The 72,089-nt window shown below is 42.2% G+C and overlaps 2 protein-coding genes across 2 annotated transcripts; both read left to right on the top strand.

Annotated features, from left to right (window-relative positions):
* The first annotated feature begins 46,735 nt into the window (after positions 1-46,735).
* gsx2 (GS homeobox 2) lies at positions 46,736-48,118 on the top strand. The gene is made up of 2 exons (XM_069698951.1): positions 46,736-47,145; positions 47,374-48,118. The coding sequence occupies exons 1-2, from the start codon at positions 46,770-46,772 to the stop codon at positions 47,712-47,714; spliced, it is 717 nt and encodes a 238-aa protein (XP_069555052.1). The 5' UTR covers positions 46,736-46,769; the 3' UTR covers positions 47,715-48,118.
* Positions 48,119-52,664: 4,546 nt separating this feature from the next.
* pdgfra (platelet-derived growth factor receptor, alpha polypeptide) lies at positions 52,665-70,674 on the top strand. The gene is made up of 29 exons (XM_069699253.1): positions 52,665-52,853; positions 55,059-55,130; positions 55,211-55,501; positions 56,023-56,283; positions 56,746-56,885; positions 57,754-57,916; positions 58,287-58,479; positions 59,113-59,228; positions 59,312-59,608; positions 59,690-59,956; positions 60,083-60,213; positions 60,310-60,478; positions 60,574-60,763; positions 60,900-61,015; positions 61,248-61,374; positions 61,459-61,655; positions 62,165-62,259; positions 62,749-62,881; positions 63,197-63,301; positions 64,444-64,554; positions 64,944-65,097; positions 65,855-66,015; positions 66,305-66,420; positions 66,906-67,028; positions 67,115-67,226; positions 67,309-67,408; positions 67,613-67,718; positions 68,460-68,695; positions 68,781-70,674. Exons 2-29 carry the CDS (start codon positions 55,073-55,075, stop codon positions 68,926-68,928), a joined length of 4,416 nt encoding a protein of 1,471 aa, XP_069555354.1. The 5' UTR covers positions 52,665-52,853; positions 55,059-55,072; the 3' UTR covers positions 68,929-70,674.
* The last annotated feature ends 1,415 nt before the right edge of the window (positions 70,675-72,089 follow it).

The following is a 72,089-nucleotide window of genomic DNA, read 5'->3' as shown; positions in this document are numbered from 1 at the left end:
AAAAAAATATTGTCAAGAAACAAGTATTCAGAGTAGTCTGACATTTTTTTTTTTACTTTTACATGCGTTTACATCACCATTTGACACATACGAGACATCCAACATTGTAACATGATATGCATGACAGAAAATATGTGAACGCATAACACGTCTTTGAAATAATTCTAATCTTTCTTAGTTTCCAATAAAACAAAGGATGAGCCCTGCATGTAGCATGTGACAGCAGCAGTAACTGGAGGTGCAGTGTTGAGAGTGTACATTTTTATAGACCTGGGAGGTGTGAATCACGTTCTGTTTACCTGGCCTGAACACTGCTGGTGTGTGCCTGTTGAAAGGGCCCATTGATAGGCCTGAAGCCTGGGCATTTCCTGCTGAGCGGCTGCTGACAGCACTAACGGCGCTCTTGGGAGCTCTCTGTCAACAGCTTCCACTCTCCATAAACCAGCAGCTTCGATAGCCCCACGATCAACAGCTTCAGGAGGTGGCCAAGGGGTCAGTGTGAAGGTGAGGTGGGAGGAAAGTCCTTCCACCGGACCGCTCGGTTTTCTCAAGTAGTTTTCCACTCTTCAGTTTAAGTCATGACTAAGTCAGTTGTCTAATCACAGCTGCCGCGATACACTCTTCAAAATCTGTAATTTTGTAATATCAGGATAGGTGAAGTTTCTTATGACCGTACTACTTGTCATACTACTTGTCATTTAAGCCATGCTACATCCATTTTATTGACAGGTTCATCTGTGCAAAGCAGAGGGGCTGTTGCCGTGGTTACCTGCAGTTTAACATATATTGTGCCCTGATTAGGACTATTTATTAAAGAAATAATTACAAAAATTTGGTAAATGCACTTATCTATGTTCTCGCCAAGAGTTAGAAGAGAAGATCGAAACTATTCTCATGTCTGTTTGGTAAATGTGAAGCTACAGGCAGCAGCATGTTAACTTAGCTCAGCACAAAGAATGGAAACAGAGAGAAACAGCTTGTCTGGCTCTGACCAAAGGTGAAACAAATCCACCTACTGGCACCTCTAAAGCTCAATAATTAACATGTTATATCTTGTTTGTTTAATCTCTTTACAAAACCTGAATAGTAAAAATGACAGGTTATTGTTTTACAAGGGGTGATGTGTCCGATTATTTATTGGCCTGGAACAGTCACTTTCTATTGGTATCCATGTTACGAATAAGTATGTGTCCCAAAATGTCAAACTATATCTTGAAACTGTTGACCAGATGTTCCAGATGTATTCTGTTTTGTGGTTTTAACAGACACCTGCAGCAAATCAAAAATGAGAAATGTATATGGGTCTGGTATAAATACCTGCGACCTGCTGCCAGTTTTTTGGATCTCACAATGTCATTTAACATTTGCCAACTTCACAAGTTGGAAATCTAACATCTCTAACAGCTCTCCGAAGGCACAAAATGTTGAATTTATTTTCCTTTCAACTGGGACAGCTACATTACGATGTTTTCCACTGAAGAACGTCGGAGGATTTGGCCCCTAACTGTGACACAGACACTTTATATTTCATTTTTAAGACTCAATCATGCCACTGCTGCCAGTGGGCATTCTCAGAAGTTCCTGCCTGTGTTCAGTCACCTGACTGCTCCTGTGATCAGCCACCTGCCTGCACAGCTGCTGTTCGCCTGCTCATTAGCTCCTCAGGATATATAGAGGGCAGTTAGTTCGCCAGCTTGTTTATGTAGCCTTCCTGCTGCAGGGCTACAGTTATTCTCCCTTTGCATTACCTGTTGCCTCTTCCTGGTAACTGCCTGTTGCTGATGTCAGGCCTGATTTCTAAGTTGTTTGCCTGATCACTTCTTGCTAACTGTAACATTTCACCTGACACGTCATAAAGTAAACGGCATCATGACCAAACCTGCATTTTCCCCAGTGAGTCTGCTGTTTGGTTTAAGCTTAACCATATCACACACACACACACACTCTCACACACACACACACACACACACACACACACACACACACACACACACACACACACACACACACACACACACACACACACACACACACACACACACACACACACACACACACACACACACACACACACACACACACACACACACACACACACACACGTTTGTTCAGCTATCTTTGTGGGACATTCATTGACATAATTCATTCCCTTACCCAAACCTTAACCATAACAGCTATGTGCCTAACCCCAATCCTTACCCTAATCCTAATCTAAACCTAGTTCGAACCTTAACCCTTAAACCAAGTCTGAACTTTCCTTTGAAGGGATGTGAGAAAGTGAAAGTAAAAGACCAGCCAAAATGTCCTCACTTTGTCAAAATGTCCTCACTTTGATAGTGCAAAACAAAAACTGGTCCTCTCAAAGATCGTTCTACAATTACACACACACACACACACACACACGCACACACACACACACACACACACACACACACACACACACACACACACACACACACACACACACACACACACACACACACACACACACACACACACACACACACACACACACACACACACACACACACACACACACACACACACACACACACAAAGGGACCAGTACTTATTGAAATTCCCTTCTTCAGCCTAATAAAACCACACCGTTGGAAGAAAACCTTGTAAACAGCCTCCAGCCTGAACATTTTCCTCAGATGATCAGGCAAAAAATTTGCTGAATTTTAATGCCATACACTCCTGTCATCAAACATAAAAATTACAGTGAGACATACATGTATTGGACACCGTGTACCTTAACAGAACATAAAATAGGTAAAATATGTAAAACAAAGGATCAATAAGTCCAGGTTTTGCAGGCTGTAATGATAATAGATGACTGAGTGTTCTAAGATTTTTCTTTCAAAGGTGACTGTGTCTTCACATCAAAAGCTATTCATAGTTTCATCTAAATAAATAAAAGATATTGCAATGGAACACAGTATGTTATGAGATGTGGAGCATATTTTGATTGTGTTATTGAATTGAAATGAAGGTTTTCAATCTAATCTGAAGGAGGGGTTGGGGGAGTCGTGGTGAAGGAGGAGTGTGCATGATAATAACCTGTATGACTGCATGCTGTTCTGATATCTATTTGTTGAGTTGATTAAATCCAATGTAAAGTGCTGAGTTTTTACACACTGGGCCAAATATAGGACAAACAGTTCAAAAGCAAGCCATCTGTGAGCGCACGATAAACAGAGACAGCTATTTTTGACTTAATTTATTATTATTGTCAGTCAGAAGTGATGTAATGTTTCAATGTCATTTAATGCATGGTAGAGTTCCCCTTCACATATTTGGATAATACCCACAAACTAAATCTTTTTAGTTTTTTCTATATCTTATTTCTGTTTGGTGTTTAAATGTCTGTATTTTCCAGCAGGACTATTAAAGATTTATCTTATCATATTCAACCCTAACAGTTTTAGTTTTTTTATCACCACTTCTACGAATCAGACTTAATTATCCAGAGCATCTGATAATTTGAATTTCATCATAAGCCGTTCAATTGAAATGCTGCAAACTTCACTGACCTCTTCAATTAAAATGACTAAAATTAACTTTCTACAAATATTCTCTGCAGGTACAGCACAGCACCGGGTCTTTATCGAGCAAACTGATGATAAGAACATGAGTTTTTCTTTTTTTTTTTACCTTCACGCCAGCCCACAGGTACCCATCCTTAAACCATCCCAATTTTTGAATTTAAGAAATGAATCAATTTGATGTAACACAGAAGTAATACTTTTGTAAGGAGTAATAGGGACTCAAAATATTACACCCACCAGTAGGTAGTTATTGAGGTATTGTTACTGCTTAGGAAAAAAAGTCAATGAAAAGACAAATTTTTGAACATTAAAAGAATATTTTTTGGTACATTTTTGGAGCTTATTCCCTGTCTTGCTGAGAGTTCATGAGAAATTTGACTTCTCTTTCCAGAGTTAGTTTCACACTGGAGGTGTTTTTTTTCTTCTTCTAATTTGATGGAAATATATGTTTCAAACTGTTGATTTTGTCATGAGTACTGTGAATAATAATAATAATAATAATAAATTAAAAAAAACTTCTTTTTTTTTTTAAAGGATTTTCAATAGTTTTATGCTCTGGCAGTAAAGGCATCAACTGATTATATTGTATAGGAATTGAACGGACGTCACATCACAACTGGAAATGACAATGTTGATTGTTTGAGTCTCCTGCCACCCGATGACAAAAGGCACAACAAATACAAAGACAACTATTTCAAAGACATCATGTAGAGCAGAATTGCTGAACAACTAGGCTATCAGGATAGTGAGTAGTTTATGTAGTTTACTTTTGGAAATAGTAGAGTTGGCGGTAAGCAGTAAACAGTCACAGCAGGTTTGGCTAATGAACCAAAATCACCACTTTAAATAGCAGGATAGGATCTTCATCATTGGATGATTTTAACTCTTTGTTTTTCTGAAGAATGAGCTGACTTGGATCTATTCAAACCTTCTTTTTTATATAACAATGCATTGTTGCTGATGGAGTACTTTTAATGCAGAATATTGACAGGCGAGTCTTTTTTACTGTTGTGTTGTATATTCATCACCCGCCGTGTGTGAAGTGATGCTGCCCCCGCTGCTGGTTAGCTTAGCTTAGCATAAAGTAGGGAAATGGAGAAACAGCTGGCCTGTCACTCGGTCTATCCTAGTGCTCACTAGTTAACACTTTATAATTTTGCTTAATTCAAACAAAAATGGAAAAAAAAAAATGTTTTGTGGGACATTATACAATGTATAAGTTCTTGGTTGAAAGCAGTAACTTCCTGCAGTCTCTGTTCCCTGGCAAATTTTCCCTGCGAAGAGAGTCACGAAACTCAGTTTTTATGCTGAGCTAAATTGACCAGATGCTGGTGGTAGCTACAAATTAACATACAGAGAAATGAAAATTCATCTTCTCATTCGATTCTCAGCGTAAAGACCAAAAACTTCTCTCAAAGGCAGAGGCAGTTTGCGACCAGGCATTGCTCTCTCAGTAGCAGCTGTGTCCTGAGTGCAAACTAAAATCCCTGTCAGATAACCCAGATTTCAACCTGCCTGAGCATTGACACACTCCCGCCGGCTGTCCATCCTGTCACTCTCCATGACCCTTATCACTTATCACCAGTCTGTTCCAGGCATACACACATCCAAATGCATAAACACTTCGAACACATACAGATGGCTTCTCAGAGGACCACATGCACACTTGCATAAACTCAGAAACATACACACACACACTCTCTCACTCATGTCCTTTCTCCTGGTTATAATTCATGCTGAATAGCGTTCTTTGATCTCTTTGATCACACTACTGTTTACTGAACCATCCAGCATCTCCGCTCATTTCCACGGTATTAAATGGATGATGGCTATGAAAGCATCCAGGTTTAATCATTCAGAATGTGCAGGTGAATACATTAAAGTGATTAGACTTAATATGGGATTGTGCTCTGCATCACTCCGCTGAGAATAATGGGAAACCTGCATTCAGAGCATCTTATCCTTAAAAAGATCAACATTGTCTCTGATCTGTTGCCAAACCTCAGAGGGTCTCTGCCTGCCTGCTCAAAAGCTTATAACACTATGCAGGGTGATGGGGGGGGGGGGGGGGGTTATGTGGGTGTAGGTGCGTGAGTCTGTTGTGTTTTCCTATAAGACCTAGAAGACACCTAATTACTACTAATTACAGACCTGGGACGCCTATTATACAAAATATAGAAGGGACAGTTAGAGGAGCACTCAATATACTTGAATAAATTATTACACATTTTGGTACTATTATTATGGTACGAGTGAAGGCTACATTCTCTGCCGGGAAATGTTGGATTGTTCCCTTCAGTTTGGGATTGAGTTCCTGCCCCAGGTGAAGGAGTTGAAGTATCCCTTTTCACGAGTGAGGGTGTGATGAAGAGATGGAGATTGACAGGCGGATCGTTGCTGTGTCAGCAGTAAAGCAGCCATGTACTGGACCGTGTTGGTGAAGAGGGAGCTGAGCCAGAAGGAGAAGCTTTCGATCTACCAGTCAAACTACCCTCCAACCCTCACCTTTGGTCATGAGCTTTGGGTAGTGTCAGAAACAATGAGATCGGTCAACCAGCTGAAATGAGTTTCCTCTGCTGGGTAGCTGGGCTCAGCCTTGAAGATCAGGGAAGGAGCTTCGACATCTGCAGGGTAGAACTGTTGCTTCTTCCTTCAAGAAGAGCTAGTTGAGGTGGTTCGGGCGTCTGATTAGGATGCCTCTGGGGCCCCTTGCATTGGAGGTTTTCTGGGCAAGTCCAACTGGTAGGAGACACAGTGGAGGAATCGTATATCTCATCTGGTCTGGGAATGCCTCGGGATCCCTCAGGAGGAGCTGGAGAACGCTGCTGGGGAGAGAGACATCTGGGCTAACTTGCTCAACCTGCTGCCAACCACTACTCGACCATGGATAAGCAACAAAATATAGTTAGTTGGTTGGATGGATGGATGGATGGATAGTAGTAAAGGGTATGAAGTAGTTTTTCACATCAAAAGGCAGCAGTGAAGGAAGCTGTTTGGAAAGGCCGCACTTGATGTCAGAGTAAAAAACAATATCATTAAAGAAGAACTAAAGTTACAAACACTGTCAGACGCAGCCACATTAATCCAAGCTTCCAAACCCCTGATATGTCCGAGGGTTCATATAAAATAACACAGTGTCAATAAAGTATATAAAGGCCAAATTAGTTCAAATGAATATTGTTCATACATCATTGTTTTTGCCTCAAATAACAATCCTGAATTTTCTGGTGATGTGAATTTTCCATCCCAAATGATGGGAACGTGGCTTTATTCAATAAAATTTGGGAAATCAAATTTTGTTATACAAACACATTGAGAATGAAATGTAACACTGCACAGATCATGTTTTCTATCAACACAATAGTTGAATTGGTTAAAAATATAATTAAATCAGAATGAATCAGAAACATGTTAAATGGCTGCGAATTTCTTTTGATTTTGTTCTCTAAAACATCTTATTTTCTAATAAAACATCAGCATAAAGCATAATATAACTTTAGTATGTTTTGGCACTCAAAGGACTTTGTTAAGGAAAATATTGTGATCTTGGTTTAATATTGAAAAAGTCCAAAGTGACTTAAAGAATGAGGAAAAACATCTTCACTTTATTAACGTTTAACCAACAGGTCCTCCAAAGTCCCTTTTCCTGCCCTCTAATGGTGTACACAATGCACCCAAAGAAAGAGCAAACATTAATGCATGTTTTAAATGTCCACTGCACACGTTGCAGCTACGTGTTAGTCAAGTAATTGTTTTCCGCAGCAGTTTTACTCTCACTGCCCCAATTATTAGGTTAAAAGTTTTCAGAAAAAATTTGAAAATGTGTCTGTCCATTGACACAAACACACACATGCACAGACTCACACATGATAACAGTGTGTGCAACACACTCCTCTGTTTTGGGGGAAGCGGACTAGTCCATGGCCCATAGTGGTGTTGGGCTTTAGATAAGAATGTCTGTAATCTCAGCTCTTCTTATCATGCTGGTACAATAACATGACCCTAATCCTACACTGCAGTAAATACATTCTTTAAAACCTATATTTGTACTGCGGCAAATCTTTGAACTATCTCTTATCTTGTCACGTCTGCCCCATGAGAACCTCACTGTCTTGTCTTTTCTGGGACGAGAACTTGTAGAAAATGTAGTCACTGTGTCATTGTGTGCCTTTGGGCAATGCTCTAAGCATGGCAGTATTCTCTGATATTTCATCATCTTGTCAGCTTGTTCCCTCTACCTTTACCTGTTTCATTCATCCAGGTTAAAAGAAAATAAGTTAAGTTCAGAGCATTTTTGACATCAGAGAACAGTTTGAAGCTTTGCTCTGCAGGTCAACCCCTCAGCTTTTCCGATTCAAAGTTTGTGTGTGTGTGTGTGTGTGTGTGTGTGTATTTTCTGGAGTCCTCAGAGTCGAGCTACTCTGCATTTGAAAGATGGCTTGCTGTCTGGTCAGTTATGGATTCTGCTCTGTAAGGACTTTAAAATGGCCTCCTCCTGCTCCGACTCCATCCCTCCACTTACAAATTTCCCCTCTTGCTTCCTCCCTCTTTCCTCTCAGATGTGTGCTTCAAAGTGCGTCACAGATCCGGTTGTTTATTCCCAGCCTTCCTCCAGGCATCTCTCCTCCTGAGCATCACTTTCATTTGCCACAGCAGCTCTGATGGCCTGTCAGCTCCACCACACATGTCCTCACGCATACTGTATGCTCATACATGCACATGAATGCAGGCAATACCTAAAGAGGAAGCAGTGTGCAAGTAGATGAACTCACCTTTTGTACTTAGCAGCTCACACACTTGCAGAATGGGGAGGCGGTGTGTGACAGGGAGAAAGTGCACACACAATGAAATGTGCTCACATCTGCAGCTGGACTTTAAAGCCGCCTTTGCATTCAGCTTGTTCTGTGCGGCAGAGCACCCAGGGCCCAGCTGAATGCATTAATTACATATGCGCTGCTATAGATTCACTGTCTAACGCTGCTGATTGCCCTCACCCACCACATGTCAAACCTAATTGCAATTGTTAACCTTAAAGTTGTTCTCATAAATGAAATTGACAATCTGTCAGCTTCGATTAACTCCGGTAATAGAATGGATTGTGTAATTTCCTTTATACCTAAGCACACCTTCCACGTTTCACATGGCCCGTGTGCTCCAAGGCTGTGTCGGCAATCCATTTAATGATTAATAATTTGGACTTTTTTTCAAGTTTGGATGAGCAGTGACGCTGAGACAGCATAGTGGTAAAGGTCCTCATCCTGAATGCATGTCAAATATTCATCACTCTTTTTACTCTTTTTTTTCCTAGAGTGGTGTCTTGTGGCCAGCAGTCTGAATATAGCACCAGTAATCTTGGGATGCTGCGTTGCGTAATAAGGTCCAGAGTGTAATCACTTCCACTATTTAATAATTGATGAAGGAATGTTACACAACATGCAAAATGTCTCGTCATAAATTCATATTTATTTCATTGTACAGCTGCAGATGTGTTGACGCACAATAGTTTGAGTGGTGCATTCTAGCTGTCGCACATATTTCTTCACTTATTAAGGAAAAAAAACATTATAGTATAACATGGAGCTGGTAGAGGGAAGATGGTACTGTTGCTCCCACAAGTAAGAGTCAGTATGAGGGGGAAGCTGGATTGATGGAGCTATACGTTCGGCAATGTTTCACACATCCTCGCTACGGGCATTATATGAATAATGTAAAAAATTATGCAACAACACAGTTTAATATGCAGATCAATTACAGCATAACTTGGAGGGTGTCAGGAGTTCAGTTTTGTCCTCCATTTTGCCCCCGATCACCTCTCCTCCTGTGTCTCCTGTTTTTGTCTGTGGCCACGCCACTCACCTCCCGTGGCCACGCCCCTCACCAGTCCCAGCAGATGCAGCCACTCACCTCTGATCACCACCTGCAGGTGTGCTGCATCTCCATGATCACCTCCCCGGACTATATGTAACCTGCCCCTGCACAACTCTGGTCGTCGGTGCATTTTTGTTTAGCCACCCGTCCGTCTTCCGTCTGCTCCCCGTCAGCTCTCTGTCAGTCCTGTTCCCGTTCCTCCGGCCTCTGTGTCTCCTGCGGATATCCCCGTCAAAATCACCAGTCGGTGGAGTTGCCCTCCCGGCTTGGAGGATTGTTGACGCCGTCCCTTCCGCTGGTCTGCCGGCTGCCCTGTTACCCGTGTCCCCCTGGAGCTGTCGGTTGAGTTGCCCTCCCGACTGGACGTAAAGTGGACACGCTCGGTGCCACCTTTTGGTTTGTAGTTTTTTTGTTTGTTTTTTGGACAATAAAGACAGTATTTTTGGAACTTGAAAACCTTGAGTCTGAGCTTGCATTTGGGTCCTGGAAAAAAAACATCCACCACATAACAGAGGGAAATCATTTCAATCAATGGAGGGGAAAAAAGGGAACATAACGCTAATAGTTTGTCACTAAAATGGTCTCTCTCTCGGTCACTCACTCACTCGATATCTGACCCTCTATTTCACTCTGTCTGGGCTCAGACGGGCGATGAAGACATTGAGGCTTGTGGGGATGAAAAAGGGCTCCGAGTTTAAAAATGTAAAAACAGGAAGGGACCCCTCGGGGTGCTGCAGATGGATCCAGACAGCCATCTTACTCATAGTCCCGGCCGGAGCTGGCAGAATAGTAGGACACTGTGATTTGATGAACAGCACATGACAAAGAGACAAAACGACTGACTGGTGACATTAAATATGAGAGTCTGAATAACAAGCTAAAAGTTATTACTGCTCCATATGGACAAATGACTGCTGGTATGTGTTTGATGAAGTTCCTTATGAACAAAAGCTCATGTTTTATAGACACAGTAAAGATATTAATAATGGATTTCATCATCACTCAGGACAGCACCAGTAAATATCAGCACCATTTGAAGTTACAGTCCTTTTAAAGCATCTCAGCTTAACATTTCTCCTCATCATTATAATGTGTTCCAAAAGTAATTAGATTTGTGGACATCAACTTATTTGTTGTCATTTTTAAGGCGCAGAATTTATGGTGGTAAACCAAGCTTGAAATGAACTGCTGTTCTGCTCGCAAAAACCCTCTAAATAAAAAGACATGATAGTGATAATAAAGTGTGTAAGGAGACATAATTTGTGGAGGGATTACATCCTGGCAGACTTTTCATTTCTTCCTGAGGGTGTCAGACAAGAGACAGTAACCAGAAAGTGATATAATGAAAAGACTGAGGTGAAAACACTCAACACAGAGGATGAAATAATGATAGAAGAGACCAAGTCTGAAACGACCAAATTTACAACTTCACAGTCACTGTGAAGGATTTTCTTGCTCGGGCAATTTTCAAAGCAGTGGAATTAAATTTTCATAATGCATAAAAAACAATGACAGAAAATATTACTTCTACTTGTTGGAAAATGAGTCTTAATATCTCTAGTTATGTTGCCTGCTTACAGACACCATCAGGAATAATGGAGTAGCCTGGCGCCAGAGTCGTTTGTAGCAAGTGCAAGCCAAGTCTTGTGTTTTATGAGGGAAAATCCTCAGTTAGCTCTCAGGATCTTGAAGGCAAATTTAAGTCATGAGCTTTAAGAAAAGCCTAAAAATACTAAAAAAAAAAAATACTAAGCATTAAGATAAAATGGCATTTGAACATCTCCTTTCAAACCAGTAACAATAATTATGTTTGTTGTTTAGTTTTTGGCAAGTTCCTGTAACCAAGTGCTCATTATATATTTGTTACTGACATTACAAGTTAAAGTCCTCCACACAGTCTCACAGTTTCTAGAAAGAAAACTATCAGCAGCTAACTGACCCCTAACTGGCCTTGACACACTCCATCTCTAAACAAAACCAGGTGCTTTATAGATGTAGGCATACCAGAAGCTAATGGTAGCCACCTAACGAAGAACACACAACACATGCATGTGACAACTGCACTATTGTTTAGCTGTATATATGTGCTTTAGCTGTATATATGTACTTTAACTTGATATGTTTTAGGTGTACATATGTGCTTTAGCTGCAAATATGTCTTTTAGCTTTATACATGTTTTATCTGTATATTTCTATTTATGTCTGTTTCTGAGTATGTACATTGAGAGCAAGTTACAATCGGACTCCTTGTCTGTGTAAATATACCTGACCAATAAAGCCGATTCTGATTCTTTAAAGTTACCGAAAGTCATCTCTCGGCTGTCTCCCCACATCTCCAGCCCCCGTGCCACAATACAATATTCAGGTTTGTCAGCTGAACACAGAGACCAAACCTTCAATCAGACTACTGCTAAAACCTAAAAGCCAAGCTGTCAGAGTAATGTATAATTGCTAAGATTAATAACTATAATGCACTTGTAATGATTACAGATAGAAGTAGTCACATTAGTGTGAAGTCTTATCGTGTTCCGTGAAGTTCTGATCGATTTGGTGGATGAAGCCTGCAGCTTCTCTCTCATCTGGCCGGTGCTGCTTTTGGAGACGGAGAGGAGCGCGCTCATTCGGCCGTGGCCTGAAAGGAGTCTCTGAGGTTGTGATTATGCAGAGTGTTATATTGTAACAATGAGGGACCGACCCCCGAGGTTTCCCTCCAGTTGTCCTTACATCTGTGTATGTTATGTGGTGGGTGTTTTACCAGGACCTAAATGCAGGCTCAGAATTGGGTATCGGTTCCAAAATACAGTCTTTATTGCCATAAATAAAAACAAACAAACGAACAAACAAACCAAAAGGTGGCACCTATAGTGTCCACTTACTTCCAAGTCGGGAGGGCAACTCAACCAACTGATCCAGGGAGACACGGCTGGCAGGGCAGCCGGCAGACCAGCAGACAGGACCGCTGGAAAAAACAGTCAATAATGCTCCGAGTCGGGAGGGCAACTCCACCGACTGGTGACTCTGACAGGTAGCTCTGCAGGTGGAACTGGAGCCGGGGGAATGGGAACAGGAAGGAAGGAAGGAAGGACGGACGGACGGACGGACGGACGGACGGGTGACTAACTAATGAACCGACCACCAGAGGAGTGCAGGGGCAGGGTACATATAGTCCGGGGAGGTGATCATGGAGATGCAGCACACTTGCAGGTGGTGATCAGGGGTGAGTGGCTGCAGCTGCTGGGACCGGTGAGGGGCGTGGCCACGGGAGGTGAGAAGACGAGGACACAGAACAAGCAGACAGGAGACTAAGAGGACACAGGAGGAGGGGATTGGGGGCAAAACAGAGGAAAACCAGACTCCTGACAGTGTAAGCAGGAGCAAATAAAAACTGCACAGATTTAACACAAAAAAAAAGGTATCACATTTAAATCTAATTCTCATTCAGGCTTACTGTATTAGTCAGATGGGTGCACAGATCCACTGATGATGAATAGCCTTAATGATAACCGGTGGATTAATGATTAGTCAGTCTTTCTGGTATTGGTAACACATCTGAGAGCACTAATATTAATGAGCAGCCATCCTAGTTAGCTGCTAATGCACATCACATGGACCATACTGCAGCACACTTCCAGCACTAATGGCTCACAGGGCTCTTTTATCTCAGCTGTGGCCGTGATCCAGATGATGTAACAGCACAATTGAAATATCATCACGGGAGAAACCCAGGCATAAAAAAAACAAAAAAACAAGAACCACCATCCCCAAAACAAACCTTAAATATTAATTCAGTGATGCCACTTATGTAAGCCTCGGCACCATTGGGAAATAGGCAGACACGTGTGCATGAGAGTGGGAGACACTGGATTTCATAAGTGCTGTTAGACAGTATATTCTCTTCTGGTTTGAACTGTCTGACTCATAACGATCTCTCCAATGCATCCGTCTGTCTCACTTTCAAACTCTCGTTGACATGGTTGTTAAGTGCCTTTTAAAGATGGAGGCAGTATTGACAATGTCCCCCAACACTTTCAAGACTTCAGTGTTGTTGTTGTTTTTTATCATTATTATAGGTCAAGCAAATACACAGCACAAAGAAACTGATAGAAAACGAGGCACTATTTTCTGTGAAGGTGAGGTAGACTACATATCACAGGAAGCATTTCATCTCTCAAGACAGAAAAGGTTGCCCAGAAACTGCAGATGTCTTAAATATTTACATAAGGTGTGCGTAGACATTCGATCTCTTCTTGCCGATTGCTTCCTCTCTTTCTCGAGCTGTGAAATGGTTTACGTCCTTCCTCTGAGGTCAAAGACTGGGGAAACATTATAAACAGTTTTATTACATGTATCAGGGGAACCTAAATATTTGGGTAAGGGGATGGGCGAGAGGCTGATGTATCCTTCGAGGAGGAAGCCTGCAGAGGGCACAAAAATTAAACTGACTATACCAATATTTTTGCTGTTGCTCTTTCCTTACTGATATCTTATGCTACATTTGAAACACTTGTAATAACAGTAATTTTATCCATGCTAGCGGCATGGCACCAGAGATGGCAATGTCAAATTGTTCTTCTGTCAGTTCGCTAATTTGGTTCGGACTGAAATATCTCTATAACTACTGCATGGATTGCCATTAAACTTTATACAGACATTTGTGATCCCCAGAGGATGAATCCAATAACTTTGCTGATATTTGTGGTTTGAGGGGAATTACTCTAAAACTATTGGATATATAAATGTATCCCTGCCAAGAAAATTTTATAAATTTAGTTATCCTGTGATTTTTCATCTTCTGCCACCATCAAGTCAAAACTTCAACTTGCCTTACAGTTAGTCTTTTGACCAAATACATTTCAAACCAATGACATTCCCTTCAGCCTCATCTGTTGTGTTTTGTGCTAGTTAGCAAATGTCAGCATGCTAATGTGCTAAATTAAGATGGTGAACATTATATGTAGCATTGTCATGGTGTAGCTCGGTGTCACGTCCAACCGTGTATTACACCCATCAGTCTACTAGAGGATACCATCCGTGTCACGTTTTGCCTCACCTAGGCATGAAAAGTACACACATGTATGATCAGGGTTGAGGAAGGAGTTCAAATGAAGGTCGCGTGATGAAGTGTAAAGAGTGATATAGTAAAGGACGGGAGGTACGTCAGACATGGACAGATGGATCAAACCTAGGACTTACATCCAGGAGTCCATTATTTTAAATAATCTAATTAAGGTACCTACATCATGAAATGTATTAAACTTATGTAACATACGATAAGTAACTTACTTACTGTGTAAAGTTACTTTCTTAAAATTACTTATTGTAACCCAAACCATAATCTTGTCTTGATCCTAATCAAGTATTTTTGCCTCAATCTAACACCATGGTTTTTGGCTACACCTAATGCACCTTGCTTTAGACGCCTAGATGAGGCAAAACGTGACACTGACACGATATCCTGTAGTGGACTGATGGGTGTAATACACACTTTGTCATGGGACTGGGTAGCACCATGAGTATTAACTTGAAGTGCAGCCTTGAAATGGGAGACTGCGCCTCAGACGGGCGAGTAGGTTGCCCACTAATTGTAAGGTTGGCAGTGCAATCCCCGGTCCCCCCTGCCAAAGTGCCCTTGGGTAAATTGCCCCCAATGGCAGGTGAACACCTTGCATTATAGCTCTGCTGCCATTGGTGTGAATATGTGTGTGAATAGGTGAATGGGAGTCAAACCTTGTAAAGCACTTTGTTTACCACTAAGGTAAAAGGACCATTTAGCATTGATGATAGCCCTGCTGCAGGCTGTTTTGTCTTGTTTCATTGTCCTGTCCCCAACTGACCTCATGGAGACTGCAAAATGTCTCCGGTTTCTGTTCACACCAAACAATGCGAAGGTTTTCCGGCATGCCTTCCTTCAGTGTCTTCTTAAGCACCACTGTAGTAATCTTGTTTAATCAGCCAGTGATTATTTTATCATCACTACTTATCATCACTATTTAACATGCTCCCTCCTACACAAAGCAAAGAGGAGGAAATTGGGAGAGTAAAGATAACAAGAGCCTGCGTTTACCAGTTCAGCTGTAGTAATGGATACACTGCCATCTGCACCTCGGGGATAATTTGATTTGCCTTGACATGGTAAATTACCCTGCTACAGCCTGTCCATTTTATTTGGTAATTCAATTCGGTGTCACTTAACACCCAGAGCCCTGCCTTCGACAGGGCCCCAGAGGCACGGAGAGGCTGCTCTACGGTAGGTGCTTCCTGGGTCGGCATGCTGGTCGAGTGGAGCCGAACCGGGGTGGGATGAAGTGGACGAAAACCGAACCTCACAAACACTCCTGACGTGACCTTGACATGGAGGAAACAATCTGCTAGGACAGCAGAAATTCATTCTGACTTTATGGTGTCGAGGGCAGTTGACCTAGGCTGACCACACTTTAACCTCACAAATGACCACATGACAATTCTCATGATGTTGTTTATGATGGCCGCTGGGTTAAAGCAATAACTTCACTGCCACACCCTCCCATCTGATGACTTCATACACTGGAATGACAGAGGCCTATATATACACCTTTCGACCTCCCTATAATTTATCCTTCTGACATGGATATCCTCGGGGAAGTGATCTAAGATAACTCTCCATTTAAATTTTCCGTGTGGCTGATTAAAATAAAGATGTTCTCTCGCAGTCTGCTGACCTTGTTTTTCCCACCACAAATTATACTTTATGAACAGGCTCTGCCATTTTTAGTTCTGCTGCATGAATACATAAAGACAGAGCTTTGCTAAGAAACACATTTTTCTCTCAACAGTTTATATATTTGTACAAAGAATCTCCACCAGCTGACTTAGATTCTCCAGCCAAATGTCTCTTCCTAAGCCAGGACAAGTGTCCTGTTCCCTTTTTCTCCTCTTTCTATGTTCTGCCTTTTATTGTTGATGTTTTTCAAACCCGAAGCCCACTCCTCTGAGCTTTCCAGTAGACTAATATTTGTCTTTCCACCTCCTCCCTTTCTGTGAACATCTGGACTGGAGCTTTGCAGCAACATAAACTTCCTTGGTGAGCTTTTGTATTGTTTGATGATAGCATACACGATAGTATGCTATAGTATCGATAGTTTACCGTGACCATAAACATTCCCTTCTGGCCACCAACACAATACAACCCTCAGCTGGCAGACGATTTTTGTCAGAAAGAATATTAATAAGTGGGAGATATGTCTGTCTTTAAGTTATCTTGTTGTTGTGGTGCATGTATTTATAGTGGAAATTTTCCAGACTGAAAAAAAAAAAATGAAACAATCTGTTACAATCTGGGAGTAATTTTAACAACAGCAATGAAAGGTTTGATTGTACACGAATGCTGAATATCAGGTAAATCAGTTTGATAGGATGGTCTGCAGGGGGTTGATGTGTCTGTGGCCCTCGGGGATAATTGGAGTGGTCTGAGCAATGGAGGAAATGAAAAACATACCCAAGCCTTTATTTTGAAGGATCTTTTTCTTGCTCGCATGCTTCTGTGTCTGAGGTATGAGAAATAAATCAGGAAAACAGAAATGAGAATGAGCTATATTAATTTGTATGTGTGTGTGTGTGTGTGTGTGTGTGTGTGTGTGTGTGTGTGTGTGTGTGTGTGTGTGTGTGTGTGTGTGTGTGTGTGTGTGTGTGTGTGTGTGTGTAAAACCATGCATACCTGTCTGAATTTGTGTTTCTACATGTCACAAAGTAAAAAATACTGAAGTTTGGTCCAATTTCCTACATGAGATGGAAGTCATTATAGCTCTGACTCACAGCTCTGATTGAAGTCTCTTAGTCACAATGGACCAGAGTGACATGGTCTGTGGCAGGGTCAGCGGAAGCCGGCTCAGTAATCAGGTGGGATTGACGAATGAAGATGTGTTCAATCAGGCACCTTCCAGCTTGTCGCTGCAGGTCATGAGACTGTGAGTTCCATGAGCAGCTCCATGTATGAATGCTGGTGTCAATCAAACACACACATACAGTAGGCCTATGTTGCCGTATGCACGTACACGTGAGTGCATGCACATATACTGTAAAAGATCCTACAAGAATTTAGAGCAATACTTCATTGGTAATGTAATGTAAATATTTCATTTCATTACATTTTAAAAGAAGTATTTTGACTTGAAGTGATGAGTCAAATGGATATACTGCTGAGAGTTCACTTAACTCCTTAAGCTTGGGGCTATTTTTTTTAAATTTTCCACCTGAAAAAACATCCCCAAATCCAGTCAGTAACAGCTGCAAAACTGTTTGGCCAAAATGAACAACCTTGGGCTATGTGGATAAAAGAACCTGGGAGTTTTGAAATCCAATAAATCTACTTCGTCTTATCACCAGGCCAGAGTGAGATGTGAAGCGCTCCAAAAAAGAAATGGACATTTTCACTTCCACTTCATTGTAACTAAATTAGAGAATAAATAACAGCCTAATAACAGTCAGTGACACTGATGTTATTGAACCTGTTCTAAATGTCTGATGCAACAAATAGAAACACAACAAATGCATTTTGCTCACAGTAGTAAAAGGCGGCCTCCTCAGTAAATACGCCACGCTTGGCAACAAAAAACCTCCAAGGTTTAAGTCATCAAATTAAGTTCAAGACACATGATCTTCAAATTAGCACATTATTATTATCAGTATATTAGCGGACCTCCCAGCATGCATTGTTTTAATGTGTTGCCAGATTGTGTCTTTTTCTGATCTTACTTCATATGCACCTGGGCGCCGAGAAATTGTGTTGCCCCCTAAACCCAGAGTGTCAAATACTGACAAAGCCTACTGCCGTCTCAGACATAAACAAAAGGTGCCTTCATTTTATGCACCAAGAACAGGTGGTTGGGTTTAGAAAAAAATAATGATTTAGATTAAAATAAATTACTTACTTATGTACATTAAGTTACTTCACGGATGTTACATAAGTGTACTTACTTTCGTTACTTAAAAAAAAAAAAAAATCCAAGTTGACTTTTGCTTTTGCTGTTTCACAGACCCAAATAATGTTTGCCTGTTGCACAAATTCAGTTCTTATAGAGTCTTAAAACCACAGTCTAGTTTTACAAAATTAAAGGGAGCAGTGAGATTTATTGTCTTTTCACCACATATTTGTGTGTACAAATGGCTTCCACAGCATCATCAGCTTTAAGCTTTTTGTGTCAAATTCAAAACTGATGAAATGGAAAGCATGAATTACAGTGTGGTTGGTAATTCAACTTCAAATCATCATTGAACTGGCTTCCTCAAGTTTGGGGACCTTAACTCTGTTGATTTTATATTTTCGAATCACTCAGACATGAAATTAGCTGGTTATTAAATCTAAGTCACATTTTTAATGCAGGACAGAAATTTATGTTTATGGTTCAACCAGTTTAAAAATATTTTACAGTGTAGATGGACATAAAAAAAAATATATAAAGAAGCAGAGTGAGAGAAATGGATGCAGTGTATGTGATGCTGCAGGAAATACTGTAGCTGTGTCTCTGTAGATGGCAGTGTAGCACAGATTTCTGGCGTGTGTGTGTGTGTGTCGGTATGTGTGCCCCAAATCCAAACCCCTGATAACCGACATAAATCTCTCTGATGGAATAATTCCATGTATTCCTGATATAGCAGTACTCTTCACCAAATTTAGCTGACTTTTACATAAATGTGCACATGTGAAAGGATTATGTAAATAAATCACTTAACCTGATTTGAATTCTGTCGCTGCAAACATTATTGTTCTCTTAAGTTAAGAACCTCAATCTGAATGTCGCAGAAATCCATGCAGGAACATGTGAACATGTGTGCATGTGTATGTTTTAGAGGACAACTGATGGAAACTTCAGATTCTTCCTCATCCACTACATGGAGCTGTCAGGAAAACAAGCCAGCTCTTTGAGCGAGAATAAACCTCGTCCTGCATTCATTTGCATTCATGTTTCCAATAAATATATTCCTCTGTATTCCACAGACAGAGGCATCACTGTGAAGAAGCAGAGTGTGCTCAAGACCGGTCACAAGCAGAGAGAAGGCTGCAGGAAAGGGATAAAACACAGAATAAAGGAGCAGATTAGAACAGATTTGGCAACGGAAACAGTAAATTTAGCAGATATGGTATTGATAAAGAGGAACTTGGATGGGAGGAATGCTGCCAGGAAGGGCTTTGACACATATCGGAGTGTTGCGATGGGAGAGGAGGAAAGAGAGGAATGACTTTATGTTGAAAGAAGGAGACGGATGTGACCCGGCGGTTAGTCGCGTCCCCTGTGGGGTGCTGGGGGGCCCGCAGAGCCTCTTGCTTGCACTCTCTCTCGCCGTCAGGCCTTTTGCGCTGTTCTCCTCTGCTCTCCTTCAACATCTGGAGTCTGTTTAGGATCATGAGCACTGGAGCCCCTGCCATGACACCTCTGCGAAAAATGCCTGGCATCAGGACTTTTTCGGAGTAAATAGCCCAGTTTTTTTTAATTCTCTGCGGTTTCATACTATGTACAGTCATTTGTCCCTATTATTAAATTATTCATTACTAATCATATCAAGAGACCTCCAGTTTTACCTCAAACTGTTAAATCACATCTGACTAAATGCTTTCACATTTTCATGGCAAAAAAACTGTTGTTTTGATGGAAAACACTTCCAGTAATGTATGCATCACTGTCGGATGCTATAATGTTCTCCAGTCGATTTGCTATAAGATCCCAAGTGTTTACAGATGCAGTGATAGCGAAACTTCAGTCCTGTTCCTGGTTGTTGCTGCCGCTTGACAACATAAATGACTCATGTTTAATTGGGAGGTTTTACATAAGCTTGTAAGCCACAGCTTATTTGTAGGTGTGCACGTGTGTGTGTGTGTTTACACAGCACTGTCACAGTTCCCCCATCCCTCCTGTGGCCGAGGGATTAGAGGTTAGCAAACAGCTCTGTGAAAGTGTTTCACATCAGGGCCACGATGACGGATTTTCACGCTGCTCAGTCAGCAAATGAGCACACCATTCATTTTCTGCAGTCAGCCAGATGACCTCTGAGTCCGTGACTGGGCCATTCCCCGTACGGCCGCTCATGGGAAACAGTCCTGGGGTAGGAGTCCAGGGGTCTGTTCTGATCAGAAGCAGAGATGCTATAAAAACAGGGGCGTGGAGCTATGGGGTGGAGATACAGCTTGGATCATACCTTCTAGGTTTTGGGGCGCTGACAACTGTAAAATGTATTATTGAGTTCATATGAGCCATACGTGTGCCGTGTGTGTGTGCCGACATGCCTCATCTGTTATGCTTCGAGTTGAGATGTGTTTTGTGTCAGCTTATGCAATGAAAAGAATAGGTATGCAGCCCCACTAAGCACCTCCTGGGTGTTCATTTGTTTTGCTTGCAGCTGCACTCCACGGTGTATATTCATGTGTATGTGTGTGTACAAACTGAGGTTTGGATGTGGGGGTCCGAATGGGAGAGGGTGGGAGTTCCTGGGCACTGGGCCTTTCACAGTAAAACATTTCAGAGGCTGTCCATCAACAAGGTAATGACTTCACCAGACTGAGCCTGGATCTTGGCTTTTCCCCACCGCCGACACCGCCAGCCATAAAACACTGGGTGTTTGGAATGCAGAACACAGATCACACACAAACCAGAAAACATCGTGGTTTACACAACAAGGCATGTTCAGCTATTTTAATATATGACGTGCTGTGATTTTGAGCAGTGGACTGTGATATTTGTTCAGAATATGAACTTATTTGTGCATGAAATCAATTCTCATATTTTTTTTTCAGGATGCAGAGTGATGTGCGTTTAGCTCCAGAAGGTCAGGATACTGAATGATTCACAGGGTGGTGTAGGTGACAGTGTTTACAGGAGGTCATACCAACAGACCAGTCCTTCTGACCTTTAACCCTGGATCCACAGACGCTAAGGGAAGGGCTGGTTTACAGAATGAAGAGCGAGCGAGAGAAAAATTCAAGAACTCAGCATCAGTAACACCTCATTGGAAGGTAAGGGGACAAGACAAGGTTTAGGTGTCAAGAAATACTTTAAATAGACAAAATACAGATATGAAGGAAGTCTATAAAGGATGTGGTTATTAAACTCTGAGAAAGTCAAAATAGGAAGTTACAAGAGATTAGGTTTCTATGAAACAAGTCAGGCTCAACAGAGGCAGAAAATGCAAAGTCCGGAAATCGTGTTAGCCCTCCAACAAACCATGTCAAATTCCCCAGCATGTTTCCTCATAGTCCCTTATCTTGCCCCACCTCCTTCACACAGGGTGGAGGTGGAGTTCGGTTACTAAGCTGACCTCCCACATGGAGCCAGCAGACAGCAGAAACTCTCCTCTGACTGGTTTTACTTTGACACATGCAAGGTGTTATCTTCAGCTCCTGATTGATGCACAAATGTTTTAAGTTGATTTTGTAATTTGATTACAGTTCCTGAAAGGAAACATCCTCCAAATGCTGTCAGTCCTATACACCCGAAGGTACAGAGAAGTCATTAGCCACTGAAGATTAGTTTTTCTGTGAGACTGATGACTTTAATCTCCCAGCAGGCCGAGCAGCAGGTCAGGCTGATCGAAGAAATGACAGAGATCCTCCTGAGTGCCACTGAGGTCATTGTCATTTGTATCAGGTCCCCATCCACTGTAATAGGTCACCTCCCCAGGACCCTCCACAGGGCCATAGCCGCACGCCGTCGCCATGGAAACCAGACAGCTGCAGGGGGGATTAGACATGATGAGCTGTCACATTTGAAATGAATACAATGGTGATAAGAAAGTGGACTGTCACAGGTTGAAGGGGAAGTGTTGTCTGGGGATCAGGTGAGAAGACAGGCTCATTAGGAGTGACAGTGTTTCAGAGTTTGGTCTGAAATTTATGATGGGTTTCAAACAGAAAACTGTAATATTAGAGCTGTATGTTAAACACTCAGCATGAAGAAAATCTAAAACTTATCTATCTAAAATATCTCCGTCTTATATCTTATGATTAAATTTAAGAAAAAGGGTGAGCAGGTTTGCAAAAGCAAATCTATGTGCATGTAGTTAGAGTCATTAAAGATCAGTGGTGGTGGCACTGATCTTTGCTCTTAAATAATTTACAACATTAGATTGTTCTGACATATCGATGGAACTACTTTATGTGGTAAAGTCCACTAGTTTAGTCCAGTGCTTAAGGCCCATCAAGGGTTCACAAGTTAACCTGAGGGATCATGAGATGATTAATGAGGTTTCAAAGAAAAATTAAGAAAGCCCTGCTAAACAATTCAAAACTGTTTTTTTAAGTAAAAAAAAAAACTGGGCAGCAATTGCCTTAATCTGTAACATATCTAATAATCACAGGTGACATGAATATTGGTGAGTAAAAAAAACCTCCATTGCTATATCAACTAAATATACTGAAATATTTGCTTTAATATACCTTATATTTGCAATAATTCATCACAATAACACACTGATAGGTAACCAGATGATCAGTGACATGGTGGTACCTCTAAGGCATACCTCTGTAACTCTCATGAATGCAGGTTTTGACCGATGTCTTCCTCTATTTGGAGGATTAATATATGGAAGTGATGTAAACAACGATCTAAGGCTTGACAACTTTTGAGTTTTTCTGTCATTTTATTATATCATTGTGTTGTTTGTGCTGATTTGAAATAATTTTCTTAGGATTTTTTGTATTTGGAGTTTTGCAAACTAGAACAGCCTATAATCAATGTAGACGCAGAAATAAATAATAGATCAATCAAATGCTTAGCATGCTAAATTCGAACAGTTATGGAATTATTTCCCTTTTTTGAAGTCTTCTTAAGACAGTTGTCAGTTGCTCATATGAGCACTGTAACAGGTTTTTGTTGCTGTAATCAGCCCTCATGTAAATAGATTTAGATTTAGATTTGACTTCATTAATCCCACAGTGGGGAAATTTACTCGTCACAGCAGCATAGAGAAGAAGAAAAAGAAAAAAGAAGTGCACACAATATGAACAAATTAAGAAAATGTGTTCATATTGTGTGTCATTAAAAGATCCAGGGCATTTTCAGTAGAGCCTATAAGGAGTAGGGAACAAAATCCAAAGTCCTTGTTCAAAAGTTCATTTAAAGTTAAAGTGAGGCCGCATACTTATTTTTCTTTTCAATGTGAAAGATGTTCCTAAAAAAGGAAGATATTGTGATACATAATCTGATATGGAATTAATTTCTGTTCATTGAAGGTTATCTGTAAACTACTGGAGCAAAGATCGTGTAATATGCATAAGCCATACCTCCATTCATCCTGAACACTGCTTCTAAGACGTCTGTCACAAAAACAGCATCAACAGTGAGAAGCCCTTTACTTCCTTCACTTTGTGGATTTTTTTTTTCTTACTTAAAGCAACACAATAAAATCCTCAGTTGTATCCTGGATCTAATACCCGTCCTCTGGTTTGCTTTGTGGACATTTCAAATGTTTTGTTTCCAGAGGAACTCACTGAAAAAGTTTGTTTTGCTTACAAAAACCTCAGTAATAAAACAGAGCATTGGAGAAAGCAATATAACGCTGACATGCAGATCAGGCTGACAGCTTCACAATGGCTGTTTTCTTAGTGGGACCTGCTGAATTAAGGGCCCCCGAGGTACACTCCACTGACCCCCCCCCCCTCCACCATCCTCCACCCCACACCCCACAGGTTAAAAAAAAGACACCACATTGTCATTGGGCTGGCTAATGAAACTCTTTGTTCCCTCTGAGAAACAATTTAACGACTCACCGAGTACACTCTTCCCCGAGTCAGCTGCAGCTGAAGTCTCACATTTACAAACAAAAGAGAGAAATACAACCCAAAGCTTTTACAACAAAAATTAAACATCATCTAGGGCCAAATACATCACTGCTAGGCACTGCAGGCCACAGGTACATCTTTGTTTTTCTTCTAGATACATGAAATGAAGGGATTGTTGTGTTTCCACATGGCAGAGGTAGAGGGCAGTGTTTGTCTGTTCCTGTAGAGCTGGTCTCATAGGAAGCACAGAGCTGAGAGAACTACTCTATCAGTAACATATGAGAAAATGGAACAAAAATGGCTTTAATATCCAAACGGCCCCAGAAAAGTGCCTCAGAGAACTCCATTACGCCCTAAAACAATCAAACTGTAACTTCACCCAGGCGTCTCTTCTGTCTCCTGCACACTACAAGATGGAGTTTCTAACTCTCATTGTCGTGTTCATCTCCACAATACTTTGTTGTTGATCCCAAGAAGGATTACTTACCGTAATTGGTGCTCTTCTACTTTTTGTCTCCTTTGAAGAGACACACTGAGAGTGTCTTGAGAATCGTCTCGAGTGCATCTGTCTCTCTGGAGGAGTTAAGAGTGGTGTGGTTTTTGTAAGCTGCCTCATTTACCCCAAGAGTCTGGCTCTCTGCTCCGTTCACACCGAGAACAGTGACGGCAGACTGTGGACTTTGATGTAGAACTAACAGGAAAATAACGGCGGTTTGACCAACAGAAACACATTGTTCTAGTTTAAATGTTGGTAAGACTGTCACTTATGACATGCTCTGCTCTGGAGCTGCATCAGATGTGGGCTTTTTTTTTCTCCACTATTTACAGTTCGTTGGAACTTTCTTCAAAAACATCATCACTGATCAATGACAGTGTTTCACTGAAGTAAGAGAAATTTAAGAAACTGAAATTGTCATTTAATTTGGGAGCACAGATGTGAAGTAGCAGCTGTTTTTTTGTTTTGTTTTTTAAACCCAACTTCCACTTTCCACAAAGTGCAGGTAACTCAGTTCAAATCATACTAGTGGACATGTTAGCAATCACATCCTCCTCTGTGTGCCACCGTGTCTCTTTTTCTGACAAAACAAACATGTGACTTGACATAAAAGGTTTTTTCACCTCTCTTTAGCTCAACTGTATGAAGTCACTGAGAGCATGTGCCTGCTTTTTCTGCTATAGGTGATACCGACTAATGTCTTGATTGGGTAGCAAGTCTTTTGATGTGTCAGCAAGACCTTCAGAAGAGCTCCAATGAGTGATTTATGAGGGTGCTACAAAACACACACACACACACACACACACACACACACACACACACACACACACACACACACACACACACACACACACACACACACACACACACACACACACACACACACACACAAAGACACACAAAGACACACACACACACAGAGACACAGACGCTCAGGCACACACACACACACACACACGCGCACGCATGCACACACACACACACACACACACACACACACACACACACGCACACACACACACACACACACACACACACACACACACACACACACACACACACACACACACACACACACACACACACACACACACACACAGCCTCCCTGCAGAGAGACCCAGTAGCAGACAGGACATGAGCCAGGCCTGTGTTGTCGGGTGGTGCAGACTAAACAGTAAACAGACACCTCACAGGGCAGAGTCAACGTTTACATAATTGTCGTGCAGCTTTGCCCAAGACTTAAAGGAAATATACAAAATCGCATATTTTCTGCATACAAGATCATAATCTTTCATATTCAAAGAAAAAAGTGGAAAGAAATGCTTTTTAAAATGTGTTCCCATTGTTATTTATAAACATGAGTATTTGGTCTGCGTCTTTAATTACACAGAAATGTGTCATACGAGAGTAAAGTAACAAGATGAATGGCACCCTGGCAGAATCTATAAGATCTAATTGTGTTGGGTATATCTGTGTAATTCTTGTGTGTGAGATCTGTCAGTAGAGTCTTTGTGGTGCAGGCTGTATAATAGGAGGATCTGGCTTCATAATGGGACCCTCTCTATGGGCTCTGGCCCTCTGCCAGCAACCCCAAATGCCTCTTACTGCCTGTTGGTTTAGCCGTTGATCCCTGGAAGTGGCAGTGGAGGATCGTGGTCGTATTGGAGCTCATATAAATCATAGGATAGGGCTGTTTTTACTGTGGTTGTTTTTTTGGTTTTATATATCTCTACCATCTCTAACAAAGCTGAGATGCTTCTCAGCCATGCTCGAAATAGTCTTCTGTCTTCAGAAAGGCCTGTAAGCCAGCAGGCCACAACACAGATCAGCATTTTAATGTTTGTCAGTCTCGGTCTCCCAGCGCTGCACATACAAACAAAGTCTGCTCCAGTATCCCTCTTATCCATTCATGTGCTCACCTCCCACACAGTGACAGACAGGCGGCCACAGACACAGAGGAGCTGCGATTAGCTGTTGCGGCTCATGCTCTCTTATCAGAGGCAGCAGTGAAGATGTTAGCTGCAACTGAGGAAAGGTCGGTGCAGACAAACATGGCTCATGATTTTTGTTCAGAGAAGGCTTCTTCCTTGTTGAAGTTCAAGCTGCTCACTGCCACACTGGTTTACTGAAGGGACAACAATAATCTCAAGTCATTTTGAAATGGTGTCATCACTGCACAGTGTGCAACAGAAGACTAATGTTTAAAACTATTTAAAGCATGGGCATTTGAAGAGTACCAGATCAGAACTGATGAGACAACACCAGTGTCAGGTTTGACCTCTGACCTTTGCCTCTTTTATACAGTTCACATCTGGCCTGCAGCTTTGTTCAAGCAAAGACTACTAATGTGAGGCCTCCCCGTATATTTTTATACTGTATTTATATATTAGCTTTTTAGAATGAGACTCAGGTTGTGTCTTAAATCGTCTACCTCTGTTAGTAGACGACTCTCGCATGTTAGTACACTTACTTCTGTAGTGTGTGAATTTTATAAGGGTAGTGTTGTCTCAAATCGCACACTGCAGTTGTGCACTTATTGGAAATAACCGTAACATTTGAACCGTTGACAAGTGTCCAACATTACATCCTCAATCTTTTTGAGTGTACACCATCTGGGCAATCAATGTTCAGTACATGTTACCATGCTAGTCAGTGTGAACGATCTTAAACACTGAAAAAAGTGTACCATAGTATGCAAATTGAGACACAGCAGAAGTTAAGAGCTACAATAGCAGCTCTATGAGGCTGCAGTGTACAGTGGTGCTTTGAGCTAAAAAATAATCTCTGCATGTTAACATGCTAAAAATGACAGTGCTAATGTTTTGCAGGTCATGTTTACCATGTTCATCGTCTTGAATCAATGTGTTAGCATGCTAATATTCACAATTTAGAACTAAACAGAAAGATGATTTCTTTTGCATATTTACTTATAAATCAGCATATTGAGAGATACAAAGTCAGGGGAGCACCAAAGTAATTACAGTCTATCCCCACAGGAAAATAAACCAAATTTCCTGGTAACTCATCCTCCAATTGCTTTGGGTTTGTTTGTTTGGTTCTTGTTATTCCTTTTATATTATTTCCTTTTATATTTATATTAAGTCAGTAGGATTCATAATCTGGGAGCCATGAAAGTCTGAGAAAAAAAAATATTTAAAAAATGGTGCCAATCCAGGGGCGGCACAGTGGTGCGATGATTAGCATTGTCGCCTCACAGCGAAAAGGTTTTGGGGGTTCTAATCCGGGCCTGGCCCTTTCTGTGCGGAGCTTGCATGTTCTCCTTGTGCCTGTGTGGGTTCTCTCCAGGTACTCTGGCTTCCTCCCACCATCCAAAAACATGTGTTTCTACAAATTGTCCTTGAGAGTGTGAATGGTCTTTGTTTCCGTCTGTCTCTATGTGGCCCTGTGATGGACTGGCGATCTGTCCAGGGTACCCTGCCTTCGCCCAATGTGAGCTGGGATAGGCTCCAGCCCCCCCCCCCTCCTCCTCCCCCCGTGACCCTGTCCATAGATAATGGAGGGATGGTGCCAATCCATTTTGAATATGTTGAGATACTTCTCAACACCTTCATAAGTACAATAACAAGGATTCTGTGGATTACAAAGGACATTAAGATTCAACCTCTGGACATCCTCAAGAGTCAATTCACTAAAAACGAAAAGTGTCAACCACACGGTGCTGCTCGAGGAAAAGTCAGAAGATCACTATTATCAAGAAGATTCATCCTCCGGGGGCCGAGAATGTCTGCACACAATTTTGTGACAATCCGCCAATATGTCTGTCAAAATTAAGACTCATATCCAATGTGAAGCATCAAGGTTAAATAATGAGCACATTTGTATTATTATATTTTACAGAATTCTTCCAAATCTGCTGTGTGCAGTCCACAACACAAGCCCAAAGAAAATGTCTATTTCCATACTTGGGAAGTTGGAAGAAAAACTTTCTCAAACTCCATCTCATACACGGCAAAATGGTGAAAGATAAAAAGGAAGATATCATCCCATCTCTTCTCATCAGGCCCACAGGCTTATCCCTGCAGCAGAGTTGTTTTTGCTGTGTGAGGGCGGCAGATACACCACCCACAGACCCCCCCCCCCCTGCCCTCCCCCCATAATGAAAAGTGTTATGAATGTATGTGTCTTAATTCTTTTCTACCAATGTCTGTGGGTGGCAAAATTAGGGTGGGCTGTGCTGGGGCCACTTAAATAAAAACCGTGTCCAGTTTAACCGAGCTGCTCTAAGCCGATTTTTTAAGGTCACGTTGGCACCAATGGGGGATTAGTTTGGTTCAGATCAATGTCTGATTGGGATCTTTCTCTCTGCCATTGCCTCCCTCTGTCCAGGAAGAATGCAGCCAAAGTCTTGCGATTTGTACTTGGGGAGAAGAAAGGCTCTCCCCTCCCATGGAGGACAAAGGCACACATTAGCTCAGTTTTGCTGTTTTTTTCTCCTGCAGAAGTAAAGCTCCCAGTCAAAAGGATCAAACGCATGAAGACATGACCAGTGATGGCACCCCACTGCAGCTGCCGTCGCTACTGTTGCATTGCATGTGTGTGTATGCGTCCAACATGCATGTGTGTCCAACATGGATGTGTACATTTTGTGTAAAGTGGTAAAACAGGTGGCTTGCCCAGCAAGTGCATACATATGTTGTGAATGTAAATTATACCTGTAAACAGCCTGTGAATTTAAACTGTGTGAGGATTTGCCTCTGAACAAGTGACGTCCACATCAATGGGATGTTTGTTGTGTTTCCCACAGGACTTAAATATAATTTGATTTAACCTCCACCACAATCTTTAAAAGAAAACCTGTAGTTTTATTATAATAATCTTAAACCAATCAATTTACTAAAATTTTAGGAGCAACTTTTAACCGCTGCCAGACTTTTGACAAGCAGATCCTGCAGGTTTCTGCTTCCTGTAAGTAAAACATGTTTTGTTGAATTTCCCATTTCTAAAAGAGTATCCAAGCCTCTACTTTATTTGAATTAAATAATTACAGTTGGCTCAATCACAGTCACTTTTGAAATTTGTGGAAGGTGTTGAACTATTCACTTGACCAAAGTCAAATAAAAGGATTTTAGCCGGTGGTTCGACCACAGTGACAGGCGGGAGGAGAAGCTAAAAAGTATTCACTGCTGAGGTCACCTTTCATCAGAGTGTTTCTCTAAAATTTCTTTAAACCCATATTCATTCAGAAAAAGGGTTACAGTTCATCAGCGAGCACAAAGCATGGAGAGATAATAGCTGGTGAGTGAAATGTTTCTTTGTTCCTCGATATCTCTCGTTACAGCTCAGCGTATCATTATCCAATCAGAGAAGACCAACTAAAGCAAACAAGGCTGACCACAGTTGAGGCAAAGCTGCACAGTAATCTGTAATTCCATCTGTCTCCCGACAAAACCGGCATCATCATTTAGATAAAAGAACACATCAGAAATGTGTTTGGTGATTTGTCTTTTTCTCCTCTGCACACACATTATATGATTTATGTCAGAAGGACAGGCCGGTAATAAATAAACTGGTTTACATGGAGAATTCCCTGCAAAGTCTGAAAATAAATATAAAAGTGCATAAGTGAATATTTGATAGTATTTGACAATTATTTAGAAATGACTGAAATGAACTACACTCCTCTTTAAATCTAGATTATTTGCTAAATCAACCACCGTGCACACATTTTTCATCACCATTTGAAGAACATGGTGGAGGTGCATTGTCCGTGCACATTTAAATGATTGCATCTGCTGACACAACAGTCTCAAGTGACTTCCTTACAAGTGTAGTACAAGAGTCTTGAGCCTACTTTGGTTGCAGCAGCAGAATGGCCTCTCCTCCCCTTTAGTTAAAGGCTATTGAGATCCTCAGCAGCTGGGAGTGTTTGTCTCCTCGTAGTACATTGGTGATGGTTAGTTAAATTAGGGTCATAGGTCAGGGGTCAAACCCGGGCTCTGGTGTAGAATAGGTTTAATTGACTTAGAGCCAGCGACCTCAGGCATTCACCTGAAACATTAGTCCATCTAACGACAAGAGAACATGTCTGGAGACAGACAGACACTTTAAATGTTCAAATGTTGTTTGCTGCCAAATCCAGAGCCAAGGGAGCTCAAACACTTTTATTCAGATCTCAATTGTTGATTGTTTAGGAGACTTTAAAAGCAGAGGAGGGAAGACTGTAAACACTTATTATTATTTATATGCCAGCTGGTGATCTGTCCACCTGTACACCGTCTTTCTCGCAGTGAACTCTCTCTTCAGGATAAAACAGGTATAGATAATTAATGGATGGATTGATTAATATATTATGTCAACTTAAAAAAAAAATTGTTGCCAGTGAGATGTGGTGCAGGAATCACAAAAGTAATGAGTGGAAAATGTTCATTATCTGAAGAATCATATCTAGTTTGGAGTTCAGTCAGCTATTATTTTTTTTATATATATGGTGCAAAGCTCTGAAAAGTGATGGATTTTGTGTTTACTGCTGTTTAATGAATTGTGTGATTGTCTGTCAGGCTCTATGATCAATACTTTGATGATCAGTGTGTTCAGAGTTTCAATGTGTGACTGGTTGACAGCTGCTACAGATGCTGAATAATAGCTTTGGATGGGAAATGCGTCATGTAGTTGTGCTTTTGTCATTTGTGCAGAGCCTCTATTCAGGCTGACAAATGATCGGTGTAAATCCTGTATTTACACAGTTTGACACAACATAAGTGAACTGCTGCCTGTTTACACATTTTTGCACTAATGCAATATAGTCTAAGACACGCTAAGACAGTAGTGTGGAAGAAAAGTCATGAAAATGAAAGTACAAGTGCCGCATATCTTTGAAGAATATTTTTAACTACATATTAGCAAGTTGCTTAATTTCTAATTACTTAACATGTCCATAATTAAGCTTTCATGATATTGTGGCTGTGTTTACACCCCTGCTGTGTGTGCTGTGTGTGATAGATAGATAGATAGATAGATAGCATAGATAGATAGATAGATAGATAGATAGATAGATAGATAGATAGATAGATAGATAGATAGATAGATAGATAGATAGATAGATAGATAGATAGATAGATAGATAGATAGATAGATAGATAGATAGATAGATAGATAGATAGATAGATAGATAGATAGATAGATAGATAGATAGATAGATAGATAGATAGATAGATAGATAGATAGATAGATAGATAGATAGATAGATAGATAGATAGATAGATAGATAGATAGATAGATAGATAGATAGATAGATAGATAGATAGATAGATAGATAGATAGATAGATAGATAGATAGATAGATAGATAGATAGATAGATAGATAGATAGATAGATAGATAGATAGATAGATAGATAGATAGATAGATAGATAGATAGATAGATAGATAGATAGATAGATAGATAGATAGATAGATAGATAGATAGATAGATAGATAGATAGATAGATAGATAGATAGATAGATAGATAGATAGATAGATAGATAGATAGATAGATAGATAGATAGATAGATAGATAGATAGATAGATAGATAGATAGATAGATAGATAGATAGATACTTTATTAATCCCCAAGGGGAAATTTAAAAAAAAGAAGGTATTTTTCCTGTCTTTTTCCACATCCAACAGATACAGAAAGGTGTTTGTCCACCTGAGTGTAAGTCCAACATTTTCTCTCCTTTGAGCTATATGATTTTGTCCTCCAATGATTCCTGAGGAAAAAAATAATAATAATTACCAGCTTTTGTCTGCTGTTCTGTGCCAGACAGATAACACTGCTGATAACAGGTGTTAGGCTGAAAAGAAAATTGAAACTCGATAAGATTCAAGAGTACAAACCAAACTGTGAAGTCGCAAGTCTTCACAGTTTCAAAAATGAAAAACAAGAAGTCAACAGTGTTGTGAAGCTATGCCCAGAGGGAAGTGATACTTATCTGCAGGTTCATCACTGAGTAACAGTTTTCACTCACAAATAGTTATGTGATCCTTTGTTAATATAAAGATATTGATTAAAGTTGATTGATATTAAGCATGAGCCTGATATAAAAATAACTGAATCGCTCAAACTTGTTTTGCCATTTAAAATTTGAACAAACAATGTTTTTATTGCTTCAGATGTGACTGCACAAAGACGACATCCTTCACACAAAGAGTCCTGTGAACAAGACAAATCATTTTTCTTTTCCTGACTGTTTTTTGATCTGAAACTACAGTTAGATTTCCTTAGGTTTAGGTTGAATAACTCATTTAGTATAAGGCTGATGCAGAAAACACAAAGCAAACAGTCAAACAGACATCTCAGTCACCCACCCATGCCATTCATATGAGGTGCCAACCAGAGTGTGTATAAAAATGGATGTGGTCTCCTGATTTGAAAAGTGAAGCCAATGCAGGAATGTCTTTAATTGTAATACCATTGAGGGCCACTAGGGGCTGGCCACTTGTGGCCCCAACTGACTCCCATTTAAAAAGTGTTTACTTCTCTCATCAAATACAAAGTCATTATGATGTCACTTGTTAAGTTCCCTCCTTCTGGTCAGTGTTGTGGTGGTCCTTCAAAAAATAATTCCATAATTACTCAAAAGGCCTCAAAAGAAGTGTGTTTCCATGTGTCTGGTTTGATTGACATACCTGTGGTGCAGTCAGGCTGCCAGTGTAAGTGGGCTGACATGATGTCTTCGGGTTCTCCGTCAGATCGCCCCTCGTTCCTCCCCAACTCGTCCAAATATGGTCACTTCTGGCTCCAAAAACCCAAGATGGTGTCTGCCAAAATGCCAAGCTCAAAGTTTCAAAGCAGCCATTCTCAAACCAAGATACAGTACATAGATTACCACTTGGTGCCAACCTATCACCTCACTATGATGTCAGTATTGGATGATTCTGCAAAACTACGCCGGAAGGAGTCTGGTTATTGGTAATAAAGAGGCAAAAGGTCTACAACAGGAGGAAAGGTCCAATTGATTGCATTGAAGTTTGATTGGCTACCTGCTCATCCACCTCCACATCCTTACTGTCTGCTTCATAAAGGACATGCTCATTGGCACTGTATGATGAGCTGTGTAACCATCCAATAGGCACATAATTCCATGTGATACTTGCTAGAATATAGCCCATAAATATGAGCGTTTACACTGTCGATAATAGATGAAAAGAAATGTACTCTTGAGCTTTCTCACTGTAACAGAAAACTCCTGAAACTTTAATCCCAAACCATGACTTGTATCATGAGCTAAACTGCATACCTACTTTGCTGTGAAAGACGCTGGCACATTTGCTCTCATTTTCTCACTGAGGGAAATAATTTATTTGTTTTACTCATGGGTTCATTTTTGGATATGAAAAGGAGAGATTGACAGTGCACCTGTGGGCTGCCAATGAAGGAGTGACCCTGAGAAAGAGAGGGGGAAGAGGAGGGGGAGTGGCTGAGGTTCCTCAGCACTGCAAACCACTTCAGCTCTCACTTGAGTGCCTCTCTTTGGGCCTTAACCCACACGGACCCCCACCTAACCGCTTCAGATTGAAATTCCTCCACTCTGCAAGACCCTGTGCTCCTCCTCCTCCCCCAGTGCTCGGCACACACCAAGGGGCATTCAAAACGCATTAACACCAAATCAATGGGAAACAGTGAAAAAAGCACACAAAAAAAAAAGAAAGCGAGAAATCTCCTTAGCAACATAATCTAGATGGCCTGACGAGAGGAGGAGTGAAAGGAAAAAGAAAAAGAGAGGGGTGGTGGTGCCGTTTAGGGAGGGAAGAAGAATTGGACACAAAGGCCGGGCGCACAGACAGCAAGAAAATTGAAAATTAACACAGAAGAAACTGTTCCTTTTTTCATGGGAACACAATCAGCTACATTAAACCTGAGCCAGGCCCCTCCTCCTCGCCTGGCCTTCCCTTGTCTGTGGACTCCAACGGGACTTTTCCTGGAAAGCTCTAGAGGGAAGCAACCAAAGTTTTCTCTCAAGTTTTAGATGCCGTTAAACACGTATGAAGTAGTTGTAGAGAGAGAGACTGTCAGCAGAAACACTGGATGGTGAATTCATTGTACCTCAACAACAACAAGAAAGAAAAACAAACAACAACAAAACAATTTGGTTTGGCATAAAAAAATTAAAAAAAACTCTGTACCACCGACTCCACCAGGAAGCAGATAAACTGTCAATGTTTACCTGCCAGAATGATCATGCTGTGTTAATTTGTGTACATTGGAGGGCAATTAGCATGGAGCAGGAACTCTGGCCACCAGCAGCCCTGTAAATGACCTCTGACCTTTGCTACATGATCAGCCCATTGAGAGGAGGGCCTGCTTTAATTAGGAGGTCATTAAGAGCCAACCTCAACACACCACGAGACCACATAAAGCCAGCGCGCACTCCCACCTGCGATCACAAAACCTGCAAATCCAACTTTCCTTTAAACATGGTTCCACAAAACTGAACATGTCTGTGTTTTATTTGGTTAATTTAAGGTCATTTTATCCACTGAACTATGTGAAAGTGTTTCGTTTGTCATGCATTGAAAATAATAGTCTTTTTCTGAAGTCTTCAGAATTAAAAAAAACACATTTTCCTGTTTTTTTCTACATTTCTTCACTGCAGGAGAGGTAGGAAGAAAGTTACACTCTGACCGTGATTCATAGGATGAAATAAATGAGACTGAAAGGCGAGTGAGCACCACGGAGCAGAGGAGAGTCTAAAGAGGTGACACAACAAAGTCAGATAGAGCATAAAGGTGGAGAAAATAGATGACAAGGGAGAGAGTGATTTCAGAGCCCTTTTATTCACGCTTCTGATTTCACACTCGCACAAAGAGCTTTGGGGACGTTTCATCCTTTTCACATTTCTTCTGCATTTACTCAGTGTTATTCTGCAGTGCGGTGTCTCCTATATGGGAGAGGGAGCGCTGCCCGGAGAGGAGTCAGCTCCATTCACAGCTTTATAAATCACCTCAGCATGCGCAGACCGTAGCCAATCGGCCAATTACGCCCCCCTGACACACCGGGGCTGATAAAGAAGGCCCAGGACAATGGGATCACAGGCCAGATAAACGACCCTTTAATGAAGTCATCCACAAAACAGGCCAAAACCGCGCGCCCCACTTACGTATTCCATCATGCCGTTGCCCTCACATTTCCTCTTGCTCAGCCGCCACGGCAGGCACAGCTGGGGAGAGGGAGCTGCAGAGAAAGAGAGGCAGAGTGGGAGAAAAAGGAGAGAAAAATGACTCTGTGCTCTGACACTGCTAAGCCCCCCAACCCAAGGCCCCTTTCAGACTTTTGGCCGAACAAAAGCATCTGTTGCCATACTGTGCCGCTCAGACCCCCCTTCACACACACATACTCCAGTCGGGTAAGGAGCCTCGCACGAGCTAAAAAAGGCAGCACTGGGCTGTATGCAGCTGAGGCTGCTCACCTTGTGGCACAACCTATTGTGCGCCCCATTCCAGGAGCTTCTCCATCCATCTTTGTGTCTCAAGGACAAATAGAAAAAGAGAGAGAGAGGGAGAAACTTTGTATGACAGAGTGAGAGAGAGGGGCACAAGACTGCAGCTGCAGGATGAATAGGAGAGGGAACGAAGGGATGAGGTGGGAGCTACAGAGAGAGAAGGGGGCAGCTGCAGGGTGGTCCCACCCCTCTGTCCCTCCGTCCCTCCACCTCGACAGAGTTGTTTGGCTTCTCTTAGGATTCAGAACACAAACAACTTTGTCGCGCCCGTGCTAAAAGCTCAGACTGCTCCTGTAGCTCCACTGAGAGGGGTGGAGGAGAGAGGGAGGGAGAGGAATGCACGCTGACATGGCTAGAGGTGTATACAGTATGTAGATAGTTCAGGCTCCCTCACCTTTTCTCCCATCTTTAAGCAGCCCAGTCTGTCTCTACACTGTCTCCGTGAATCATAATCTGTTCCTTCTCTTCACTGAAGCTCTATGCTATATTGAATATTGACTGACATATTCAAACCATACACTCATCATGGCTGCATCCTTGTCAGGGGAATATTTTACATCTTTTTAAAAACTCTTTTTCACCCTGACACATTTCTTACCTTTGGAAACTTCCTTAAAAAAGTTCTGTGCACAGCATTGAATTTTAATGACGGACTCATGTGCAGGCCTCTGCTTAAGATGAATAAATGTGAGCTGAGAGGATTGAAAAATCCACACCCTTTCATTTTAAAGACCACGGCAGAACACAGCATTAGAGACAATTATACAACAGAGATATATATGTGAGGAATTCATACTCTACATATTAATTGCAGAATGTTTACAATAGTTCACAATATAGTTCTTTCTGGCTTCTGATTCGTTAAAACATATCAAGCAAAATATACTTGAGTTCATTTTGCTGAAGCTATGGAGCCTGGAGAGAACACACTAGTGATGCAGTCTTTGAGTTTTTATTTACACTAACAACAATATATCAATACCATGCATGGAATGATTTAGTTTAATGTGTCACCATGTTTCAGGGTTGTGTTTTGAAGAACTAGGGCCAGAGGGAGCACCACTAACTTTAAGGAATATTCATTAATCAGATATATATTTATTACAGCTACAAGGAACCTGTTGAACCTGATGCTGTCCAATCCGACAGTGCTGCAATTATTCCTCCCGTCAAAGTTAAAATGATCCGTTTTTAAAAAAGGTACCGATACAAGTTATAATTTTGGAGGCGGCTGTTTGTGGTGTTGTTATTTACCCTGCTGTTATTGATATAAATAGAGTGGACAACATAATAGAAACACCTGTCGGTGTATTCACTGATTGACCCTGACCATATTTACTGATACTCTGATTTTCTTAGCTTATTATTTTGGATATAAACATGCCTGGACTCAGACAGGGAGCCCATAATCTAAAAGCCTGCCTAGTATATCATCAATTTCATTAAAAACAAGCAAAACATTGCTGTCCAATGAAAGCCACTTCCTTCCAAATTTAGGGATATTGAATTTTCCAAACTAAGAAACTAACTAAGAACTAAATAAGAATTTTCTTTTCTTCTTCCAAAGCTTATAAACCCTTTAAAACTACTTAAAAGTCACTGGATTACCTGAAAAATGCAACATAAACGTCTCAAATTGGGTTGTTATCCTTAGCTCATGATAAGTTGAAAATTTATACAAGGTTTTTAATGGGACAAATATAATATATAATATTCTTGATAAGGGACTTGGGTAAACTACGGTTCATGCAGTTGCTGATTAATTGTTTGCTTGAAAAAAAAACTACATATGCCAATAAATTGACAGGATTATTGCACTTTGGTGGAAGAATAAGCGGATGATTTTCACAGCTGCAGGTGCAGAAAGGGTGTCACCAAGTTCAAAACCCTCCTCCCCTCCCTCCCCTCACCCTCAGCGGTCGCCTCCCTAAAGGAGAGCCGCGGTGCCTGCTGGTCGTCATCTCCGTCATCGGACACCTCGGGCCGAACCGCCAGCCTTCTCACCCCAAGCCACTTCTTCGTACTTTGTGTTTGTAACCTTGCTGGAGAGATATCTCTCAGTCTGTGTGAAATCCTCTCTTTTGTCATTACAAGGTTTAAAGCCTTTTTAGAGAAGATACTCCACTGAGGTTTGTGTGTTTTCCTGATTTATATGCAGATCAGGTCTCCTCCAGAGATGCTCCTACAGTATCATCACTGTACAGATATCTTTTCTGCACCCACACAAACATCTCTTGCTCACACTTAAAACAGATTTACTCTCTCGGGTATTGTCATGCTTCAGAATGAGACTTTTAAGAGTGTGTTTAGCATTCAGGTTGGCTCATTCATCCCCCAGTCTAAGCCAAGGAATCTTTGTTTGGCTGCTCCTCTTCAAACCGAGGAGTATCAGGAGGGGCGGGGGGATCGATTTGATTCTAATCGGACCATGAAAAGAACATGATCTAACTACTTTCAGACCGGAGTATATTTAGTCCCACTCCTCTTTACACTCTCCCTCTCTCCATTCCCCCCCTACTTTAGAGCGGGCACAATGAAGCTGGCCAATTTAAAAAGCTTTGAATGTCTTGTCAATGACTTTGTGAATACAGGGGAGAGAGATTTTGAGAGGAGGAGAGGGAGAGAGGAAAGTAGGGGAAAAAGGGGAGAAACGGAGGGGAAAAAAAAGGCCAGGGAGCAGACATAAAAATTCCAAGAGTTGTTTAAGCGTGGGTGGGTTCATTTGCATGACAGCGCCATGTGAATAAGACTGACCCCTTGGACCGCCCCAGTGCTAGGCCGAGCTGCAGCCTGACGTGCAGGCTTTGACCCAGCTCATTGACTCTGAATGGATACTCTGTCAAAAGGAGGTACCTTGCAGCTCTCAGCCGGACAGGCATCTGCAGACCTCCTGTTTGACACCCAGCTACCTCTATTTCAATCCCTACTATTAACACAGAGATCCACACGCACACACACACACACACACACACACACACACACACACACACACACACACACACACACACACACACACACGCACACACACACACACACACGCGCACACGCACACACACACACACACACACACACACACACACACACCATTAGGCAGATATCCAAAACTCTCTTATCGCCGGCCCTCAGGCCTGCAAAAGGAATCACTCAGAGACTGAGGAGGGGAATACAGTGAGGTAAACATCCATGGAAACACATAAAACATTTGCAGAGACCTTTCTTTACTTTTTCATCACATACACATGCAGGCGCACTTACACGCACACACACACGCGACAGGTGCAGCAAAGCTCTTGCACGTGCAGGCCCATCAACACGCTCTGCTTGATGGCTCAATGATTTACTGCAACAGGCAGGTGAGAGGACACAGAGTGGACCAGGGGGGCGGCTGCCGCGATGTATTCTGCATACAAATCCTGGTGAGCTGCCCCGAACTCCCCCTCGACCCCATACAAAGTTGTGACTCTGTGCAAACACAAAAAGCTCAGACAGCGTCCAAACACTCTCTCCATTTATCTGGCTGGCACAGAGCTGGGACGATGCAGACAGGAGCTCTTGGCCCTGACCTCGCCTGTCTCGATACGTTCAAAGACACTTGGTAATGCAAACAAAGTGAAACAAAACGCTTGTTATGGATGGATAATGGGCGGAAGATGACCAGGGTGATGCAGTTTTCAGGTTCCTTTGTTTCAGGTTTGAGAGTTTTGAAGAATAATCTAAATGTACTAAACTCTAAATCCCAACTTCCCTATCATCCACAATCCAAGCAGCTTTTTGTGATATTTATATATCAGCTGATTAAAAAGGTACTGTGTATTATCAGTGAGGCCATCATGATAACGTGAACAGCACAGCAACACAGCTGCTTATTACATCAACACATAAAAAAGGTAAAAATCCTGACTTTTAATGCATTTATTTTTCTCTGTCTACTGTCACTTTTTGTGTATGTGTGGTGGTGTGGGGTTATATAGTTGTTGTTTTTTAAATAATTAATTGATAAAACACTATCATGCATCGTTGAGGTTTTGGAGTGTTTACATCCTATTTACTGTTAAATAAATAAAATGTATACACTATACATTCATCTTTATTAAATATCTAATGCCATGTAATGAGATGACTACAGCTGAGCAACATGAGTGATGGTGAGAGTTAAATTCAAGCTTGGAAAAATACTGAAAAATTTTAATTAACACTGACCACACACTGGTTAAACCTTCACTACTTTACGGCCGACTGACAGTCAGCCTGATATTTGGATTATCTGTTGAAGGATGGAAATGTGAAAACACCAAGACACCAATCACACAGTGCTGTTATTTTCTTTAAAATATATAATTTTAGTTTGTTGTTTTGAACACTTCGCACATTTTCTGAGTCAACGCTCTTCATTTGCTTGAAGGTACTTTTTTATTTTACTTGCACTATGTGTACAAATTGTGCTCAATTATATCAAATTCAATGCTGTATTAGTGCAGATATGATTCAAGTTCTATTCATTTAACTCTTTAGCTTTCATAATCATCAATGTTGTATCTAAACGCTATCATTTAGTTTGAACAGCAGTGACTGTTATTAGTGACTGTATTTGAGGTTGCATACAGTAGGTATATCTAAATGACTTGAATTTAGTATAAAATAAATTCTTTCATTTTAAGAGAATTTGTGGGTTTATCAACAGCAACACATTTTTCCTATAAATGTTGGATTTTAATTGACGACCCGCTGAGGGATTTAGACTTATATTTACATATATACGTTTTTTTTTTTAATAACTGATTATTTTGTCATTTAGAATAATTTGCAAAAGTCTGGATAAACAATGCAAAAAAAAAGCAGATGTTTCCCTTTCATTGACTGAAATTCACTGAAACGAAGAAACCTCATATTAAATGCATTTTTTTGTTGTTGCATATATTATAGTTGGAAGATTAATATTGTTATATATCTTTTTCATTTGACAGTGTAATATTTTAAAGTTAAGTTGTTAAACAGATTCACAAAGATGACTTAAAGTTGTAAATATCACACATATAAGGCAGAGCTCGGAGGCTGTGCGCCTGCGGGCGGCTCTGCTGCTGCTGCTGCTGCGCCTGATGACTCACCAGCTGGAGGCTGGATGCAGCTGCCCACCAAACTCCAGCCAGTTCATGTGATGTTCCAAACTGCTCACCACACAATTAGCTGCCTGTTGTATAATAAGCTCTGCTGGGCTTAAAACACTCCTTTAGTTTATCTTCTATTAAACCTTGTGATGCCCTCAATCTGGTTGATGCCATGTTGCTACACCATGTTGGTGGAAGAAAAGATTTTTTTTTTTTTATGTTTGCATTAACACTTCAGATTGTAACACAAACTCTGGCTGCTTTTGTTCTGTCAAACTGGACTGCACTCAAAAGATTTTACAGAGTTTTGGAGTCAGTAGCTTCACATTTTTCTCATAAAATCACACCTTCACTTCATTGTGATCGGAACAATCAGCTGTATTTACTTTGAAAGGACTGTTTCCAACACCACCACAGGCATTTGTGTTCCTGACAACACATCAAACATAAAAACCCAGCCGGCATATAAAGTCAGCTGTAAAATGTTTAAGCTGCTGCTGCTGCGAAATACTTCAACCATTGTAAAGAGGATATTCAACACATGAAGCTAAACTGACCCAGGAGCTAACAAGTGTTATATTGAAATTGTTGCTTGAAAGCTTATATCTAAGCTTTAAATCTGAGAATTACATTAGAACAAGTGGAGTTTTCTCCTTGTAAAAACTGTAAATCGCTATTGTGCCTACAGCAATTAACATTTGATAATTCTCTATAGGTGGCATAAAAAGAATCACATGCTCTGATGGGAAGATTAGAAGAGTGGATGTAAATTAACTATGAAATGGCAGCATGATGATGTGATGAAGGATCAGATCGAGGTGTTCTTCATTATCCAAAAGAGAACAAAAATGGGCCGAATGCATCCTGACAGACTCTCTGGCTTCCTTTAAACTTCTACATATTGTCCAATATATGCAGAACAGATGTATAAATTTAGGCACCATCTCAATTAAGAAAAGGCTTTGCGTATTTGTGTGAAAGCCTGAATTGAAAGGAAAAGTTGTGAGCTACAAGCTGCCAGAGACGCTAAAAGGCAACAATGAAAATCAACATAATGGGAGACTGGACTCGACGTGACACTTTTCCAAATCAATATTTCATCTGAGGAGGGCACATGTAGGAATAAAATCAGAAATAGTGCTCATTTTAAAAATGGAGGCAGCCAGAGGAAGCGTTGATGTGCCCAGTGTGGCTAACTTTAGTACAGGGTGCTAATTAATGGCACAAAGCTGCAGGTTCTTTTCTGAAAGATGTGATTCAGCGCATGTCAGAGCTGGAAAAGTTCAAACTTCCACTCAGGCATGAACAGTGACTGACAGGTACAAGGTGCAGATAACACACGAATGAAACAGTTTGGTTTGTTTGCTTCTTCACAGTCTGATAAACAGAAGACAGAGATTGCGGCCCTCCTCTATTCATTTCCCCCAGCCGGCGACAAAAGACACGGCCGGACACACATTCCAGTCTGCTTCCGCTCCAGCACACAAGCTCAATCCCAGGGATTTCCCCCTTTTCAAAAGGGAAGAAAAAGAGGCTACAATATCACCTCCTTTAAAAATGAGGCAGGGACCGGTGCGGGTAACCGGGTGGAGGGACTCCTGTCATTCACTGTGAGACGTTTCCTGATTTAGATTTCATTGGAAGTCAGGAGCTCTGGGACGAGAGGAGAGGAGGGGTGAGAACATTTCAGCTTTTGGTTAAAGCTGTTCAAAGGAGGGGGATGCTGATAGGTTGCCATATTGCCAATTTGTGACTTTGAGAACGAAAAATGTCTGCTCTCTGTGTAGATGAGCATGTTTTCTGACAAAGTCTAAAGGCATCACTCTGGAGACAAATAATTTTGCTAAAAGGCCAACCATTAACGAAGATAAAACAGCATCTTGATCCTCTTGGAAACCAGTGAGGAACCCAGTAATGAGTCCTCACAGCTGATAACTCCCAACTCCTGCAGATGCACTACAAAGTGGCCGACAATGGGAGAGCTTCTTATTCCAATAAGGAGCAAAATTCAGGACTATTTGACAACTCAAGCAAGAAAAGATTGAAATAAGGGCTGTTCTGTGCTCTCCCTCTAATGGCATTTGCTTAGTCTGTTGGAAACAAACAGAGGAGGCCGAGGGGACAAATCAGGGCTAGAGCAGAAAGCTTTAATAAAGACATTTCTCTGGGAACTTGCGCGTGATCGGCGTCACTATCAGTCGGTGTTTATCTCATTTTCGAGACTCCTTAATTGTGTGCGCCATGAAGCGCGGACTCGTACACATGCTGCGTCGAGTGTGGACATGCAGACGCATTCGTTGGCACAGGGGCACACTTCAGTCTGGAGTGTCTGGTCGGAGCGGCTCTGTGAGACTGAGAAGCGTCTCCCTAATTAGAGGGAGCCTGGTGCAGGACATCTCTAGAGGCCATCAACAGGGCCCTCGCTGGCTTTGTTCAGCAGCCTCTTCTTCCACTGAGCCTGTCACTTTACTTTTCTATAGGACTGAGGGCCGGGCTCTTTTATAGTGTCGTCTGTACCCAATCACTGGAACAGTGTGTAGATATATTCAAGGATATAGCTGCAACACAACAATCCTGGGACTCTTTCCTGAAAAAGAATCTGTTTCCTGACCCTTTTTCTTCTGCACTAAAACCTGATCTTCACCAGTGACTTGAAAAATTAGAAAAACTCCTGGTGAGAGACATTAAAAGGCGCTGCTTTGCTTTGTTTATCCGGCTAAGTTGTCACGCTGTTTTAAGATGTAATTATTTCCAACTCATTTTTGCATAGAAACCTAATTATTCACCGAGATATAAATTAGATTCCACATTCAGGGAGACCATGAACCCCCTAAAACTCCTGCAGGATACTATTCACTGGCAGGCCTCTTTCTCTCCCCTGCTCCCCTTTTCTCTGCAAAAACCAGGAGATGGAGAGTAGCCACTGCAGCTGCTATTCACATCAACCAGATAATTGTTAATGAAAAGTCATTGCGTGGCATTATGTTGTCCACAGGATCATTGTTCACTTCCCTCCCATCGCCACTGCGATCTATATGGAGGACCAGAGTGTTTCCTTTGAGTTTTGGTATTCAGGATCTGTTGCCTGGAAACTAATAAAGGGCCAAATCATCCACTGTATTGGCCAAGATGGGCCGCAGACTGGCCCTGCACAACAAAGCAAGGTTTGTAAAAAGGCGTTGATACAAGTTAATGACGCTTGTTCAACAAAACATTAATGGACTTCTTCACGGTATAATATGGCATGGGATGCGGCGTGAATGAGGGAGGGGGGACTTCAGCGGTGCACTTTAGCAAGTTTGTGTGTTTTTACTACTGGGAGGAGTTGTGCGCGCGGACACACGGACTTTGACAAACTTGCATAGACTCTCATGCTAGACGTTTTGCACTGACCAGAGAAAATAAACTTACACCAACCTCTGAAGTAAAAAAAAAAAAAATTCTCCATTTAAATTTAATTTTGAATAGGCCCGTGATTAATTGCCCATCAACACAATTTGAAATGGGTTTGAATAGTGGAGGCTAACTGCTGCACTATAAAGTAAAAGGCGCTCAACTTTGAAGAAAAGAAGAGAGGTGGGGCCTGGAGGAGCTTCATACATTTCTGAAATTCTTTTTTTTATTTTTTTTTTATCTAACGTTTAAACAGTGAGTAATATCGCAGCGGCCCCAATTGCTGCACCGGCTTCTTAACCGAAGCGGACAACAAAAAACTGCAGCCCTGTCACCCCGAGCAGAATAAAGGGAATCAAAGGATTTTTCCCTTAAATGGACTAATTTTCTCCTTGAATTATGAAAGTAATGGCTAGGTAACAGCCTGTGCTCAGTACCCGACGGCTTAATGCTTCCTAAATCCTTCCACGTGGCTCCACTAGTACTGGCAATTAGGCCTCATTATAGCCTCATAAAGGATCTCATTTGTGGGATTACTTAATAGACAATGAAATTTTATCGTGCAGAATTATAGAAAAATAATATTAGACCTCGCATGGTGTGATGGGGGCGCGCGCCACGCATCATTCCGCTTGGTTTGCGATACACCCCCCGCCCCCCTCTCTCTCCCTCTCTGTTTCAGACTGTTATCTGTACCATAACAAGTGTGCGTCTTCCCTGTCAAACAATGAATTCACTATTATAGCAATTACTGTCTGTGTGACAGACGTGCCTATTTTTTTTTTTTATCTTGGTTGGATTTTAAAGACTTTCTAATTTTTTTAAAAGAGTGAACTTAAACTCACAGTTCAATAAATGCTTCAACTGCCTGTTTGCTTTCATAATGTGCGTTTTGCTCCATAATGAGGAAATAAAATATACACACAATAAGTTTGAAATCTTAAGACTTCACATTAGGCTTCTTCCAGTTGTGTTTGCGGGTTTCAGTACGTCTGAGGTCAGAGGAGACACTAACACATGTTGTGTTGGACCTGGATCGTCTGCACCATGACGGCTCACCTCTGAAGGTCCGAGGCGTTACTTGGCAGATGAAAGCAGAAGCTAAACCTACCGGTGACCCGCCTGGGGATCAAACTCGCTAATTATTGTCACAAGATGAGGGATTAGCGCATTTCTGAAATAGCTGCCTGTTTACCCCCGCACAGACCAACCATTATAAACACTTTCTAATTGAATCCTAATCGCCGTCAAATAACCGCTGCCCAGACTCGCCATCAGTTCATAATTCTTTAATTGCTGGAAGTGAAACCTGGACCAACCGGATTCAAGGTCCGATCAGACTGCAAGGCAATTAGTGCTTATGGTCGCGTGAATAATTGCTTAAATCGCATTTGGGAGAAAAAATAAATCGACTGTTGAATAAAAGTAGATCTGAATATAATCCATCAAATGGCTTTCCTTTATTATGCCAGACTTATTATGCAGTAATTCAAAAGAATAAACACATTTTAACTGATGTCAGGTGTTAAGTTTCAGAAATGAATGCTGATCAGAAAATATCTATTTACTACTTCCCAGTGAATCTGACATATTTAATGCATGTGTAATATTTTCTGAAGTTTTCCGGATCTGTTATGCAATAGAAGGTACTTCCAAAGGACATTTTAGTCATTTAATCACTACAATAATTATATAAACCGAGTTCCAACACCAACGCAAACAGCAGTTTTAATGTTTGTGAAATATATATTTCAGGCTTTATTTAAAAATCCTAATAATATTTCAAAAAGAGGCGTCACTTAATACAATAAAAATTTGGAGCCTGCTTAAGAAAGTCAGTGCACACTTTCAACACAGTGCTGTAATAATTAATAAAATAAGTGGCTGGTATATTAATCTAGTCTTCAAGACTTTTCTAAATTCGGGATAAAAAGAGTAAATCTGCAAGTTGTGATTGGAGGCCCACGGAGACATCACGTGGTTTGGGTCACTGACAGTATAAACCCTTGGAGACGGGTGCGCACGTGGGTGACGCTGCAGGGCCAACCCTCTTCGGGGTCCCTTTTGTTGAACCATCAAACATAAGCACCTTTGGAGATCCCGAGGGGTTCAGATGAGAAACGGCTATCATCTTTGCGCACGGAGCGATCACTTATCAGCGGCGCAGCCATGTCGAGGTCTTTTTATGTCGATTCGTTAATAATCAAGGATACGGTGCGACCCGGACCAGCTGAGCATCCAGGACAAGACTTCCTTATTCCCATCAGCATGCACTCCCCGAGCGTAATGACTGTTACGGCTCCGGTGTGCCCGTCCAGGAAAAATGGGACTTTCTGTGTTTGCCCGCTGTGCGTCACGTCCCACATCCACTCTTCCCGCAGCGGCATTCCCATGCTGAAGAGTCAGTTTCCAGGAGCGGAGGCACAGTACTGTCAGAGAATAGCGCACCAGCAGTCTCCTGCACTCGCGCACCCTGGACATACACCTGTCTGCACGCCCACCTTCAGCGTCACAGATCCCAGGAGATACCACTGCCTTTCTATTGGTAAGCACCTGTTTGCCTCAGTCTCAACTCATAACCACCGCACCTTTGGGTTACTCTTACTACGGTTCCTGTTGCACTTTCAGGCAATTGGATAAATGTTATCGCTCGATTTTTACGCACGATGATTTACGCGCGATATTTGCGTCATTTGTCTTTGATTGAGCTTAGTCTGACAAAGATAGTGTACATCTAAGCATCTGACATTAAAATGTTTATTTTCTCCAACAGGCGCCTCCGAGAACAGCCACATACAGAATGGCAAGAGGATGCGCACGGCGTTCACAAGCACGCAACTCCTGGAACTTGAAAGAGAGTTTTCCACAAACATGTACCTTTCGAGACTCAGAAGAATCGAAATCGCCACGTATTTGAACCTGTCAGAGAAACAGGTGAAAATATGGTTTCAGAACCGCAGAGTGAAGCACAAGAAGGAGGGCAAAGCCACCCAGAGGAGCGCGCACAGCGGTTGCAAGTGTACAACCGGTCACACGGACTATTCGAGGTCAGAGGATGAGGAGTCTCTATCTCCGGCCTCTGCTTCGGAGGAGAAAGAGGTGTCACCCATCTGACAGCAACTCCACTCCCCCAAGTCCCACTGATGGCACTTACTGTGCAGTTATGGGTCATTACATTACAACCTCTGAGCCAAAAATCTCCTGCATGAAGTCTAAGCAGTGTTATAAATATTAATTGTTCTTTGCTTCATGTTCATCCTGATGTTCAATTTAAAGAAAAAAAAATGTGAATAGATGTTCGTGAAATATTTGAAAACCTGGCCCTACTGTACGTCATGTTATGATGATGTTATTTTGGATAACCTCGAGGTCCTCACCTACATATCCAGGTCTTGTTAATTATCCCATTACTGTCTGTGAGGTTGTGTGGTAACGGAAGCCCTTAGAAATAGCATGTGAACCTGAAACCTGTACGCAACAATTTGTACACTATGTATATCTGTATTTATTGTAATAAACATGACGAGTTGACCTAATTATGTGTATTGACTTACTGAGTGATGCGTTCAGCTATTATAATGAAGGAAATCATACTGATAAACGGAATATAATTTTTTTTTAGTTTTGCGTCAGTGAAAGTTGAATTTACTTTCATACACTGTTGCATCCAAAATTATACAAATATAATCGCTGCATGATGTACTATTATTCGTAGAATTTTATGCACCAGGAAGCACTGGTGCTCTAGTTGTAGCGATATTGTCAAAATCCAATTTTAAAATGTATTCCAACATAATGCAATGAAGTGAAACACCATCTTTAAAAAAAGGGGGAAAAATAAAGTTTGATACATTTATTGGATTGCATTGAGAGTCTATTTTTCTGGGCACTCTATTAAAGCAGAGCAGTTTAGTGCACATTAAACTGTGGGTGCCGTTATCTGCCAGCGTTTTACAGCAGAAAACGTTCAGTCTTTCATCATGACTTATTAAGCTGGCATTACCGCTGTTATATTGTTACATGTTAACTGTGCGTATTTTTTTTTTATTATATATATATAAGACACATTATGGGGCAGAGCTCAATACATGCCATTTAATTCAAAATGGATGGCGTGAGCTTTATGAAAGTGTAGCTGTAATGTCTCCTTAGATCTGACCACAAAAGGGTACCCGATAACGCCCCCGGGGAGCAGCCAATAGTCCATTAATGTTCGCTTTTGAAAAGATTTTGGTTGTCCAAAGCGAGTTTAATTGCGTTTTCGGTCCCACGTCGGTTGATTATGCTGCTATTGCTTGAAACCACAGAACAAGGATATATAGAAGTGGGCAAAGGCTTTGACAGGTTAGATTGTCCTGCCTTGGGACTCGCATTTAGCCCGAGACCCCCGACGGCTGTGTGCTCGGAGAGCTTTTAGAGACAGCTACAGGGTTCCTCGGAGCGACAGAGAACGATTTAGTCACTGTTTCATTAGGCACTATTTGAACCTTTCAACTTATGGTGAATTAAAGGGGGAATGCTCAAATGGAAAGACTACGAGGAGGGATTACGTGGGAGGGGCCACTGGAAATTAGCTGACGCCTAATTTAACTCGTTTCTGTCAGAGTTTGGGATACATTCCTAATTGAGAGGGGAAGCAGGTGAAGTTTTGGTCCCACGCAGGCCCATTCAGAGCGGGAATAAATGGTCTCCTTTCACATCCTGCTGGTGATCATATATTATTGAGGGAAAGCCATCTAATGAATATATATTGAAGTTCCTATTAATCGAATTAGAGTTTCCTCGCAGGTGTGAAAGACCAATGCAGCATTTAAAGCGATTCACAATAGAATAAACCGCAGTTTTGAGAAAGACTCCCCCTTTTCAGGCCCACAGGACGTGACCTCAGACTGTAAGGCCACCTTAATGGGCTGAGGCTCGTTTTCAGAGTGGATCTGTTTGTCCAGGTCGGACTGGTCATCTCTTTTAAAACTGTCACATTTCCCAAAACTTCTGATCACATCGTTACCAAACAATAAATATAATAAGGCAGAGACTGTGGAATTTAATGTTTTAAACTCTACCTACAAATGCAGAGAAAATCGAAACCACTCCAAACACGTCAGACCTTGACTACCATTGAAAATGTGGCAATTACGCATGACAAAAGACAATTAATAAGAGCGCTTTTCAGCCGGTTGCAGCTGCTGTCTCATGCGGGGAGATAGAGGCTAGAGGACGCTGAAGTACCCGAGAGGAAGAGGGGGAACAATGTTGTCTTTTTTTTTCGGTCAAGAGACGTCCACTTTATTTATGAATCAGTCTCCATACATGTGGCCTGTAGCTCTCATCGAAAAGTGTGAAGAAGAAAGTCTTCCCTCTGTGTTGTGGAAACTTTTTGTGCCCTTAAATGTTCATCTGAATGGATGATGATGGTCCACTGTTGCTGTGGACCGAGCTGCTGTGGAAACTGCAACATTTAAGCTACAGGATCTGCTACTTTGTGAATAATTGGGGGGCTAATTTGCAAACATAATGTCAGTGTCGAGGAGCTCATCTCTATGTGTGTGTGTGTGTGTGTGTGTGTGTGTGTGTGTGTGTGTGTGTGTGTGTGTGTGTGTGTGTGTGTGTGTGTGTGTGTGTGTGTGTGTGCACGGAGGGAGGGGGGGCTTATAATTAATCATAATAGTAACCTTTCAACAGTAAAAGTCAAGTGGGTACATCTGCCTTTGCATAAACAAGGTCAGGTACATTTACACAGGAAGAGGCAGGGCCAGAAGAACAATAAATTAAAATTACATCAAATTTGTTTTGCTGACCTTTATGTGGTTTGCCAAGAAATGTGGCCTGTGGCAGTAAAATGACGTCCACATCACTCTATTTACGGTGTTATGGTGGTTTTAGGAAGCTTAAAATGGGTTGAGTAACGTGGCGTTTGTGACGCACGGAGGTGTTAAAATATTTTAGTGTTGTGCATTATACGGTCTAACTCATTAATTAATTGCTTAACTCAACTAATGTGTGGATCAGAGCCTTTCAGTAAGCTGCTTCAAGATATGTCAGATATGACAAATAAAAGAGGGCTGGATTTTATCCGGACTGGTACAGGCAGAGTTCAGCACGCTGGACAGCTCCGCAGGGACCGCCACCCCGAGGGGCCAGAGTCAGTCTGCGGAGTCATCTTCAAACACTTATCAGCCCGATAAAACCGCAGGAAGTGTTCTGTTGTACATTCACTACGGTCAATTGCACTATAAAGTTGCAAATTGCAATATGGAGACAGATGAATTTAATCACATAATGTTGATTGACTAATGCAAATCTTAAGCACGACACAGGATGAATCACCAATCTGTAAACTGAATCTTTACTCTTAACGGGCAATTTCCACTCAGCTTTTAGAGGCTAGGCAGGTGAGATGGTTCTAACTTCAAGGTTTGAGGTCGGATTTGAAAACACTAGACATTCTATATGCCAGAATATGAACATTTCGATTTGTGTTTTTGTTTTGTATTCAAAATAAGCCTCATCATAATCAATTTTCAATGTAAGAATTAAACGTAGACGACAGTTACAGACTGCAGTTTTCCATTTTTCAAAAGCCCCCTGGTGGACAGTTGAAGGCAGGACAGGTTATGTCACTTGACAAGAAGGCGAGTTAAATTGGTGCAGGGCAGCTATCCCCATTTCTGTGCACTGTGTGCAGCCATGTAGGAACTTGGGTCAACTGTAGGAGCATTAGGGAGCCTATTTTGGTGCATCATCTTAAAAGTGAGCATCACCTCCCGATATTAGCAGTGATAAGTAACTGTAATTTTTTGGAGATTACGGTGCTGCGTGTTTATGACTCATTATGACTCAATGATTTTATTGGATTGTTTGGGAGTAAATTCATCATAAATGATCAGCAAAGTTTCAGTAGGTTTTAAAGGTGCTTCTAAAAATCTGTTCAGCTGGATGTAATTTGCTATGTAAATTAAACTTTTATTTGAGTCAAAGGTGTTAGTTGACAGTCGCTCAAAAGTGCGAACCTCAACCCGGTCTGAGGTAAGCAAAGTTGAGATCCTTTGTTTGGAGAACAAGGACACTGTTCTTTTCGCCAACATATGGAAGTAATTGCGCCAAGCGGCTGCGTGGAGTTAGGAAGAGGAGGGGGGATTGCAGCATCGGCCCCGGGGCCCTGCTCCACGCAGACACCGGTCTGATACTACTCCTCTGTGCTCAGAGATAGGTGGCTCACAGGGCCCCATTCTTCTTCGGTTGCCCGCCAGGAGAGCCCCGGGGTGAAAGGGAGATGGGGTTTAAAAAAAAAAAAAAAAAAAAAAAAAAGTCTCGGTAAACAGCTGACGCATGTGTAAACAAGGGTCCCATTAGCTTTCTGTGGCGCATAAAGGGAGGAAAAGAACTGCCCTGATAGTGTGATTTCTGTTGATGAAATTTAAGGGAGAAGTGTGTCTGTGTGTGAGATAGAGAGAGACAGACGAGCGGGATGCGATATGATGGTGTTGGAGCGCCCTCTATGAGTTCAGCGCGCCACTGTTCCCACTTTCTGACCGATGCACAAGAACTTTGTCCATTCACAACAGAGCTCCGATGCGTCATCATAGAAAACGGTAATAAGTAGGCTCTATTTTAATTTAATTTTTTTTTATGGAACCTGGAGGAAATGCTTGGTGAGGTGAGTCGGTGACAATTACAGCCACAAAATGGAAAAATTTTGAAAATGTATGAAAGTGAAACATCATCAGATGTAATATAAGTTAATAAAAAAATTAAATAAAAATAAAATAAAAAAAGTCACCGAACCGACGTTTTGGTGTCAAAAGTCCTCTTGTCCGAAAAAAAAAAACGCAATGCTACGTCCTCATTTCAGCGGGAGTCTGACATTCCTCCCTAAAAGACACTTACTTAGAAAATGGGTCCAGCGCTCGAAGAGGGGAGAAAGAAAGAGAGAGAGAGAGAGAGAGAGAGAAGGGGGGGTGCCATTTCCTGAGTTATTTACTCTGAGCCAGATGATTACTTTTTTCGGAGGGGGGTTGGGGGGGGGGTGAAGGAGGGTGGACTGTAACATTGAATCAGTTACAGGTCGCTGTAGCTGGAGCGCAGTTGTGAGGGCGGTCGTGGATGCGGACAGAGGGTCGCGCATATGCTCTCAGCGCAGGATCTCGGAGGATTATAACCGCTGAAAAAGGACCCTCGCTGCGCCTTTGGGAGCGACCAATTCACTGTGGATATACTGACACGAAAGGAATATAAAGAGGGGATTAGGAAAAGGTAATTGAAAGGTCGATTGAAACTATTTTTCGCAGCCTTTTAGAAAGTTGTGTCGAGTAAAGCGCGAGAAATATGTGGTAGAATACATTTCGGTTAGTCTAGAGGGATTTTAATTGCAGATTTAATTAGGTTATCCAATTATTAGACTAAATGCCCTTTTCATTTTGCACCAGAAGTTTCTTAAACGTTCCATTCATAAATATTAAAACACTCTGCAAATTGTATGCATATTGGATTAGAAAAAGCATTGTAACTTTTTTTAGATTAGATTTTCTCTCCCTCGTGCACCATATGGTCTCACCACTGGACGCCGCGCGGGGTGATGTCGCTGACTCCGGCTGGATAAAAGCGCTCGGTTTCGGCCTCACAGCTGGAGGTGTCACCTCGAAGACAGAAGACAGCGCTGTGGGATGCTGCTTGGCACTTAATGGGAAACACATTGGAAATTGTACATCGCATTGTTTTCCCGGCTGTCCGTGGAATGTGAGGAATTAAAATGGAAAAATGGGAGCACTGGGAATCAGGCGGAATGGGGACTCGGAGCTGAAGCCGAATTGATTCAAGAGGGGGAGAGGAAGAAGAGCCGAGTGGAGCCACGGCGCATTCTTCACTAACAGACCCTGCTGTGTCACCAAGGAGTTACGTTCACAGCGGAATACAGCTTTTTGTCATAATTTCGGCAACATTCAGACAAAATACGTTTCAAGTGCATTGATGTTTGCACGATTGTAATGTCTAGACAGTGCCACGTTTTTCATGGAAATAAACTTTTTTTTTTGACGTGGAACTGAAAGTTCAGACAAACCTTTATCATCTGTTGCCTGGCAGAGGATGCATTTGCTATCTGGCACATTTGTCGAATCGCTTGGTGGGAGAGCGGGGGAAATAAAAGACCAGGACATGCACACAGTCTGACTGCCACTCCAGGCTTAGTTAGATTTACGCGCAGTGGCTGGAGGATCCTCGCCAAACCAAGGCAAAAAAAAGAAAAAGACAAATCCCCTTATTGAAATTGTTCGAGACAAGGCGTGTGCGCAAACACGCCAAAACGGATTAGGCATTTTGTCAACTGATTCCCACGCAAATGTGTACTTATGTGCAGGAGTGGGTGCGTTAATTATAGAGTTTAACAAACCCAGGTTGCCCATGGACAATTTGGTCCGTTTAGACTGAGCCAGAGCGGACAGCCACAGGAAACTGCGAGAGGGCTAGCACTTTTATTGTTTGGGGACGCTGCAGATAAACACTGAAGATACAGAACATCCATAAAGGGCCCAGAAAAACCGAACCTAAACCTCCGAGTCAAATGTAAAACAATTTCAAGTTGAATCACACCGAAGCAGAACTGATTTAGATTGAGATTTTATGAAGAGGAGCTGGGGGTTAAGACAAATAAAACGTTTAGAGGAGTTGCTGTCGCCTCTAAAACGACTGTGGCCCCTGGTGAGAACCCTGATCCACCATCAGACACACAGACCAAGAAAGGATCGCTGCAAAACTAAACACGACATCATATCTGTGATGAATTGTGAGGACTTTGAGCTAAACCTGAGAATGTCTTCATTGGACATCAAGCGGATAGTTATTTAAACATTATTTTGTGACTAACAAAAAAGAAACACAGAAATGGGTAAATAATTCAAGCTTAAAAATCCATGTTTTGTCACTAAAACCAACTAAAAGTGGATTTTGCTCAACGAAAAGATACATTTTAGAGAAGCGACTGTTCAATCTGGAGGCGATAAAGTCCGAATACTTCATGGCCCCTAAAACGCGGACTGTGTCGCCCTCTACCGACACTTGGAGCGGTGCGCAGCGGCCAGAGAGGAGCTCCAGTCTGTGCTCTCTCCATACTGTAGATTTTTTTTAGTTATTTTTTTTTAACGCAAATGAAATAACAGTCTCAGAGACTCAACCCTGCTCTAAAGATAAATAATGTTCTCCTGTAATGGATTACAGAACGATGCCGGCTCAGAACTAAAGCGTAAAATCATAACTGACCAGATCTCCTGCTGTGTGTGTGAAACATCAGGGTAACTACTGAGAAGTTAGGCCTCACACAACACTGAGGAGTCAATACTCCATTGAATTATTGATTAAATAGTATTGTTCTCAAACTGCGTAAAATGTGGAGACAGTGGTATCTTCTTTGATCAGGGAAAATCCAAAACGTGTTTACCTACTAAATAACTTTTGTCTTCACAGGAGTGTCATTAGTCATGGAGGGGGTGAAGACGTGTGTCGTCTTTGGGGGTATTTGGCTGGCGCTGGTTTCAGGTAAATTTCAGATTAAGACAGGCCAAATGTTTTGTGTTTTCTCTGGCAGCTGCTCTAATGTTTGCAACACTGTCTCTCAGTTACCTGCGCACTGTCGCCGCCAACCATCGTGTCCAACCAGGAAGAGTTCGTCCTGCAGCCCAACTCCCTCTTTAACATAAGCTGCACCGGGAAAAGAAACGTGATCTGGGCCGAGCCGCTGCCGGAGAACACCTTCGTTTATCCAGGATATTATACGGCGACGCTCTTCATTTACAACGCGACAGTGGAAAACACCGGCTACTACATGTGCGCCTACGAAACACAGGAGGGAGACCTGGACGATGAACAGGAAGAAGACAATGAGGCGGGAATATATGTGTTTGTTCCAGGTGAATATGTTTATGATATAGTCTGTCTTGGATGTTTAAAGGGCGGCCATGTAGTTCTTTCGCACGCCATGGTGTTAGAGGAAAAAGTAAATTGTAAATCATACAGCAATGTAATGTTTGGAAACACAGCGATATAAGATTGCTCATAAGATCAACTGTATAAGTTGAAGTGGCATGTTGGCGTGGTGGTCCAGTAGTTGTGTAGTTTCCTCTCAACATTAAGGTCATGAGTTCAATGCTCCTGCTTAGCTGAACCAAAGTGTGGAGGTGGTGTATTCTCCATCCCACCTCTCAGACATATGTGAAATCAATTGTTGATTCCAAATGTGAGAGTGTGCATGTTCTGTAATGGTGTCACACAAAGTGATAAATCAGGTGGATGGATGGACTTGTATGAGATGTCAGAAATCATTTCTTCTTACTAAAGTAAGAAGCAGGGAATACAAGTCAATAAATCAGGTTAAGAATATGTTATATAGTTGTGAAATTAAGTATAAGACTTTCTCTCTTTGCACACCCAGATCCCCACGCTTTGTTTGTCCCAGAGACGCCTGATAACCTGCTTGTTCCCATGGACTTGTCCGGAGTCGCCATCTTGTGCCGTGTGTCTCACCCCGATTCTCACGTCATCCTGAGGAGCGTCCCCAGTGGAGAGGAGATGTCCGCCTTCTATGACAACAAGATGGGCTTCTTCGGAAGCCTCTCTCCTGGCCAGTACCAGTGTGAAACCACCGTAAACGACCAGACGTTCAAAAGTGCCATTTATGCTGTGAAGATCGAGGGTATGTAAAGAAAAACATAGATGTAGCATGATATTGTCTAACACTATTATTGAGGACCAGGCTGTTGAGATTTTAAAAACTGCACAACTGGAAACACTCCCTGTTTACCACAAGAAGGCTCCAGGGTGATCTCACTGCATGAGAGCTGTCAAATTATGTCATGGCTCTCATGGGGGAGAGATGACTTAACATGCCTGTTTCCTGTTTTCACTCTCTGTGTGTGTGTGTGTGTGTGTGTGTGTGTGTGTGTGTGTGTGTGTGTGTGTGTGTGTGTGTGTGTGTGTGTGTGTGTGTGTGTGTGTGTGTGTGTGTGTGTGTGTGTGTGTGTGTGTGTGTGTGAGTGTGTGAGTAATGACTGAGCCACCTCTCTGATAAATGAGGTCATGGTAATCAAGTTGTCGTCCGTCTTGGGACTTGTGGGATGGCGGTGCTGATATCTGCTCTGTGGTGGTCGCTCTGCAGCCCTCGAGGAGGTGGAGGACTTCAGGGTGGAGGTCAAAGCCAGCGAGGAGACGGTGAGAGCTGGGCAGCCTTTCAACGTCACCTGCGTCGCTCCCTCCGGCTCGGGCTTCCAGCAGCAGTGGCTCCATCCTAAAAAACAGGCACGATGCAATTATTTTCCCTTCTGTGTTTTTTAAAAAATATTTCAATTTAGTCTCCTTTATGGCTTCATCCGCCCGCCCTGTTGGTTTTGTGTTATTTCCTTCAACCCCTTGTCATATTTCCATGTCATTTCCAACCCAGCGGCACTGAGCCTTAAATAAGCGGATAATGGTTTTGGACCCAAACCTAGCAGCGGCAAGTGGAATATAGCTCAGAGGACGGCCCTTAGTGGTTGCAAAGTATGTGTTAGGAAAGCAGCAACTGACTGTTGTGTCTTCATTGGGAGGATGTCGGCCAAACAGCTCGCTGTGGCAGTTAACCCCAATGCGAGAGTTAAAGTTCAGGACAAATGGCTTGAGGGAAGGAGGTGGTTCAAAAGAAGGGGAAAGAAGAGGCTTGTAAATCCTTTGACCCCTGTGACCTTCAGACGTGCAGGACAGATGCTGTCTGCACATGACAAGCTGCTAAACATTTAATGCTTTTGAAGTGTTAGTTTCAAAGATCTGAGAGTTATGTTTACTTTCAGATTCTTAATCTGCGTTGCACGTTGTGGGTTTCTCTGCTCGGGATTCCTTTAAGCCGTTTTCCAGAGATGGACGAGGGCAGGAACGTAGGACTCTTGACTCCTGGTTTTGGTCTCAACTGCAATTACAGGCTTTTAAAAGGCTCTGTGATCCTGATTTATCTCCTGCGGCCTTGCTAGTGTTTTAACCATTAGCCTCCGGCAGCTTGACGCACAGACACAGACTGTACCTGTAAAATGGAAAAACACTGAGAGTTGCAATATTCAAATATCATATTACCAAGATTTCATTTTGATTCCGGTGAGTAGGATCTTAAAGCCATACTGTTCCTTTGTTCTTATAGGCTGTGGATGCAGTTCAGATGAAACAGACCCTTCCTGACCGGGTCATCTACACCCTCCGTTTCCCGCAAGCCGGCGCTCGGGACAGCGGCACCTACGAGTGCTCCATCACACACACTGTCAGCGGAGAGGTCAGAGTCAGCAGAGTGGCTGTCACCGTATTTGGTAAGTCCTCCTGGAAACCTTTCAACAGAACTCAAACCGCTGACTTCCAGTCACTTATATCATATATGTTTAATATTCTCATCATCATTCAGGTAAATTAGTCGTGGTTTCACATATGAATACAGGCTGCTTTTAAACGGTGTGTGGAAGTCATTTTCTACAATCCGAACATAAAGCTTCACCTCTGCTTTCAACATCAGCTACTGTGTTTTATGGGATGGCTTCAACAGATGTGTGTCAGGCCTTTATTTCACCTCGACCCCCACTGTCACTCTGCCTCCATCCCAGTCCTCAGTTTTAACTTGCTGAATCCGTTTCTTTATCCGTTTTCATCCAATTATTCTTTTCGTATTCTCCGTTTCTTGTTCAGAGGAGAAGTCCTTCGTGGCTCTGGACCACAGTGGGATCCTTGTGACGGAGTTTGTCAGCATTTTAGAGGAGACAGAGTTCACCATCCTCATTGATGCATACCCGGCCCCCAAAGTGACGTGGCTGAAAGACGGCAAAGCCCTAACGGGAAACTACTACGTCCTCACCATAACCAGCCACCTGGAGGGGAATCGGTGAGAACAGAGATGGTGTTTTACTATTAATTTCATATGGGACACCTTTCAATCTCAGGTCTGTTACTAAATTTGAAGGTATAGTTTATAAGACAGTAGCTTAGCAGAATTAGATGAGAGGATTGATATCAATATCATATCTGTACGCTGCATATGAAGCTAGAGTCAGAAGGAAATTAGGTTAGCTTTGCATAAAGACTGAAAACAGGGAAAACAGCCAGCCTGACTCTATTTTTCTAAGAAAAAAAACCTGACTTACCAATATCTCTAAAGCTTAACCCCTTTTATCTGGTTTCGTGAAGTTAGTTCTCATAAGTTTAATCTCTACAAAAACATTAAAAATGAAGTATAAGAGAGCAATCTTTCCCTAGAAACTAGAACATGTCAATTTTAGTCTTTCAAATCAAATCAAAAACAAATCAGTGAAAAAGGTGCAGAGCTCGACTAACATCTTCTTTCAGATTTCCGTCTTTACGGTAAACTTGCTGGCTGCTGGCTATCGCTTAATATTTAGTGTACAGATGTGAGAGTAGTGTCAATCTTCTCATTTAACTTTCTGCAAGAAAGGAAATTTCCCAAAATGTCAATTGTTGTTTTAAATAACAAAGATATTTGCTAATTTCCTTCTTGCAGGTATCAGAGCATTCTGACGTTCCGGCAGCCTCTGGAGAAAGACAATGGAAATTATACCATCACAGCCCTGAGTGGCTCCCGCACCGCTCAGTTCTCCTTTATCCTTAAAGTGAAGGGTAAGACAGACGCACAGACACACCGACAGAATGTAAAGGATTTATGATCTGTGACTGAACACGGTTTGTGTCTTATTTTTCAGCCCCCACCGGACTGATGATCCCTCCATCCTCGGCCCCGGTGCTGCTGCCGGACGTGGAGGAGATGGTGGTTACCCTCCACTCTCCTTTTACTTTGACATGTCGCGGAGAGGCAAAGCTGACTTGGGAAACTCCGCTCGATGTGCCCAAGGAAACGCAGGAGGACAGCAGCGGCCTGTTTGTCACCACCATCACTGTGTACAGTGCCTCGGCGCTGCACACAGGCTACTACACATGCTTCTACAGCAGAAATACCACAGAGGATGTAGAGGACAGCAGCATCTACATCTATGTGCCAGGTAATTAGTACGCAGCAAGCATGAGTCTTTTTATTTTTTGACTTAATTGTCTGATTTGTGAGACTTATTTTACACCAACAGACCCTGATGTTCCCTTCGTGCCTTCACCGGTCCCTTTTGGTAACCACGTCCTGTCTGACCACGAGGAAATGGAGATCCAGTGCCGAGTGTCTGATCCAAATGCTAACGTGACCCTGGTTAACGTTGACACGCAGCAGCCTGTGCCTTGTGTTTACGACAGCAAGAAGGGCGCTCTGGGAGTTTTCACTGCTGGGACCTACATCTGCAAGGCCCTCATAAACGGAGCGGAGCATGACAGCGGGGAATACATCGTCCACGGCTGGACAGGTGTGTGTTCCAGTGTCTGTTTGTAGAAATGGCACTTCACATTTCAGATCTGATCTGCCTCCATCATGTTTTCGTTGGTGGATCTGTGAAACAGGAAGTTTAACCTTGTCCATTGTTGTATCTCAGGTGGCGCTGCTCTGCATGTTGAGCTGACCACCAAAAGGACTGCCCTGCTGGTGGGAGACACCATCACTGTCACCTGTGTGGCCCGTGGATCTGAGATCCTGGAGGACCACTGGAAATACCCCGGCAAACTGGTGAGCGCTGGAGTCAGTCTGTGGCACAAAAGATGATTTGAACTTGACTGTTGTGTGTTTTAGTCGTAAACTGAAAGCACCTTTTATGTTTAACAGGCTAATCGTGCCATCAAAACAGTGCATGAGAATAAGAGGGATCAGGAGATCCTTTACACCCTGACAATCCCAAATGCCTCAACCAAAGACAGCGGCATCTACTCGTGCTCCATCACTGATATTATCACTAATGAGACCCAGATCAAACAAGTGGCTGTTCGAGTTTACGGTATAAAATCATACGGCATTCTTTCATAACGTCTACTTTCCTATAGTGGTGGATCCTTGCTGATGGTCCGTCGGCCTCTTTTCTTTTTTTAACAGCAACCAAGTTTATGTCCATCCAGCCGGAATTCAATGAATTTGAATCCGCAGAGCTGGATGAGGTCCGAGAGTTCAGGGCAGCGATCAGCTCCTTCCCCAGCGCTCGCGTCACCTGGCTCAAAGACGGCGTCCTGCTCAGTGACGTGACAGCAGAGATCTCCACCAGCCTCCGGCAGATCAGCGAGACCAGGTGAGCCTCTCGCTAATGACAACCTCAAAGTAGCATTCCCTCACATCAGCCGGGCCTCTAATTAGGCTTTTAGTGCAATTGTTAGCATTTACTGCTGTGTGGTTGTTGTAACTCCTGCTGCTGTTGTTCTGTGCAGTTATGCCAGCGTTCTCACCCTGATCCGGGCCAAGGAGGAGGACAGTGGGAACTACACCATCCGAGTGGAGAATGGCAACCAAAGTCGTGATGTCAGCTTAATCCTGGAGGTCAAAGGTCAGGGAAAGGAATGCCCAGAGCCATTCATTACCTTTATGTCCTTTGATATTGCTTTGACAACCTTTTAGCCTCAGTTACAGTCGTTCTCTCACATTTTTACACACACACACACACACACACACACACACACACACACACACACACACACACACACACACACACACACACACACACACACACACACACACACACACACGGCTGTGCTCACCTCGTCTGCACTGCGTTACAGTGCCTGCAGTCATTGTGGACCTGATGGACATCCACCACGGCTCAGCCACAGGCCAGTCTGTGGTGTGCATCACCAGAGGGCAGCCCACTCCTGTGGTGGAGTGGTTCATCTGCAAGAACATCAAACAGTAAGTTCAGTTTTCTTTAATATATTATTCATGAATGTTTCTGGAGTTCTTTTAGGGATTTGATTCTTTTATCTTCCCGTCCAGTTGTGCCAATGACTCGTCGTCTTGGGTGGCCCTCCCTGCCAACTCCACGGAGATCACAATGGACTCGCACATGGATGAAGACAGCAACATGGAGAGCCAGGTCATGTTTGGTCATCTGGAGAGCACACTGGCGGTGCGCTGCCTGGCCAGGAACGAGATGGCCGTCGTCAGCAGGGAGGTCAAACTGGTGTCCAACGGTAAGAACACACAAACGCGTCTTATCACATCCTCTGAACTGACTTTCCTTTTTTTTGTTTTTTTTACTTAGCTTTGAATTGACATTTGATGTTGTTGTTTCCGCCTTGTTTCCTCTAAAGTTCCTTTCCAACACTCGGGGTGTGACAGGCTTTGTGAGCGACTGTGCTCGGGGCTGGTTAGTGCTGTCAGTGTTGAAGCAGCTGTCAGCTGATGAGTTTGTACTGAGACAGCTGATAGCTAAGAGATCGTTAGGCCTTTTGGTCCTTCCAGATGAGCTTTACAGCCCCCATCCTCATACCCCTCCTCCCCCTACACCAATGCCTGGTCTCCCCATCCCCCACTTCCATGTTATCTTCCCAGCTTCTTGACACCTTGTGGATTAACTGTCTCTTAAACCTAACTGGACATTTCTAATGAAACGCATACAGTGTATTTCATTGCAAGCATTTCAGCTGTTCTGTGTGTTCTCCATCTAACATGTGCAACCGCTGGCTCTCCTCCCGAACAGGTCCTCACCCCGAGCTGACTGTAGCCGCTGCTGTGCTGGTGCTCCTGGTCATTGTCATCATCTCACTCATTGTCTTGGTTGTTATCTGGAAACAGGTACTGTTGGCATCATTTGGCATTTATTTCCCACCTCTCACCTGCTCACCCATTTCACTCACCCGTTTCTCCTCGTCAGCTTTTACATTAAATATAAAAGTGTTGAAAAACTTGTTTTAGGAGAAAGATCATCTTTGTCAGATCAGGTTGGATTTTTATGATGTTTTCAGATGAGATATTAGTCTTAACATGAGATATGAGCAGCCTTGTATTTCTACATTTCTAATGGGCACCATGTTTGATTTGCTGCTCTGCCTGGATAAAAGGTGGTTCACTCACATGCAGGGTATTTTGGTTTTCCAGCGAGTAGCTTAAAAATGTTCCTAAAACTAACAAGCCAATAAATAAAAGTACATTTGTGGTTGTATTTTAAAAGAACAAGAGCAAATTGCTGTTATATCAAGTGGTCTAAATAAGAGATCCTTAAACAATCAGCCTTGACTGTATGCAGGTTAATTGATAAGTTTTCATTTATTCTCTATCTTCCAGAAGCCACGGTATGAGATCCGCTGGAGGGTCATAGAGTCTGTGAGCCCAGACGGCCATGAATACATCTACGTAGATCCCATGCAGCTTCCCTATGACTCCAAATGGGAGTTTCCCCGTGACAGACTTGTGCTCGGTGAGCTGACCATCATTTTCAATATGCTAACACTGTGGTCTGGTGCCTGTGGCTTTGCGGCTGCCCCTGCAGGGATGCTCCAGCCGGGATGTCTCCCTGTCTCTGAAATGAGGCTGTGATAAATGAATCTGGCTCGAGCACTGAGGTTTTGCTGAATGAGATTCGGTTTGACTCAGTGATCAAGGGGGACATTGAGCCATTGGAGGAGTCACAGATGAGAAAGCAGAAGCATCCAAAGTGCATGGATGTGTTTGTGCAGTTTCTTTTTTTTTTTACTCCCAGATAATTGATCCTGTGTCTTCTTGTGTTTTTCAGGTCGTATCCTGGGCTCTGGAGCCTTTGGAAAGGTGGTAGAAGGCACCGCCTACGGACTCAGCTGCTCCCAACCTGTCATGAAGGTGGCAGTGAAAATGCTGAAACGTGAGTTCCAACAATTGACATTTAAGCCCTGCTGCTACCAATCAATGATATGTTACTACTGACATGCACTAGGTATCAGAACTGGTTAAAAGATGGCAACAAATTGTTTCTACTGCAAGTCATATATACATAAATTAGAGGTTTTCAAACTGTAAAGTGAAGCATATAAACACAATCAGCAGCTGCAGCAGCAACACTGGCAAATTATAAAATTTTATCTCAAAGGTGGCTTAGAATTGTTATATTTTAAAGATTTCTTTAATTTCAGAGTAAAACAGTGATACTTTATTGATCCAGTGATAGCAACGTGCTAATAGCTTATATATGGTCTAGAGTCTGTGAGCCCAGACGGCCATGAATACATCTACGTAGTATTAGCAGTGCCAAATGTATAGTGTCAGGGGCTTTAATGGAGGGAGGCTGTGGCTCAGATGGTAGAGTGGGTTGAACACTAATCGGAAGGTTGGTGGCTCAATCCCCAGCTCCTCCTGTCCACATGCCTGAGTGTCCTTGAGCAAGACACTGAACCCTAAGTTGCTCCCGATGGTGAACCATCGGTGTGTGAATGTGCTCCTGATGGCAGCACCTTGCATGGTGATCTGTCTCATTAGTGTGTGAATGGGTGAATGGAAAAAAAAACATGTTAAAGCGCTTTGAGACCAAAAGGTGATAAAGCACGATACAAGTACAGACCATTTAATGATAAATTAATAAGCTTATAAAACACTAGTAATAAATTCAGTCAGTCGCACAAAATATTATTAGGCCTGCTAAAGTATTCAATTGTACTGAAAGATTAGAAAAGACAAGAAGTCTGGTCTCCCCACCAGTCAGTTACAACTGAGGAAACCTCTTGGATGAGAGATGAAACATCTTCAAGAATCTGCTAGTCCAGTTTCCTTCGGATAACACGTAGATTAACGGCTACATGACGATGTAGCAACACTTCATCTGACATCTGATTTTCTTTGTTGCAGCACCTAATACTTGTGGGGGCAACAGTAGTAAAGTGGAAATAGTGATGCAAAGGAAAATATGAAAGAATTTACCCATAGAGAAAAGAAAGAAGGTGTGTGATTGGTTGGCTTGTTGGCGGTTTGATTGGTTGTAGTGATAGTCACGGCAGCTGTATCTTCTTTCAGCCACAGCACGCTCCAGTGAGAAACAGGCCCTGATGTCTGAACTGAAGATCATGACTCATCTTGGACCCCATCTCAACATTGTCAACCTCCTGGGAGCGTGCACCAAGTCAGGTGAATAGCACACTCAAATCTGGAAACATAAAGACACACACACACACTCACAACACATAGAGTATAGTAACAGTTTAGTTGGCCATTGTTGCCTCTACCATGCAATTTCGTCACCACTTTACAAAGACAAACACAATAGTACCCTGATTCATGTGCACACACACGCAACACAGATTGAGATTTGGCAGTTGTGGACATTTAAAACTCCTGACAGCCCAAAAAGATTGAAAGTCATGCCCCAGCTCTCTGTGGGTGTGGTATTTTAATAGGCTTTTTATGGGAAACTGGAGGCTTACCCTCTTGACTGTGCTTTTAGCCTTTACGAGCCTGATAAGATTAGCCTGCAGACTGACGCCGATGCACGACTTTATCTGCCGTGTTGCTCCCAGGCCCTATCTACATTATCACCGAGTACTGCTTCTACGGGGACCTGGTCAACTATCTGCACAAGAACAGGGAGAACTTCCTCAGCCTGAGCCCGGAGAAAAATAAAAAGGAGCTGGATATCTTTGGGATCAACCCTGCAGATGAGAGCAGCAGGAGGTACAACACAGTTTATATTTCTAAGCATAAATTATCTTTTTTATTTCCTGACATAAAATATATATATTTTTTAAAGTAATTTTTAGGGGGAAAACATTTTTTAATTGTAATTCAGACACTAATGGTTGGAAAAGGCAAAAAAAAAAACGCACATCTAAGTGTACATTTTACAATTCCAAACACCCATTTGCAGCCATACACACTCACTTTCTCCCTCTACGCCTAATCGGTAACTCTATCGCCATTTTGTCCGTGGTCGAGGAGATTTTCTGGCATCTTCACCTAATCAGATCGCAGTCTGAAGTGGTTTCAGCTTTCAGCTTAATGTCATTACCACGGAGGTACCTGTTAATTGTGTCCACCCAAATGTTCATGGTGAAACAGCAGCCCCCCATCTCTGTCTCTCTTTCTCTCTCTCTCTGTGTTGATGGATTCCAAATGACCTTAACATGATTTCATCCTGGCTACCATGTAAGCCGCAACCACATCTTCCTCCAACCTCAGCCAGAGGGAGAGGATTTAAGGACACACACACACACACACACACACACACACACACACACACACACACACACACACACACACACACACACACACACACACACACACACACACACACACACACACACACACACGGACGTAGACATAATGGGGGACTGACTGTAATATATTTAATGTATTCTCACTGTAGGTCACCTGGTTTATTAGTCCCACGTCCTGTCATCACTAACGACACACCTCTCTTGCCTTTGCACAGTTATGTGATCCTGTCCTTCGAGAGCAAAGCGGACTACATGGATATGAAGCAGGGTGACAACACTCAGTACGTGCCCATGCTGGAGATGAGCAACACCTCTAAGTACTCAGACATCCAGAGGTCAAACTATGACCACCCACCCTCGCAGAAAGGCTCCAGTGGTACGCTCCCCCCCCCCCCCCCATCCTCCCTCTCACTCTGTCCTTTTTGGTGTGCTACTTGTTCGGCCTTGGTGTTGTGTTTGACTCGGAGCCGGTTGAGGGGGTACACCAGAATTTAGGACTGGCACCGTCCTGTAATTACAGCGGATAATTGTAGCACACGCATAATAATGCCCGGTTTCTCCCTGCCATTAGTAAAAGCCAGGTTTGAGCCGGCTGTACTATATTTACAATACATTATGAACATGTGCTCATGGTGTGTTTGTGTGTGTGTGTTTCCTTAAACCAGAGTGTGAGATGGACAACCTGCTGTCGGATGACATGAACGAAGGTCTCTCCACCACTGACCTGCTCAGCTTTACCTACCAGGTAGCCAAAGGCATGGAGTTCCTCGCCTCCAAAAATGTAAGTTTGAGCAAATAGTGTGTGATTTTGTGATGTGTCCTATACAATGACACTCATGCCTAAAGAGCGGGGAAGTTGGCGGTGGTGTGATAAGCAATCCCATGAAGGCTGCTGAGCCCACTCAGGATAGAAGCCAAGGGGCTGAATATAGTAGCAGCACAGTCAGGGCTAGAATTACCAGGCAGGGACACACGCAGCAGCTCCAAGCTATTCATTCAGCTTCATAGTTATTATCCCTAAATATCCAGTGGTCACAGCCATCCCTCCAACTGGCATGTTTACACAAAGACTATGCTTTATAAAGCAAAAATGAAACGGCATTAAAAATGAACCCGGCTGAAATGAAATACACACAGAAATAGATGTAGCCAGTCGCCGTGGGAGCAGAATGGGCTCGAGAATAGATGCAAGTGAGAATTGAAAACAACTGTATATCATGCAACAAGCTGTGAATCCACTTTGCTTATGTTTTTTCTTTTTTACAGTGTGTACATCGGGACCTCGCAGCCAGGAATGTCCTTCTCTCTCAGGGCAAGATAGTTAAGATCTGTGACTTCGGACTGGCCAGAGACATCATGCATGACAACAACTACGTCTCCAAAGGGAGCGTAAGTCTCTCCGCTTTATCCCTAAATATGCTTTTTCACAAGGGGTTTCCAATGATGTCTAACATTTCCTCTCTGTCATCACACAGACTTTTCTGCCAGTGAAGTGGATGGCACCTGAGAGTATTTTCGACAACCTGTATACCAGCCTGAGCGATGTTTGGTCCTATGGCATCCTCCTCTGGGAGATATTCTCTTTAGGTGAGCCCTTGCAGCTTTCTGTTAGAGAAACAGAACTCCCTGAGGTCAGAATCGGTGGATGAACTTGTGTCTTTGTCTGAAGGTGGCACTCCGTACCCAGGCATGGTGGTGGACTCCAGCTTCTACAACAAGATCAAGAGCGGATACAGGATGTCGAAACCGGAGCACGCACCTCATGACGTGTACGTGGTGGTTATACAATCGCCGTGTATTACCTCAAGCTTCCCTCACGTCACATGAGGAATGCATCAGGCTGGAAACTCAGAACCGTTTGTTTCTGAGCTGTGATATACGTTGGCTGATGGCAGTCATGGCTAAAATTACAAGGTGCAGGACAGCTCCTACGGTTTCTATAGTAACATCGCCTGTTTGTTTTACTTCTTCAGGTATGAGATGATGATGAAGTGCTGGAACACTGAGCCCGAGAAGAGGCCTTCTTTCCTGGGTCTAAGTGAAACTGTAGCTTCTCTGCTGCCCTCCAGCTTCAAAAGAGTGAGTCTCCTTGTGTCCTCACCTCACCTCTGTGCACTCTTAACACCTGCTTTTTAAATTCACCACCAATCACTCCTGACCTCACGGTTGGACCTGCACATTCTGTTCCTCTCTTTATTTAGTTTATTTTCTGGCTGTTTACGAGCTTTTTAGTTGTCATTTTGCCAAGCAAAGTACAGGTTGAACATAATTTAAATACACTCTTAACGTAGCTGTTCATTTAAAACCCCTGCCACTTCCTTTGCGAGTGCATCAGGAGTGTTTCTGCCGGCGCACTGCGTTTCTGTAAAACAAGGACCGACAAGTGATTAGAGTGCAAATGCAGCAGCTGGATGTCAGAGTGGCTGGCCTGAGTCTGGGTAATGACGCAGCCCCAGTTCTCGCCTCCACCGCCCAGCCTTAATTACCCCATTAAACTACACACCACACATGGCACATCAAAACAGCTTCACCTCTGCCTTCCTCACAGCTTTTAATGGCTGGCGGCTGAGGAGGAACCAGCTCTCATTTTAGCACCTTGGGCTGTGATTTTCAGCTTGGGTCGCACCATCCAGCTGGCGACACAACTAGTGATCACACATGCCATAATACCCCATTCCTGTTGCGTTAGAGATTTACTTATTCTGTGCTTATACTTCCACACATCTTCCATTATTATTGCTTTCTGTGCAGCAAGTTAAATGTGATATCGTTTGTGTTTCCACCATCTATCAGCATCTAATTCTGATCTGTTTTGTGCAGCATTATGAGAAGGTGAACCATGAGTTCCTGAAGAGTGACCACCCCGCTGTGACGCGGGTGTGTTTGGAAAACGATGAGGACTACATCGGCATCACGTACAAGAACCAGGGCAAGCTGAAGGACAGAGAGAGCGGCTTCGACGAGCAGCGGCTGAGCTCTGACAGCGGCTACATCATTCCCCTCCCCGACCTGGACCCGATTTCTGACGAAGAATACGGAAAGAGGAACAGACACAGGTAAATGGACCAGTCATGTACTTCTACTACAGTCCACTGTATTGCAACACAGACAGTGATAACGTGTTATTCGCGGCCCCTGCAGCTCTCAAACGTCTGAAGAGAGCGCCATTGAGACGGGCTCCAGCAGCTCCACCTTCGCTAAGCGTGAGGGTGAGACCCTGGAGGACATCACGCTGCTGGACGAGATGTGTCTGGACTGTAGTGACCTGGTGGAGGACAGCTTTCTGTGACAACTGCCCAGCCTGTGGAGGAGCGGGAGCAGTAAAGAAGAGGGGTGTAAGGACACGGGAAACTAAAGAGAGACCTGTAAATCAACCAAAGACTTTGTGGTCGACCCTCTAGCCCCACCACCCCTCTTCTCCATCGCCCTTTCAGAAGACGGAGCAAAACCACTTCACTGTCTGGATGAGTCTGTGGCGACGTACGGTACGACCATCTCTTATCCCAGGACAGTTCCCCCTGCTGGGTTGGAGGAGCGGTGATTTAAACGTGACTCAAAGACAGGACTCAAAGAACCACTGAGCCTGTGTGTGTTTAAGTCTTTAATTTGCTGAGCTTTATTCTATCGGGCATTTTTTTTTCACAGCAATATAAGCAAGAAGGGACGAAATAAACATGTTGGTCAGCAACTCTAAAGGAATGCCAAATGATGTCATCCATGTGATGTATATCTAACCACTACAGATGCACTATTTAAACTAGATGATTCCAATATTAGCAACAGCATTGGCAGGTCAACTCACTCCACACTCACCTGCTGCAAGAGAAGGACCTGATGCTGGCACAATCAATAGCAATACTTGGATTTAAAAGCACAACATTTGGACTATGTGCATTTTTTTTTTGTATATGACCATATAATGTCTTCAGTGGTTACGTACATGCACGTAATTCAAATTTATTTTTTTACTTCATCATTATGTAAACATGTATTATTTGTGAATACCGAGTAAATATCGACCATAGCTGTTTGAATGGTTGTGAGAAAAGGCTTCTGACATGTGTGCGTCTTTGCATTGTCTTTCCTTTTTTGCCCGAAAAATACAAAAGCATTAAATCCTCAAATGTTATACCTGGTAAAGACCTCAGTGGTGGGTTTTATCAAACAAAGTGTGATTGTAATGTAAATAGCTCCAGAGTTGTTTTATAAGAGAGAATTATTGGGATATCACTTAAATATTTTATGTGAGCACATATCAAGTTTCTGCACCCTTATCTGCCCTTTGTGAAGCCACAGCTTTTGACAAATCATCACAAAACATTAACAACAAAATCAACAAGAAAACATCATAATAAAAAAGTATTTGACAGTATATCCAGATCAGAACATTGATTAAGAAATACTCATATTTTCATATGTTAGTGACATATGATGTATAGCATTGGTCAATTTAGCACCTACAATTAAGGAATCAAAGAAAAGTTCATCATATCAGTAAACGTGTCAGTATGGCCCAAAAAATATTTTATCTATTAACATTGCTTAGGTTGTGTTCCCTTGTCTCATATTGTATCTATTGTCCTGAAGTCTATTAGCAGGTTCCAGTTATATTATGACACCAGATGACCTAGAGATTGATGTCGATCTGATGTCATACATCAGCTGTCCGTCGACTCTTCATATAAAACCCTCGGTATCTTCCTGCTGCTGTGCCAGCTGTACCACTGCCTCTTCCCATCAACTGTGATATAAACCGCAAGTAATTGTTGCACTTTTCCTATTTTTTCCATTTTGTTTTGGATGTTGCTGAGAAATTAGGCAGGCTGGACAAAAAGAAAAAAGAAAGAACAGTTTTGCTTTGGATGTGAATGTTTGTGCCGCAGATGAGTGATGTGTTGTTGACGGTACCCTATCTGTAATTATAGGTAATCACACCCAATATCATGATTTATTACTATGTTCCATTATTTTACATCATGTACATTCAGATGATTTATATTTCAATAAATGATTTATAATGTGTAAAAAAAAAAAATACCATGCCCCGTTGTTCTCTGTGCTTTTAAAGTATTTCTCACTTAAAATGAACTAACAGTGGTAATAGAAAATGATTTATGAGGTGCTTGTCTGTATGGAAATGGGCAAATAGACAAATACAAATAATGTGCTGTTAGTTTTTGTCCACAAAGATATTCCATGCAATGAAAAATGCAGCGTTCCTGGACAAAAAGAATGAAAATACAAAGATGAATAGATATAGATGAATGAGAATCATTTTAGTTATCTGACAGTGTAATATATTGGTACAAAAGACCAGAATTTAATCACAAAAGAGAAGACACAGAAATGCCTTTTCCAGCCAGTGGGGGTAGACATACCCATGTCCGTGTACTTAAGGCAAATTCTACTACACTCTATCACAAGTAAAAAAAAAAATTCAGTTTAAGGTAAGTATCAAAATTTAAAGTACTTGTTCAACTGGGATTGACATTAATATACTGTATCTGATAGTATCAAAGTATAATACTAATGCATGATTTGGAAACAGCATTTTACAGTTGTAAGTATAATAATGTTTTAAAGCATAATCATTTATGTGTAGCTGTCACAGAAATGTGTAATTTGTTGTTTTATTTTGGTGGAGTCTATAGTGTCATTAATATTTCCCATAGTTTTTAACAGCCAATCAAAGAAGACTGAGAGTTGATTGATTTTAGCTGCAACTAAATGACACTTTTCTGCATAGCATCACAAGCCAAAAAGGCAGAGAATCACAGTTTTACAATACAATGAATTACGTCTTAACATATCAAGTGTTTTTGTTTAATGTCAAATCTGAAACATTAGATGTTAGATAGTGAAGTATTTATATGGCCTATGTAGTTTTTCTCTGAAATAAAATGGAAATACTTGTGTCATGTACAAGTATTTTAAATCTGTACAGTGCAATTTGGAGCAAATGTACTTATTTTCCAACACAATTATTCAAAAATATAATTATTTACAATAAAACAAAATGCTGTAATATCACAGACTATCAAATATTAATAATCTTTGACTTCATGCAGTATGTGGAGCTGCCTGACAAAATGTAGTCTGAAAAGCTGCCACCGGGGGGCAATATTCTCTGCATGTGGTTGTCAACTGCCTTGCCAATAAACTACAAAAATGATAAAGCTGTAAGTCATATAATGTGCTGCTCAGTTTTCTCAATGTCAGGGTTTTGAGGATGGTTTGTGTGGCTGCATGTTGAAATTCTGTTGTATTTGCTGACTAACTTTGAGCATTAGCTGTCGCTGCTTCATAGCTCCACTAGAGGGAGGTAGTATCCAGATAATGCTCAATGCCTTCAAGGTGGGAGAGAAAATGGGAGAAAGGGAAGGTGAGTATGATGAAGAGGTGTAGCTGATGATCTGAGCCTGCAGACATGGGTGGACCCCCATGATCCAG

This window comes from Brachyistius frenatus, unplaced genomic scaffold, assembly GCF_029030835.1.
Source record: "Brachyistius frenatus isolate BFR_SWC_R1_liver_20210118 unplaced genomic scaffold, ASM2903083v1 Contig_29, whole genome shotgun sequence".
NCBI classification, from domain to species: Eukaryota; Metazoa; Chordata; class Actinopteri; family Embiotocidae; genus Brachyistius; species Brachyistius frenatus.
Note: the sequence above shows the minus strand (reverse complement) of the source record. Positions and strands in the feature narration are given on the sequence as shown.

Excerpts from the sequence above, each read along its gene's own strand:
- pdgfra (XM_069699253.1), top strand. The coding sequence starts at position 55,073 with ATGGAGGGGGTGAAGACGTGTGTCGTCTTTGGGGGTATTTGGCTGGCG. Across the intron at positions 59,957-60,082 it reads CATCGTCCACGGCTGGACAG|GTGGCGCTGCTCTGCATGTT; the intron begins GTGTGTGTTCCA and ends GTTGTATCTCAG. Across the intron at positions 67,409-67,612 it reads GAGCACGCACCTCATGACGT|GTATGAGATGATGATGAAGT; the intron begins GTACGTGGTGGT and ends TTACTTCTTCAG.
- gsx2 (XM_069698951.1), top strand. The coding sequence starts at position 46,770 with ATGTCGAGGTCTTTTTATGTCGATTCGTTAATAATCAAGGATACGGTG. Across the intron at positions 47,146-47,373 it reads ATACCACTGCCTTTCTATTG|GCGCCTCCGAGAACAGCCAC; the intron begins GTAAGCACCTGT and ends TTTCTCCAACAG.